The following is a 71389-nucleotide window of genomic DNA, read 5'->3' as shown; positions in this document are numbered from 1 at the left end:
AGAATGTGTCTAACATTTCACTCTTCTTCTACCAATCTGTGAAACACATCAATTGTGAAAGAGCAGCGTGAGCTGTCTTCTCCGTACAACAAATGTGGGTTTCCTATAAAAATTTGTTTTTATAAACAGAAAGGCTGTTATTCATGATTAAAACATTCACATGTCTGTAATAAGTCTCTGGAGGGAACATTCAGAGGACACTGGATCAAACTTTTAGTGTAGATTTCTTTAAGGAAGCTGTATTGATTACAGGATTTAACATGAAGATGATCGTTTCACTCCTCACAATATTTATCTGAACTGTGTGTGAAAAAAATGACTATTTCTTTAAAAAAGATGGTCATTAACATGGGATCACATCCAATCGTCTCATCCAGTGGTACAAATAATCATAAAATTCTAGTTTTGCACGAGCAATGAACTTTTTACCAGGCACAAAAATGACCACAAATAAGATTAATGAAGTCAGTTTGTAGGTTAACCAGTTTGTGGTCTTACATGCTGAAAATGTTGTGCTGTCTGCATCTGAGCAGGTTGGTCTGTCCCTTCGTCACTTGTACCTGAAACTAACACAGCCCTGGTAATAGCTTCACTCCCTGCTCAGTCTGTGTCTGGTTCAGGGAGTCTGGCTGCAGAGCTGGTAATATATATTTTTAAAGGCAATCTTTCTATGTTTCTGGACCTGAATGGCAAAAAAATGAAAATATTGTGGCTTTTAATAGATAGATACTACAAATTAATTAAAGTACAAATGATGGTTGTGTAAATTAAATGTTCAAACATTGCTGTAGTTTAGTTAGTTATATCCACACTCTGCTGAAGGCTGCAGTGATTTCCTTGCAGATGTTTTTTTTTTTTTTTTTTTAACTCTCTGTAATGTCACTTCTCATCCCGGGCCCTGGCAAGGCCTGCTTCTGGCCAAACAGCAAAGCTTAATTTTTTCTACCTCTGTTGCTATGGTGTCAATCTTCAGCACGGAAAAGTCTCCTTTATTCTGTAATGCATCTCTCCATGTCGTAAATTTGCTGTGTTCTGCTAGCTGAACCTTCAATATTTAGGGGCCTGTTATTAAAATTACGATTTTTTTCAGTCACTACATTTATCAATATCTGCTCAGGCGAATGCTGTGATTGGGCCTGATATACATGTTTCAAAAATCACATGTGTACGCTTCCATTAGCTTGCTCCTACACCCAAATCTGCACCAATTCCCACGCAAGACTCATAAATGAGGGCCAATGTGATTTAGTTCAGGTGAACATCATGATGGTCCAAAGAGTGAGCTAATTCCTCTGAAAGAAATCCTTTGTCAGGCGCCCATTGTGACCTGCAGCGTTGTCCTGTTAAAAAGCCCAGTCATTCCCACACAGACCAGGGCCCTCAGTCATGAAGGAGGCCCCCTGCAACATCTCCACAGAGCCAGCCGCCGTTTGACGCCCCTGACCAACCTGAAGCTCCATTGGTCCATTGAAGGAAAAAGGCCCAGATCATGATGGCGCCACCTCCACTGTGCCGCTGTGAAAACATCTCCAGTGGGATCTCCTGGTCATGTCAGTAACGTTGAAGCCATCAGGACGTCAAGGTTCAATTTTTCTCTCCTCAGAGAATCAAACTTTCTTCACCTTTCAGTGTCCCATGTTTGCTGCTCTCTGAAAAAGTCCTAATGGTTTGAAAGCCAGGTTTGATGGTAACAGTTTATTGAATTTTGAACTCAATACCAGTTACACTAACCACGCCAAAAAAGGACATTTCACTCTCCATTTAACCCTTAAACAAGCACGGCCCACAACTCTCAGAAAACAACCACAATACACTGACAGCTGCTGGACCAATCATTGACGTTGATGCATTCACTAAAACTTGTAATTCTCAGACACTAGATATCTCACTACACAGTAAAACATTCCCATTTTTGTGACAATGCAACAGCAGTCTTTGGTTCTGACAGCGAGATCTGAGCTCCACTCCCTCAGTTGCTTTGAAGGCTTAACTAATTGATCCCAGGTGGCGTTTGTCATTCTAAGCCATAGCTCAACAGGTAGATAAAAAACAGAATTGAACTTTTTCTTTTGCTGAAGACAGACCCTCTTACTCTCTATGGTCACCTGGTGAGTTTTTCCTTTTTGTGGAGTGTTCTGGTCACCATACTGATTTGTTTTACAGCTGCTTAGCTCCTCCAGCTTTAATTTCATCTACCTGCCCAACCACCAGTGGTGCTGCACCTCTTCCTGGACATCAAGCTGCAAGCCTCCTCCATTGGAAATACATCCAACACAAGTCCCGCTGGAGCGTTTTTTACTGAAAACTTCTCAGCCATCAGCCCCATGTGGTCCACAACTCGTCGCCCACTGAAACACTTTACCAGAATGGCTAACCGTGATGCATTAGGCTACCAAACCAGGTTGGCTATCACTAGCACCACCTGAGCGCAGCTTTGCCAACTTTGGACTATTAAATATTCTTCCTCACTGGCAAAAATTGTCCTACTAGAGGACCTCCTTCTCGACTGTCAACTGAATTTTTTGTGCCTGACAGAGACATGGCAGCAACCTAACCATCTGACCTGTTGGGGTGGAGGTCTCACTATAATTCAAGAGAAGGGGAGGTCTTGCCTCTCTCTGTCCCAACATTCATATCCTTTGGATCACTTGTTCTGTAAGTATCTGGACCAACACCCACCACAGCTGCCACCGTTTACCATCCACCTAAACCTAATAAAGATCCCAGGCCATGTCCACGCATAGCCTGGTATTTTCAAAGACGGGGTACCTGGTGGCTGGCTGCAGTATAGGTAAAAAAAAAAAAATAAAATCCATCTCCCCAGTCATTCCAGATGGGCTGTGGCCAAACTTTAAAAAATGAATACACCATGTAGAAATGTTTCTCACGTCCGATTGTTGTGGTGATTTTAAGATATTGTTTGGCTGCCTTGTATTCAGGTCCTCTTTTTTTCAGAGAAATTGTTTTCTGTGGCTATAAGAGGTTTAAAACAAGGCTTTACATCACATTTAACAATGAATGACAGCTGCCGTTCTTGTGTATTTTTATTTTTTTTTGGGGGGGGTGTGGGGTGGGGGTGGGGGGGTGTAAAATATGTCGGGAGGGCATAGAAGCCAAGAGGAGATCAGACTCTCAAATGAAAAAAATTATCATTATTATTTTTGTCACCCGGCTCCACTCAGATTCTCTCCGAGTCCTCATAGCTGCTACTGTGCAGACTCTGGCTGTACAATGGCTGCCAATGGGGTCGCCTGTGACAGGGGTATTTTGGCTTCAAAACCGTACAATGGTAAATGGCGGAGACACGCTGTCCACTCTATACACAGTCAGTGAGTTCGACACAGCTCTCGAACACCCTGCTATTGTTTAAACTGATTGTGGAGAGGTGCGCTTGCAGCAATCATACGCTTATATTAACATATGCTTGTGCTCATGCATGAAGTAAACCATGCTGAAGCCCACCTCTCTGAAGCGTGCCAAAGCAGAGAAGTAAACTGTGCTCAAGCACAGCACACTTGCGGTCACACTGGCCAAACGATCTGGACTTTAGGGTTGAAGCCTGCTAAACACGGTACCATTTGCCGGTGTGACCGCGTCATTAGTTAAGGCCCTGCACTGCCAAACTGGCTTGTTTGACTAGTCACAGAAGTTATGATGATTTATTGAGGAGCTGAAAATAATGGTTCTCAAGTTTTTTACAGATACAAATGTTTTTGTTTTTGACATGTATGGTGATACTAAGTCCCCCTTCAGAGGATTCAAAAGTGTTAAGTAGTGTATCGAAAAAACTTCAAAAATTTGGAGAACAGCCTTCACCTGTGGTAGCCTAAAACTGTCCACAAAGGGGATTACAGCCAACAGATGGTGTTCATAGCTTTATTGTGCCACGAACAGAGTAAGAAGGAAAAGTGCAGAGGAAAAGGAGAGTGAAATGAACTCTGGAAACTGTTTTCAGAAAGACAAAGTTAGCAGCATATGCTACTTTAGAGGATAGTCTGTGTTTAAGAGGAAAACTGTGCTCTGACAAGGGACCTAGCAAGGCATTTCTGTTGTTATTGATCTACCCAAACCTCAACCAATCTTTCTGTAGTTAAAGCATTCACACTGCTAGAGCTGGTCCACACAGTTCAAAACCAAGCAGGAGGATTTCAAAGCCCAAATCCCCACAGTATTTTCTGGTTTGGGTGATTAAAGGACTCCTACAAATTAGAGTTAGAGCCAGGTGCTGTCCCATATGCCCTGTAAATCCTATATAATGTGCCCCTGCTGATACAGGACAAGGTGAAAGCAGGGCCACAGTGGATAGACGACATGGAGGTGATTTCCTGAGTGACCCAACCCACACCATGGTGTGCCACCTGGTTGTAGCACCTCAGGCTCAATCCTATTCAAGGCTGAAAACTTGATGCATGGATTAAGAAGGAAGCTTTGGCTGCTACATGGGCATGTGGACACCTGTCCCGTCTTTTTGGACTTCAAGTCATTTCCCAGCATAAAATGCGAGATAAGCTCCCTCTGAGGGCCCTAAGGTTCACATTCAACAAGGTGTATGTACCTGGAAAAGTCCTCATAACAGCTGAAACCTGAACACGAGCCCCTGTGGAAGATGCTTTCAAAAAAGTGGAAGAAGAAATTTAAATGTCACAGTGTAACTAAATAGTCTCCCTCTGAGGAAAGAATAAAATCTATTCAAGGGAAAAACAACGCAAACCCCATCTGAGCAAGTGGCCACCTTCCCTCCAGAGCTAGGGCCACACTGGTATGAAAGAAAAACTCTCAACTTGGCAAGACTTGTGTCCATTTGATGTACAGGTTGGGTTGGGCTGAAGCCTGCAGCCTGTGGAGAACAGAGGCCTGTCACAAGCCAATAAAAAAACCTTGTTATTTTTGCAATTCGGCAGATTTTCTGTCCATCCCTCCATGTGTTGTTTGGATTGATTTGTCTTTGTGTTCCAAGCGGGCACCATGACAAACAGCCAAACAGACTTTAGGAGGAGGGGACTTCAGAGTGGCACTTGAAACCTTACACCCAGCATGTTGTCACTGCTCGTACACCACACCACTAGATGTTTGGTGGACCTGATCTCTGGACTCTGCTCTAAAATGAGCCATGTGATTTCTGTGATAATGTCTAAACTCTGCATGAGTTTCCTCAGGGTCCCAGCTCTCCTGGGTGAACTCCACCTAGAAATCCTTTTCCCCCAAAGAAACTAAGCTGTCAGTGGAAATTCATAAAGCTGGAAAGTGAAGAAGAAGGGACAGAGAATGGCAGTTGTGAAAAAGGCAAGCGCAAGAAAAGCAGGAGGTCCTTTGTTTAACAGTTGGATCCTGATGCATACGCATTCAGCAGCTACTGTCTTAGGTAAATACTTTTATTTACAAACTAAATGTTAGTTTTGTAAATTTCTTTAATAATCTTTCTTTCTTTCTTCTTATAATCATTATAAATTTCAGATCTTTGTACGTTAAGAATAAGTTAGCTTTTATTGTATTTTGTTTGGTCTGATGGCTTGTGTGTTTTCAACATAACCAGAGAAGTAGGTAATTCAGCCACAGGGTGTCACTGCTGCGCTGTCTGATGCAGGTACAGTTTTATTTCTACTGTCTGTCCCTGACTACAGTTGGTGATATTACTCAGTGGGAGAATGATTTTTTTTTTTTTTTCAGATGAGATTTTTGCATTATCATATGAAAGTAAGAGTTATCAATAACAGACAAAATTAATAAGAAGGTTTGTTTAAAAAATTGATTTTTGGTTAATTTATATACACATGGAGTTAATTCATGAATCTAGCTTTACTGTCTTGGGTTAGTGCTGGCCTGTGTTCTCTCTGCTGTTGTAAAAGTGTTGAATATCTGTGGCAACATAACAGAGTAAAGCATTCACATTAATTATAAGGACTACTCAAAATGCATTCAGTTTTTAATTACCTCCACCAAGGAGGCTATGTTTTTGGAAGAGTTTGTCTGTTTGTCTGTGAACAGCATAAATCAAAAAGTAACAAATGGATTTTGATTAAACTTTCAGGTAATATTCAAAATAGGATAAGGCAGAAGTGATACATTTTTTGAGGTGATCTGGATCTGGATCCAGGACTTTTTTTAAGGATTCTTTATCATTGTGAGATAAGGCCGTTTTCATCATATGTGTATATAACTCCACCATAAATGGTCGGATTGCTTTGAAAAACAATACAAGGTCACCATAATTTCTGACAGATGTAAAAGTACGATCCAGATCCTGAGATGTTGTTCTTGTGTCACTGTTTTGATCAGGATACCATTTTAAAAGGAATGACCCTGTTTGCTCATGCATGAGAACGGGTTATTCTGAATACTGACAGCATGTACTGGTGACTGTTGTATATTTAATTGATATGGTGGGGGTTTCACACATCCTGAGGTAATTGTTTTTTAATCATTTGTGAACTTGTGGGTCTGTCATTCTTTAAGGATAGATGAAATGTGTATTTCTTTAAAACAAAACAAAAAAAAGATATGAGTTACTAGCTTTGTAAATTCTCTTAAATGTAAGTTAAACGTCTATTTTAATGTGATACTGATTGCCATTTACGTTAGCAGTTTATTTTAGCTGTCATTGGGTTAGAGTTGCTTTTGCTCATTTTATTATTTTCATAGCTTAGCTTTTATTCATTTATTTTGGTTATGCGTTTTATAACTTCTGTCTCCTGTTTCTCGAGCTGCAGCTGAGGTGGTCTACATCTCTTGGTGTAAGTGGGATACTGGGAGTTCACTCAATGTAGAGGCATTTGGGTTGGTGTCATGTATTTTTTTAATCTTAATTCTGTGGTGGATGATTTTGAGGTGTATTTTAATTTTATTGTGTTTTATTTTTCTGTGTTTAGAATTGTCTGCTCAGGTAGTATTCTCCCAACCTTATCCTCAGTGGACAGTTATCATCCTGGCTGTAGTACAACTGTCTGTCTTCTCTTCTTTTCCTGATTGTTTTAGTATTGTAAATGAATAAAATGACCCACAATGGCTGTTACACACTTTATCTGGCACTTTATTGAACTTGCATTTGACAATAGTCTTGTCAGAGGGATTCACAACTGCTGATTAGTATATTTACATGCACACAGCAGTCCTGATAAGGTGATAGCTGGATTGTAAAGTCACAGTGGGAGATCTGGTCTTGTCTGTGTTTACATGCAGAAAGAGAGTCGGACTTGGGGCTGAGAATGTCTCTGCTTCAACAGGGGGCGCTGTGTCATCTTTTGTTTAGCCAAGCTGTGAGTGTATGAAACCAGTTTCTGTTCACCTAAAGAGGAAACAACATTCTAACGACGATGGTGGAGATAAATGCAGTTGTAGCTCTCCATGCGAGTATTTTTATGCGTGTACGTAACATGGTGTTTGTTTGATGTGTTGGAGTCATAGACCGTATAAGCGTAGTGATCCTATTTATCATGGTCACCTACTTCCTCTTCCAGCTGAACGCTGAGGCGTATCAAGACCTGCTGAGTTCTGCTCAATCCAACCACAGTACAACGTGTGCCAATTGAGCAATGCTCAGTATGTTCTTGGTCTGACTAAGCTGTTTACATCCATTTCAATAGTCTGATCTCACAGTGACAAAGCTCACAGTCTAATTTCGTAAGCTGCATGTAAATTTACTGACTGTCACCCACCTGTTGCCCCAAAGAGGTGAAACTACATGACTTTGGAGCTGGTTGGTTTGAGGACGATAGCACTGCCAGCTGACATTAGCAGGTAGTCTGTCTGGGTGAGTTTGTTGGACCAGACTTTGGAAGGAACATCACCGTTTCGCCTGAGTTTAACACAGACAAGAAATGCTCAATATCAGGGTCAGACTTGTGTTCATGTCTCGAGGCAATGTACCAATGTTTGTCCTCAGTCTTCAGAAAATAGATCACATGTTTGATGATACTGAAGCCCAGGGTGAGATCTCCATGCTGACCAGGAACAATTCGGATCAAGACAATACAGCAGACACTATATAGAGCACCTCCAAGACATAAAAGCCCTCGGGTTGAGCCTGCAGACCACCACAGCCAATAAAGAATATATTTTCCCAAAACACCAGCAGAATGTAGTTTTTCTACTGCATATTGAGTGATCCTGTGAACTATAGATCCAGAGTTAAACATGCTTTGTAGTTGCACAAAGACCTGAGCATGAATGAGTTCACTGAAAGCTTGAATCCTCTGAGGAACTTGATTGACCGTCCTGAACCCCTTGAGTTCTTCAGTGAAATTTTCCTCCTATAGATCAGCTGGATCACGTTTCAGAGAGGGTTTAATAAGTCTTGCCAGGATTTCCAAAGATTGCTCATGAACTGGGATCATCCTTTTCTTCAAATATAAGGTCGTTAGATTTTGCTGGTCATGAACTGTGAATGGTCAGAGCCATCACCCTGAATAATGGCGGCTCTCTTCCATCTGACTGCACAACACATCTCTGATGGCTGCACCTGTGTCTTGATGTTCAGAGTGCTCCTATCAGGATGTGGCAGAGCAGTGATGGAGCCACCCAGCTTTTCTGCAAACTGCAGGATGAGTGAGCCTAAGTCTAGGCTGTACTCAACTTGGCTTGGCATGGTGTGATTCAGATATTGTGTAGATTAAGGACAAGGAGTGTCTACCGCTGTGTAACTAAGCCCTGGTGTTCTGGACTCTAAAGACTGGTTATAAAAACCCCTCTATACCTCAAACTGCTGCTTCACAGGTTCAGTGTCTTCATCTTTGTCAGCAAAACATGTCCCACCCTCTGCCATACTTCCACTACATCAAAAACTGAGATACAAGATTTAGAGTTCAGTAAGTTCCATGTTTGTCTGATTATTGTATGCCAATGAGGGCATGGGGAAAAAAGTTCATTGTATTACTGCAGTTACGAACATCATGAGTTAGGATGCTATTTACTGCTAAGGTAAGATGAGCTAACCCCACACTGTGAGCAGCTTCAGTCTCCATCAGAGCCGCTGTCAGCAGGGTCCAACAGAAAGTCCAGAAACAGTGTGATCCACACTGCTGCTTTATCACATCTGACAGTGCTGCTGTTTGTTTCATCAGAGGGTCAGTCAGCAACATCTAGTGGTCAGATAGTAGAACTACATCACTTGATGGCAGAGTGTAATCTGACACTATCAAGGTTTCTGCCACAGGTGAGACCGGCTCTGACGTCACTCTGAAGTTATGAGGATGTGACAGCGTCGTCCTCAGATCAAACACACACAGACACCAGGACTGACGAGGGACAAAGCAGCAGCTTCTTCTCTCAACATGAAGGAGGAAAGTGTCTGTAAGCTGAGCTGAACTGACTTCAACAGGTGAGAATCCTTCAGAGAAACCTGTCCCTGTTTGGTGAACAGGATCACTGAGCTCACATGCTGCTGGATCACTGTTGAACTGTAGAAATGTTTCTGGATGCTGATTGGCTGTTTGAAATATGTTGTAGAGTTTCTCTCTGAGTTAAAGAGCAGTGATTTGACAAAGATTGACCTGTTCTACAGTTTGTGTTTGTGGAGGAGGGGCCTAACATAACTGCCTCTGTTTTACAGTCATTCTTATGTTAACCTTACACCATGAGCTGACCTCTGCCCCTCTGATGAGATTTTTCACACATTCACAAACATAAAAACAGCTGATGCCAGGTCTCGTCTCTGATCGTTTGAAACAGATTTTACTGATTGACTGAGCAGAGAATCACAGCCATGAACAAAGAAAGGAAATGTAGACGTGTAAAAGAAACACAGGCGGACGTGAATAAAGCTGGAACAAAGTTCACACCTTTTCTCTGTGAGTCACAAAGGTCACTGAGTTATTCATTGACAGTTAACCATGTCAGCGTCTAGGTAACTCTTCGCTCTGAGCTCATCTAAAACTACTTCTTACCTTGACTTGGTATCTACATGAGCATATTTAACAAGACTTCTCTTAAAACTGGCTGTATGTACCACCTCATCACAGCTCCACACTCCACATCATGACAAATAAATACTTTAGAGCAGCTACTATAAAACAGAGCACAGTTAAAATACACCTTTATGACTTTATGACATGGAGCAATAAACAAAGACTTGACCTCACGTAGACAGAAAATATGGCTGGCTTTTCAGCCCTTTACCGCCCCTTAGCCGCTCCTTCAGATTTACAATTTGTCACTGATAATTTATTTACTGGACAAACCTAAACATACACTCACTGGTCACTTTATTAGGTACACCTGTCCAACTGGTCGTTAAGGCCAATTTCTAATCAGCGAATCACATGGCGGCAACTCAATGCATTTAGGCATGTAGACATAGTCAAGACAATCTGCTGCAGTTCAAAACAAGCATCAGAAAATGGAAGAAAGGTGATTTTTTTTTTTGTTTTATTTATTTTATATAAGATGCTGAGTGGATTTGAGTGTAATTGGTTTGATATTATGTGATATTCATATATCGCATAGCCTGTGTCACTGTTGAACTGAGCATCAGAAAGGGAAGAAAGGTGATTTAAGTGACTATGAACATGGCATGATTGTTGGTGCCACACGGGCTGGTCTGAGTATTTCAGAAACTGCTGATCGACTGAGATTTTAACCCACAACCATCTCTAGGGTTTCCAGAGAATGGTCCCAAAAAGAGAAAATATCCAGTGAGCAGCAGTTCTGTGGGCCAAAATGCCTTGTTGATGCCAGAGGTCAGAGGAGAATGGACAGACTGGTTGGAGCTGATAGAAAGGCAACAGTAGCTCAAATAACCACTGGTTACAACCGAGGTCTGCAGAAGAGCATCTCTGAACACACAACACGTCCAACCTTGAAGCAGATGGAATACAGCAGCAGAAGACCACACCAGGTGACCCTCCTGTAGGCTAAGAACAGGAAACTGAGGCTACAATTCACACAGCAACACCAAATCTGGACAATAGAAGAATGGAAAACGTTGCCTGGTCTGATCAGTCTGGATTTCTGCTCCACATTCGGATGTTAGGGTCAGAATTTGGCGTCAACAACATGAAAGCATGGATCCATCCTGCCTTGTATCAACGGTTCAGGCTGCTGCTGGTGGTGTAATGGTGTGGGGGATATTTTCTTGGCTCACTTTGGGCCCTTAGTACCAACTGAGCCTGGTTTAAAGTCCACAGCCTACCTGAGTATTGTTGCTGACCATGTCCATCCCTTTATGAGCACAGTGTACCCATCTTCTGATGGCTACTTCCAGCAGGATAACGCTCCATGTCATAAAGCTGGAATCATCTCAGACTGCTTTCTTCAACATGACAATGAGTTCCCTGTACTCAAATGTCCTCCACAGTCCCCAGATCTCAATCCAATAGAGCACCTTTGGGATGTGGTGGAACAGGAGAGTCTCATCATGGATGTTCAGCCGACAAATCTGCAGCAACTGTGTGATGCTATCATGTCAATATGGACCAAACTCTCTAAGGAATGTTTCCAGTACCTTGTTGTTCTGACCCAGTACTTGCAAGGTGTACCTAATAAAGTGGCCGGTAAGTGTATTTATCAAGGTCATTTGTTGAAAACCCTGTCTTATCATGGCTACTTTACTGACCAATTAAAATGACAGATTGGGGTCATCAAATACTCTAAAAAGTGCCGTTCTGCATCAGGTAATTCTATGACAATATTAACATTAACATTAACATTTATTGTGTGGCAGCAGGAACACTGTGAGTCAAAGAAAACAAATTTACAACACGGAGTAACAGGGATCTACATTCAGGAGGTGAGGTGTTGTTTAAAGGTAGCCCCCCAGAAAACAAATGTTACATCGATACAATAAACAGACTAGAAAAGCATTCAGAGAGCACAGACCTCCTCCAAGCATATTGATATTATCACCACCACTTTAATCCAAATTTAATGTTATACTTCCTTTCAGCAGACTGTCTGCTACAATTTGGTGTTAGTTTCAGGTTTGTACAATAATTTGTTTCCTGACAGTGTTGAAACTTATCATGAACCAGTACATATTTCATATTCAGGATCTTAGTTTCCAGAGTATTGCCAGGATCTGGATCATACTTTTACATCCGTCAGAAATTATGGTGACCTTGTCTTGTATTGTTTTGCAAAGCAATCTGACCATTTATCATGGAGTTGTGTACACATAAGATGAAAATGGCCCTATCTCACGATGATGAAGAATCCTTTAAAAAAAATCCTGGATCCAGATGGTGATCCAGATCATCTACAAAATTTAATCACTTCTTCCTTATACCATTTTGAACATTTCCTGAAAATTTCATCAAGATCTGTTTGTTACTTTTTGAGTTATATTGTTCACAGACAAACAGACAAACCCTTGCAAAAACATAACCTCCTTGATGGAGGTTAAAATATCATTGAGGTTCGTGGTTTGTTTGCAGTAAAGCTCATAATGTCTGACTGATGACTCACACAGACCAAGTGCAAATACTGGAGTCTGATACTTAAAGGTCCCATATTACTCAACTTTTCAACAAGTTCAAATAGGTCCCAGGACAGTCAATTTTAAGTTTTATGTCTCAAAATCCAGTTATTTCCTGGACTTCAGCCACTCTTAAAATCCCCTCTCCCGAGCGCTCCTGAAAACAAGCTGTTTCTGTGGGCATAGCTCTAAATGATAATGAGCTGCCTTCACAATTTCTTTGGACGGGGGTGTGGCTTTCGCCCCCGGTAGTCATACCAGTTTGATCCAGTCTGACCCAGAAGGAGAGGCACCTGAAGAAATCCAAACTGTACCACTGCAGCAGTTCGTTTCTGAGTGGTTAGTAACTACTGCAATTACCATCAGGTAAGCTAATAAAGCTAATATTAGCAGCTTGGTGCTAACCAGAGTTATATGACCATACCGAGCGGAAAGAACAGTGTGCAGCCTGGACTGTTAGTTTTTCGAGACAGTACCATGAGGGACATCTATCAACAAACTAAACTGCAGCAGTAACACACACATTAGTGGTGACCATGGTCTTAGCATCCATAATAACAGCTGAGGGTGCGTTCGTTACACTGTAACACAACATTAGCTCCGCCTAGGGCTACCGCGACAAGTAGTCACATCCTTCCAAACAAAACATAACATTGTGTATATAAAGCTAGCTTCATGTGAAATATATGTTCATACATCTTCTCTTTAATGTCCCCTGATAATATGTACTCATGTGTGTTAACGTAGTGTAAGGAAACAAAGTTACAAACCATTACGCTAGCTGCCATGCAAAAAAACACATTCATCAGGCTATCGCGCTTAGTACAGCATATGGTAAAGCAACAAAAATTAGTAAAACTTACAGCTCCCACGTATGTAGCTGGGTCACTGACAGTTGTTACAGATCCATGCTTCAGTTTCAGGTTCTTGGTGAATCCTGCTTTGTACTGGCCCTCGTTGAGAAAGCAGTCCAAAGTGAAATGGTGAGCACACACATACGACATTTTAGGAGCTGTTGTGGGTGCATCTCCATCAAAAATAAAATTAATCCACTGCATCTTCAAAACCTCAGATGATGGAGTTAAAAAAGGCTTCTGTGCTCTTTTGTGCAGCCAACAACAGAGCAACTGCAGAGCTTAGCTTGTACCTTCGCCATGTTTATTTTACTGAAGCAGCCGAGCAGCCAAGGTGAAAAACAGGCACAGAACGGGCAGTACAAGGGGCGGGCCTGGAGATGCTACTTTTTTTACTTCTGCCCTGCATGACATCAGTCAGGGCAGATCTCAACTCTGCGTGTTTGAGCACACATATTCTGAAAGCAAGTTTTGTCTGGAGCAAGCAAGTGAAAGAGACAATAGAATTTTCTAATTTGGGGGGTGTATGTAGACAGGCTGGGGACACATATTACTGGTACAAAACCAGTCTTAAGTGAATTTCGCATAATATGGGTCTTTTAAGTAGGGCTGCACGATTATCGCAATCGCAATCGCAATGTCAGCACACGCAATTATGTAATCGCAAAAGAGGATATCGCAATCGCAATCGCAATGTCAGCACATGCAATTCAGATTTTTCTCCATGATAACCAAGCAAGCGTGTAGACTCATCATGACACAACTTTTTTTATTAAATCGCAAGCACAATCGCAATATTGTCCACCTAATCGCAAATCGCACCTTTTCCCCAAATCGTGCAGCACTACTTTTAAGTTGTCGGACCAAAATGACTAGACATAAGGCAAAAGTCTAAGTGGTGAGTGGACGTTGATGGGAAAATAAGCTTGTTGTAATGAATGAACATGTTGTTGTGTTTGTGTGAAGGTGGGGGCTCTGCTATGGATCAGTGTGAGGACAGAGAGGAGGGAGCCCCTCCCTCTAAAACCCTCCCTCTGTGTGGGGACCAGCAGAGCCAGACCAGAGCTCAGAGGTGAGACCAGGATCTCTGACTGTCCGTGACTCTTCTCCATGTCAGAGCTCAGCACTCACATCACTCTGTGTGTGTGTGTGTGTGTGTGTGTGTGTGTGTGTGTGTGTGTGTGTGTGTGTGTGTGTGTGTGTGTGTGCGTGTGTGCGTGTGTGTGTGAATGTGTGTCTGTGTCTGTGTTGAAGCCAAAAGCAGCAGCAACGACCAGACTCTCCTGGACCTGGACCCAGCTGTGTGTCCATAAAGAGTGATTGGTCTATAGGCAGACTGATTGAGTTAAAATCTGCAGAGCCTTGTGTTAATGAAAGGTGAGTGTTTCAAAGGTAACTTCCTGTTGTCATGTGTGAAACATCTGATCCTAACTGTGCTTGGTGTTTTCTCTGTGAAGGTGAACATGTTTCAGTCTTTGTGTTTCTATCAGGATCCAACAGCAGTAAACAAGACTGGAGGCAGAAAGAACTGGACTCAGCATGTCTCTTCATGTGTGCCCTGTGTTTGTAGGAGGATCCAGCAGATAGTCTATCACATGAACACTGTGTGTCACTCTGTTAGAAACACTCCATGATCTTCTGTTTGTTCCACAGAGTTCAGAGATCAGAAGCTCCCATTGGTCAGTCTGCACAGCAGCATCACACACAGCTGGATGACTCCATATTGATGGTGTGTAAATGTACAAACACAACTCCTCCTGACAATCAGAGCACACACTCATTCTGTTTGAGCTTTCTGAATAGTTTACTGATTTTTATTTATTTATTTATTGGTTTTTAAAGAGGGAACAGCACATATTAATGAACATTTTTTACAAATGAAAATATGCCAGATTATAGCCTTGGGCTAATTTCCATCTGCAGACCCCCTGGCAGGTTGATGGTAGCAAACACAAACAAGACACTGCAAACTAAATACAGAAGACAAGTAGACAGAACAGTAGACAAGTATAAAAAGAAACAGAAATATATATGTTGCACATCCTCACATCCCACAGAGTCCATCAGGCAATTAGCAAATGAAACTTCCATTGCGCCAACCTCTATAGCACTTCCCATCATTGCACAGATTTACATTACGCAGACCCAGTTCATACTGCACAAAACCCCACTGCACTGATCATTGCACCTGTCTATATTGCACAAATCCCGATTGCACTGAATATTATTGCACCAGTTTATATTGCACAAATCCCTATTGCACCAACATGAGCAACTTATAAGTCACACATGCTCACATGACTGCGTTTCTCTCAGCCACAGTTTTAGGTGTTTCTTGAATAATTGCAGACTTGGATAGTCCCTCACTGATAGGGGAAGACTGTTCCAAATCTTTGCACCCTGAACTGACAGGATGTTTTGGGAGAACGCTGTTCGTCTCAGTGGAAGTTCACAGTGTCCTCTGACCGTGGCCCGGGTCACTCGTGTAGGACCACAGATGGATTTCTGCTTGATGAACTCATTCATTGTAGGCGGGGCCAATCACACTGCAAACATCATCTCTGCCTGAATTCTCTTCACACTCAGTGTTTGACTGATTGAATGAAGCCGCACATTTCTGAGTTGCTCACACTCACAGGTCAGAGGTCAGAGGTCATGCTGGATGCTGGACTCACACAGACTCAGACTTTGTCAGCAGAGAGCAGAGTTGACAAACTGAGTCCAGTTTGAGCTTTAAACAACACAAAGACTTTGCTTCATGTTAATGACAGCTGCTGCTTTCAGCTTCATTCTAAGAAACACATCAGCTCTAAAGTCACTGCAGACTTTTTCTGGATGAAAGCACACCAGGAGATTTCTCCAACATCAGGTTCATTTCATAGAAACTTGGTTTCTAGAAGACAGGAGCATCCACAGACGAAGAGGTGGAGCAGCTTTGTGATCCAGTCTCCATGCTGGACTCTGCAGACCAGCAGGCTTTCTGTCTGTCACACATGATCTGATCTGACCTTCTACAAGTTTAACCTGACATTTTCTTCTGTTCCAGCTGCTCCAGGAGAACATCATCAGCTTTGTAAAGAGAGAGCTGAAGAAGATCCAGAGAGCTCTGAGTCCAGATTACCCAGAATGCTTTGAGAGTCAGAGGGAGGATGAGGATGAAGAGCAGAGGAGGAGCAGAGAGGCGTTCCTGAAGATCACTCTGCACATCCTGAGGAGAATGAAGCAGGAGGAGCTGGCTGACTGTCTGCAGAGCAGTAAGAGGATTTGAACACATTTAACATGATGGAAAGAGGAAATGGAGACAACATGGGAGAGGTTTACATTTCAAACTCTGCTCTGAATATAATGCTGACATTTCTATCACATTGATGAGCTGTGACAAACTGTTCACAACTGATGAGCTGAAGAGATTTTAGAGAGGAGCCAAATCAAACCCATCCTGATGTCTGAAAGTAGAAACTCCTCAGACTGATTGTAGCTTCACATCATTCATTACATTTCTGTTTTCTACTTTCAGGAACTGATGCTGCAGAGTGCAGACGTAAAGTGAAGTCTGAGCTAAAGGAGAGGTTTCAGTGTGTGTTTGAGGGGATCGCTAAAGCAGGAAAGCCAACCCTTCTGAACCAGATCTACACAGAGCTCTACATCACAGAGGGAGGGACTGGAGAGGTCAATGAGGAACATGAGGTCAGACAGATTGAAGCAGCATCCAGGACACCAGACAGAGCAGAAACAACCATCAGACAAGAAGACATCTTTAAAGGCCCACCTGGAAGACAGGAACCAATCAGAAGAGTGCTGACAAAGGGAGTGGCTGGCATCGGGAAAACTGTCTTAACACAGAAGTTCACTCTGGACTGGGCTGAAGACAAAACCAACCAGGACATCCAGTTCACATTTCCATTCACTTTCAGGGAGCTGAATGTGCTGAAGGAGAGAAAGTTCAGCTTGGTGGAACTGGTTCATCACTTCTTTCCTCGAACCAAAGAAGCAGGACTCTGCAGGTTTGAAGAGTTCCAGGTCCTGTTCATCTTTGACGGTCTGGATGAGTGTCGACTTCCTCTGGACTTCCACAACAACCAGGTCCTGACTGATGGTACAGAGTCCACTTCAGTGGATGTGCTGCTGACAAACCTCATCAGGGGAAACCTGCTTCCCTCTGCTCGCCTCTGGGTAACCACACGACCTGCAGCAGCCAATCACATCCCTCCTGAGTGTGTTGACATGGTGACAGAGGTCAGAGGGTTCAGTGACCCTCAGAAGGAGGAGTACTTCAGGAAGAGATCCAGAGATGCGGAGCAGACCAGTACAATCATCTCCCACATCAAGACCTCCAGAAGCCTCCACATCATGTGCCACATCCCGGTCTTCTGCTGGATCACTGCTACAGTTCTGGAGGATGTGCTGAAGACCAGAGAGGGGGGGCAGCTGCCCAGGACCCTGACTCAGATCTACATCCACTTCCTGGTGGTTCAGTCCAAACTGAAGAGCATCAAGTTTAATGGAGGAGCTGAGACTGATCCTCTCTGGAGTCCAGAGAGCAGGAAGATGATTGAGTCTCTGGGAAAACTGGCTTTTGAGCAGCTGCAGAAAGGAAACCTGATCTTCTATGAATCAGACCTGACCGAGTGTGGCATCGACATCAGAGCAGCCTCAGTGTACTCAGGAGTGTTCACACAGATCTTTAGAGAGGAGAGAGGACTGTACCAGGACAAGGTGTTCTGCTTCATCCATCTGAGCGTTCAGGAGTTTCTGGCTGCTCTTCATGTACATCTGACCTTCACCAAGTCTGGACTCAACCTGATTGAAGAACAACAAACAGCATCCTCTATCTCTAAAACCTTTGGAGTCAAACCTAAACTGACACGTCTCCATCAGAGTGCTGTGGACATGGCCTTACAGAGTTCAAACGGACACCTGGATTTGTTCCTGCGCTTCCTCCTGGGTCTCTCTCTGCAGACCAATCAGAGTCTCCTGAAAGGTCTGCTGACACAGACAAAAAGTGACTCACAGATCAATCAGAAAACAGTCCAGTTCATCAAGAAGAAGCTCAGTGAGGATGTGTCTGCAGAGAAAAGCATCAACCTGTTCCACTGTCTGAATGAACTGAATGATCGTTCTCTAGAGGAGCAGATCCAACAGTCTCTGAGATCAGGACGTCTCTCCACAGATCGACTGTCTCCTGCTCAGTGGTCAGCTCTGGTCTTCATCTTACTGTCCTCAGACAAAGATCTGGACCTGTTTGACCTGAAGAAATACTCTGCTTCAGAGGAGGCTCTTCTGAGGCTGCTGCCAGTGATCAAAGCCTCCAACAAAGCTGTGTAGGTGGATCAATGACAGATTAAAAACATGTCCACGAAACATTGAGTCTGTGCTAAACACCGATTCTTCTCCAGGCTGAGTGGATGTAACCTGTCAGAGAGAAGCTGTGAGGCTCTGTCCTCAGTCCTCAGCTCACAGTCCTCCAGTCTGAGAGACCTGGACCTGAGTAACAACAACCTGCAGGATTCAGGAGTGAAGCTGCTGTCAGCTGGTCTGAAGAGTCCACAATGTAAACTGGAAACTCTCAGGTCAGGCAAAAGCTAAAAGTCAAATCTTATACCGTCAGTAATACTAGCTCAGGTGGCATCAAAATTGAATGCTCTACATGACTCTTTGGTTTTCAAAATCAAATAGTCACACAAGGTCTGTGTTGGAGCCATAATTAAGTTTTGTTTTCTTCTTGGTTTCTTTTGTTTGTGGTGCAACTTTTGGTTCTGCCACTAGGTGGTGTTTGAGATTTAAAAGCCTGAGTTAATGAGCCAGGTGTGTGTGGAATGAGGACATACAGTTTTTCAACCACGCTGGTTGTAACGGAGGGTAAACGTTTTAGTTATTTGTTTAACGTGGATCATTGTTTTTTCTTTCTTTTTGGATGAACAATAAACGAGCTAAAAGGACAAAGGACAATGGTATTGGTTTTTTCAGTTTCGATTTCCGTTACTACTTTAACGTGCGTCTGAGAAGTTCTTCCCCGCACACCGGAAAATGTAGTCTTATTGGAAGACTCTACATTTAAGTTGAAAAACTGCCTTGAAAGGACTCTCTGCGAACGCCGTTCATGGGAACAGCTGACTAATTGAACGCCGTCACTGGATTTCTCTTCCGCGTGGTTCGTTTGGAGAACGGAGAAGGAGAACGGGGATCGGGGACGGCCGTCGGAGCCAGGTGATCATCGGGCTTGAAGCAGCTACCCAAGTGGATATTATTGTTGGATTACGGTGTTTCTTGTCTGTTGTGGAGCGTTTGGACAATGGGGAGCGATTACGGACTGAAGGACCATGGATAAGCGCCGGGACATCTTTTTTGCGACCACACAAGTGAACCTGAGGTATGTGTAGCGCTACAAATAAGTATGGCCATTTAAACACTGTGTGCACACGTAACAAATCCAATGCATTGGTTTAACGGGTATATCAATAAACTATGATCTTGTGTTCTTACGTGAAAAGTATGTGGTGAAATAAGTGTTTCTAATTTTGCCGATTATGGATGGTGACACAGAAATGCAAACCGAGGGTGCTAATGTTGATCAGTCCGCTGCGGTGGACGTGCAGCTTAGTGGAAGCGCTGCCGGTGTTAATACTGAAACACAATCTGTCATTAAACGTCCCATTAGATTAACACAAAAAGCATTGCTAGAAAAATTAGAAACGCTGCAAAAATTGAGAAAAAATAAACTGAATAAAGCATCAAGTTTAAAAACAGCTATTGCAGAGCTAATGCAAGAAAGAAAAAATGAAACAGAGGTGCACTGTGCTTTTGACAAATACAAAACTTTGTGTCACGAAGCAAATGAAACACACGAAGATCTGGTACAATACTTACCCCCTGCTGAGAAAGAGAAACATGACATATGGTTCAAAGCAAAGCTGCTGAATGTAAATGAATTTACTGCTGCTGTGAACAGGTGGCTCGAAAATACAGACACTTCCGAAACTGCCGAAAACGCTAAAGAAAATTGTGCCGAAAATGAAGTGAGTCCTAATGACAGTATTTCCAACGTTGCAACAAACATTTCAAGTAAAAGATCAAGCTTGAAAAGTCATGCCAGTTCGAGAAGCAGCAAGTCCTCTACAGCATCAGCACGCATCCAGGCTGAGGCAGAGAGAGCTGCACTTGAAGCTCGCGCTGCAGCATTAAAGGAGAAACACGCTCTGGAGGAACAAGCTGAGGAGCTGAGGAGGAGGAAGGAAAAGCTGGAGCTTGACACGGAAATGGCCGCTTCTAATGCTAAACTAGCAGTATTATCAGCCTCCAGTCACCAAGCTTCCTCAAAAACACACTCAGATGGAATGAAATCATATTTTGAAAAGGCTGAAAAATTACTGGACCCTTCTACCACTTTCAACACCCATACAAGGGGAGCAAGGTTAAAGGAAACATCCACCATTCTCAACCTACAGGCAAAGGAATATCTGCCCATCCCAGTGGATTCACAGCAACAACAACCATTTATGCAACAACAAAACAAAAGACACAACATTAAACTAAAGGAAGCAACATCAGACAAACCGCTTTTGGATGCTCATGAGCAATTTATCACCCCAAGTGTCAATCAGTCTCATATACCCCTGCAAATAAATGGTGAAACATCAACACTCTATAACTTACTGCAGAGACAAAATGAAATATCAGCATTGCTGATTCAACAGCAAACTTCTCATCTGCTGCCACCAAGAGAAATTCCATCATTTGATGGGGATCCCCTCCAGTACAGAACATTTATCAGAGCTTTTGAACACTGTGTGGAAAGGAACGCTAGCAGCAAAGGGGACTGCTTATATTTTTTGGACAAATACACAAGAGGTCAACCCAAGGATTTGGTGCGTAGCTGTCAGCATATGGCTCCTGATAGAGGCTACATTATGGCTAAACATTTGCTAGAGGAGCATTTTGGAAATGAACACAAAATCACAGCAGCATACCTGGAGAAGGTCCTCAACTGGCCCGCAGTAAAATCAGAGGATGTCAAATCCCTTCAAGCTTTTGCTTTATTTCTCCGGGAATGTTGTAATGCAATGGAGGATGTGCAGTACATGAGAGAGCTGGATATGCCAGCCAATATGAGAGCAGTGATCTTGAAGCTTCCATACAAGCTAAGAGAAAGATGGAGAGTTACTGCGTGTGAAATAATGGAAAGATTCAACCGCAGGGCACACTTTCTTGACATTGTCACTTTTATAGAACATCAAGTTAAAATTGTATCCGACCCAGTATTTGGAGACATTCAAAATACACAACCTATAACAACAAGCAAAAATGTGATCAGGACAAAATCACAGTTAAAGCCAAGGTTCAAAGGAGACAGTTTTGCAACCACGGTCTCTACCATGAAACCACCTGCAGTAAAAGAGAACATGAAGTTTCCCCAGGTCCAGCTGCAAAGTAGTTCATCTGCAAAGTCAAGTGGAATGTGTATATGCTGCTCTAAAGGTCACACACTGGAACATTGTCCACAATTGGAGGAGAAGTCACACAGGGACAAGATAAACTTTCTAAAGGAGAAAGAAGTCTGCTTTGGCTGCCTTAGCATTGGGCATATGAGCAAAGATTGCGACAAGCGCTTGATTTGTAAAGTGTGCAGCCAAAACCATCCCAGCATTCTCCATATTCCACAAAGAGCAGGTACAAACAACACAGACTCTAAACGACCCAAGGAACCATCTGTAGGCGGCACACTGGTCTCTCTGCAAACATGTGGTCATACAGGGGCCGGAAATGGTGATGGAATTCTGTCCATCCTTCCAGTTCAGGTTAAGTCTGTCAAAGGAAATAAAGTCATACAAACATATGCATTCCTGGATCCAGGTAGTACAGCCACATTCTGTACTGAAAACCTGATGAGGAAACTAAATATGAATGGAAGGAAAACTCAAATCAGTCTACAAACCATGGGCCCAAGATCATCAGTTTCCAGCTACAGATTGGCAGGTTTGGAGATTTCAAGTCTCACTGAACCCCCTTTCTATGCATTACCAGAGGTCTATACCCAGAAGAGGATGCCTGTAAGCACAGAGAACATGATCACAGAAGAGGAATTGGCTAAGTGGCCATATTTGGATGGTGTTGAAATCCCTCGTATCCAAGCAAACGTGGAGCTACTGATAGGCACCAATGCCTCCAAACTGCTTGAACCTTGGGAAGTAATCAACAGCCATGGAAATGGACCATACGCTATTAAAACCCTATTAGGGTGGGTTATTAATGGCCCTCTTCAAGGATGCAGTGACAAGAGGTTTGAAAGTGACCACCCCACTGCTACTGTCAACAGGATTTCCATGGAAAGGCTGGAAGTTCTACTGAATAACCAGTACAATCATGATTTTAATGAGCATTCATCAGGTTACAAAGAGGAGATGTCGAGGGATGAAGTCAAGTTCATGAACATCATGAAAGGTTCAGTGGAGCTTCAAAATGAACACTACAGTCTGAAACTTCCCTTTAAAGAGGAAGAAGTCTCTCTGCCAAACAATTACAGCATCGCCAAGCAACGCATTCTAGGATTGAAAAGGAGGTTCAAGAAAGATGAGAAATTCCACCAGGAATACACCAGCTTTCTCTGTGATGTCATCAAAGAGGGATATGCTGAACGTGTACCTGAGCATCAACTGGAACGGTCCGACGGAAAGGTATGGTACATTCCACATCACGGAGTGTACCATCCCAAAAAAGGTAATCTTCGTGTTGTATTTGATTGTGGAGCTGAGTTCAGAGGGAAATCTCTAAATGGTCAACTGCTACAGGGTCCATACCTCACCAGTTCTCTGTTGGGAGTCCTCACAAGATTCAGGCAGGAGCCTGTGGCCGTAATGGCTGACATTAAGTCAATGTTTCATCAGGTCAAAGTGGCTCAGGATGACAGAGATTTTCTGCGTTTCTTGTGGTGGCCGGAAGGTGATGTTCATCGCGAGCTGGTGGAATACAGAATGACTGTACATCTTTTCGGGGCTGTGTCGTCACCTAGCTGTGCATGCTACGCTCTACGAAAGACTGCAGAGGACAACCAGGACAGTTTCTCTGCTGAAGTCATTGATACAGTCAATCAGAACTTTTACATGGACGATTGCCTCAAAAGTTTGCCGTCTGTGGAAGATGCCATCAGAATGGTCAAAGATTTGACAGCTGTTTGTCATAAGGGAGGCTTTCATTTGACAAAGTGGATTAGCAACAGTCGTGGCGTGCTGCTATCCATTCCAGAAGAGCAAAGAGCAAAACTTCTACATGAGCTCGATTTGGACAGAGACCAACTTCCAGTTGAGAGAGCCCTTGGCCTTCATTGGTGTGTTGAGACAGACTCTTTTAAATTCAAGATAGTGCTCAAAGAACAGCCTCACACCAGACGTGGGATTCTGTCCGTGGTCAGTTCAGTCTATGATCCTTTGGGATTTCTAGCACCACTTACACTTCCAGCCAAGCTCATACTGCAGGATCTGTGTAGAAAGGGCATTGGATGGGACGATCAAATACCCTCCGCTCTCCAACAGCGGTGGATCAAATGGTTAGGAGATCTGGAGAGAATGACGACATTCAAAATTGACAGAGGCCTCAAACCACCAGATTTTGGACAGCCTATTCATGCTCAACTACATCATTTTTCAGATGCCAGTGAAACTGGATATGGCACTGTTACCTATCTCAGGATGCAAAACAACAACAACAGTTTTCATGTGTCTTTCATACTCGGCAAAGCCAGAGTGGCACCACTGAAACATGTGACAATTCCTCGCCTAGAGCTTACAGCTGCTGTTCTTGCTGTCCGTGTGGACACATTGTTAAAGGCAGAGTTACAGCTTCCACTTCAGAATTCATGCTTCTGGACTGATAGTACTTCAGTTCTGAAGTACATCAGAAATGAGGACAGGAGATTTCAAACCTTTGTGGCAAACAGAATATCTACCATTCGAGAGGCAACAGATGTCTCACAATGGAGGTATGTTCATACCACTCAGAATCCTGCAGATGAAGCCTCAAGAGGATTGACAGTGGATCGCTTCTTGGTGAACCAACGATGGATTGAAGGCCCTGAATTTCTGAGAAAAACAGAAGAGGCTTGGCCTGCAAACGGCTTTAATTTTGACATTGCTGCTGATGACCCGGAGGTAAAAAGGGATCTCATGGTTAATGCAGCAGTTGTGGGGAACTCACCAGGTATTCATCAGCTGATAACTTACTTTTCTGATTGGCGAAGGTTGAAAAGGTCAGTTGCATGGATCCTGAAAATAAGGAAGGCTCTATTGGAGAGGAGTCAAAAAAGAAAACAGCTGAGTCAAAAGGAGGCAGACATCAATGGAAACAAAATGCACGAGGAAATGCAAAAGCTTAAAGTGGCATATAAAGGGCAGAGATTGACTCCAGATGATCTTTTGGAGGCAGAAATCAACATCATTCGCTTCGCTCAACAGCAAAGATTCCCTAAAGAGTTTGCTGCACTATCATCTGGCAAATCTGGGGTACAAAAGGAAAGTACCATTTACAAACTGGACCCCACTTTGGATGATGGATTGCTCCGAGTTGGAGGAAGATTGAGCAAGGCTGCCATGCCGGAGGAGACGAAACATCCACTTATCCTCTCCAAAGACCAGCATGTATCTTCCCTTTTACTGAAACACATACATGAACAGCTGGGTCATGCTGGAAGGAACCATATTCTCTCCAAACTGCGGAGCAAGTATTGGATCACCAGTGCTAATGCAGCAGCCAGAAAGATCCTGTCCAATTGTGGTTTCTGTAAACGCCATAAAGGGAAGTTGGGTGAGCAGAAAATGGCAGATCTGCCCATAGAAAGGATCGTTCCAGACCTTCCACCATTCACCAATGTTGGTGTTGATTATTTTGGACCAATTGAGGTCAAAAGAGGTCGCAAACTGGAGAAGCGCTACGGCGTCATCTTTACATGTATGGCATGTAGAGCAGTCCATTTGGAGGTTGCATACTCATTGGATACTGATTCCTGCATAAATGCTCTGCGCAGGTTTGTCTGCAGAAGAGGTCCAGTCTCGCATCTTCGATCTGACAATGGAACTAACTTCACTGGTGCTGAAAGGGAGCTGAGAGAAGCTCTGGCTGCTTTAAATCACAGCAAAATACAAGATGCTTTTCTACAGGAAGGAACAAAGTGGAGCTTCAACCCACCAACAGCGTCTCATCACGGGGGTGTATGGGAGCGTATCATAAGGATGGTTAGACGGACTCTAACTTCAGTTCTACACCAACAAACCCTGGACGATGAAGGATTCAATACAGTTTTGTGTGAAGTCGAAGCCATTCTAAATGATCGTCCAATCACCAAGCTGTCTGGAGATCCCAATGATCTGGAAGCTCTTACACCCAACCACTTACTCACCATGAAAAGGAAACCGGTTTTCCCGCCTGGTCTATTTGAAAAGGATGATCTTTACATCAAAAGGAGGTGGAGACAGATCCAGTACATTTCTGATCTATTTTGGAAGCGCTGGATAAAAGAATACTTACCTTTGCTTCAGGAGCGTCAAAGATGGAGCAAGGAGAGGCGAAGTCTTGTACCTGGAGACATGGTGCTTATTGCAGATCCCACTGCCCCCCGCAGTTCCTGGTTACTTGGAAGAGTCCTACAGACGTATCCAGACAGGAAAGGAATGGTGCGTTCTGTACAAGTGCAAACCAAATCCAGCATATTGGACAGGCCAGTAACAAAACTCTGCCTTCTGCAAGAAGCAGCAAAATGAGCTGTGTATATAGATAAAACGTGACCTTTGACCCATTTAAAAGCCAGACTCAGAGGTTTACTTAAATGATTGTTGGCTCCAATATGTAAATATGTTCTGAATTGATTATGCCCACCTGCCATTATCAATTAGGGGCCGGTGTGTTGGAGCCATAATTAAGTTTTGTTTTCTTCTTGGTTTCTTTTGTTTGTGGTGCAACTTTTGGTTCTGCCACTAGGTGGTGTTTGAGATTTAAAAGCCTGAGTTAATGAGCCAGGTGTGTGTGGAATGAGGACATACAGTTTTTCAACCACGCTGGTTGTAACGGAGGGTAAACGTTTTAGTTATTTGTTTAACGTGGATCATTGTTTTTTCTTTCTTTTTGGATGAACAATAAACGAGCTAAAAGGACAAAGGACAATGGTATTGGTTTTTTCAGTTTCGATTTCCGTTACTACTTTAACGTGCGTCTGAGAAGTTCTTCCCCGCACACCGGAAAATGTAGTCTTATTGGAAGACTCTACAGTCTGAGCTTGCAAACAAATAAAAAGTGGAATAATGCAGCCTGATAAAAGTCACTTTTAGACAGGTACAAATAGAAAATAATCAGAAACTATCTTTTTAAAGCTGCATGTCTTTCATTTAATTAAAAAACATTCATAAAAAATAACCAGCTGATCTGACCAATGTTTCCATGTCTTTTCAGGTTTTCTGGATGTAACCTGTCAGAGAGAAGCTGTGAAGCTCTGTCCTCAGTCCTCAGCTCACAGTCCTCCAGTCTGAGAGACCTGGACCTGAGTAACAACGACCTGCAGGATTCAGGAGTGAAGCTGCTGTCAGCTGGTCTGAAGAGTCCACAATATAAACTGGAAACTCTCAGGTCAGGTTTCAGGTTAGATGATTGAAAGTGGTCCAAACTGAATAACTTTTATTCACTGTCTGATTTTATTCTCTAACCTCAGTCTGTCAGGATGTCTGATCACAGAGAGAGGCTGTGCTTCCCTGGCCTCAGCTCTGAGCTCCAACCCCTCCCACCTGAGAGACCTGGACCTGAGCTACAATCATCCAGAAGACACAGGAGTGAAGCTGCTGTCTGCTGGACTGAAGAGTCCACAATGTAAACTGGAAACTCTCAGGTCAGGCAAAAGCTGAAAGTCCAATCTTAAACCATCAGTTGCAATAGGTCAGGTGACATCAAAACTGAGTGCTCTACATGTTTCCAAGGTTTCCCAAATCAATAGTAACAAGAGGTCTGAGCTTCAACACATAGAAAACATGTAATAATGCAGCCTGATAAAAGTCACTTTTAGACAGGTACAAATAGAAAATAATCAGAAACTATTTTTAAAAGCTGCATGTCTTTCATTTAATTAAAAAACATTCATAAAAAATAACCAGCTGATCTGACCAATGCTTCCATGTCTTTTCAGGTTTTCTGGATGTAACCTGTCAGGGAGAAGCTGTGAAGCTCTGTCCTCAGTCCTCAGCTCACAGTCCTCCAGTCTGAGAGACCTGGACCTGAGTAACAACGACCTGAAGGATTCAGGAGTGGAGCTGCTGTCAGCTGGTCTGAAGAGTCCACAATGTAAACTGGAAACTCTCAGGTCAGGTTTCAGGTTACATTAATGAAAGTGGTTCAAACTTGTACACCTTTACTTACTGTCTGATTTTATTCTCTAACCTTAGTACGTCCGGATGTCTGATCACAGAGCGAGGCTGTGCTTCCCTGGCCTCAGCTCTGAGCTCCAACCCCTCCCACCTGAGAGAGCTGGACCTGAGCTTTAATCATCCAGGAGACTCAGGAGTGAAGCTGCTGTCTGCTGGACTGGAGGATCCACTCTGCAGACTGGACTCACTGAGGTATAACCAGACAACAAGAGCTCAAAGACTGAATGTACAAATACATCGCATTTCACAACAAAGAGATCTGGTTTGGTTACTACAGTTATTATGTTCAGAGAGAATTCCAACTGAAGCAGCTTTTCTGTCAGCATCCAGAGTAAAGGTTGTGAATTTAAATAGATGAGGACTCTCATAAATGTTGACACCATACGTCTCTGTAAAATGTTCTCTGATGTTTCATTTGTTGTTGTGAAAAATGACCCCATGTAACACACTCTGCTGTGTGTTGACTCCAGCATCACTTCACTTCTCTGATGGTTCACTTCTCTACAGAAAAAGTCCCATCTGACTGATCATCCACTGATGTTGTTAGTGAACATGAAGAAGGCAGTTGTTACATGGTCAGAGCATCAGAGTGATTGAAAACATGGAGAAACACACTGACCAACTGACAAACTGACACTGACTTTAGGAGACAGTGTGGTCTGATAAAATGAATCTGATCAAAAATAATAGAAACTCATTTTTCCTCCTGACACATAAAAAGAGCGGACTACTTTAAAGAGACAGAACAAAGGGAGGGCAGGAATTGGTCTTACTCATTTCAGAGAGGACATGAGAAGCAGAACATGGACTTTATGGATCCAAAGAGCAACAGGCAGCTTTTGCTTTTTGACTCTTTCTGTTCTTCTTTTCCTCCCAGGATCTCCACACTGTCAGAAAAAGAGACAGAGTGATGGAGACAGTTGGTTCAGAGGAGTTTCAGCCTGTTTCTCTGTCACAGGGACAAACTGAGGATCACTGCTTCATGTTGAGCAGCAGTTAGGACTCATGTTGGACAGAAAATCACTCTGACTGTGTTTCTTCCTCCAGGGTGGACCATGGTGGACAGCAGAGGTTAAAACCTGGTCTGAAGAAGTGTAAGTGTGGAATCAGTTTGACTCCTGATGAGCAAACAGCAGACTGTCAGCTAACAAAGAATGAAGCCTTCAGGTGTGTCTGATGATAAACTGCTGCTGTGTCTTTTTCTCTCCATCAGATTTCTGTGAACTCACTCTGGACTCAAACACAGCTTACAGAGAGCTCAGACTGTCTGAAAACAACAGGAAGGTGACACGTGTGTATAAGGATCAGTCATATCCTGATCATCCAGACAGATTTGACGTCTGGCCTCAGCTGCTGTGTAGAGATGGTCTGACTGGTCGCTGTTACTGGGAGGTCGAGTGGAGAGCAGGGGTTGATATATCAGTGAGTTACAGAGGAATCAACAGGAAAGGAAAAAGTATGAATTGTGTGTTTGGGTTTAATGATCAGTCCTGGAGTCTGATCTGCTCTGATGAAGGTTACTCTGTCCGTCACAATAACAGAGAAACAGTCCTCCCTCTGTCCTTGTCCTCTGACTCTGACAGAGTAGCAGTGTATGTGGACTGTCCTGCTGGCACTCTGTCCTTCTACAGAGTCTCCTCTGACACACTGATCCACCTCCACACCTTCAAGACCATCTTCACTGAACCTCTCTATCCTGGGTTTGGATTCAGGTATTCTGGTTCCTCAGTGAGTCTGTGTTGAGTGTAGGAGGGAGAGTCTCCTCCTCTCTACACAAACACAAAGAGCTGCTGAAGAACAGTTAAGCCTCTGCTCTCACACAAACTTCATCTGATTCTTTGACTCTTTCTATCCCGTCACATCAGTCTGAATGTCTGTGATCAAAGAGCAGGACTCAGTGGAAAACTGGCTCACTGAACTGGACTTATTTACATCTCTATAGTGAAAAAATCCAGCCTCAGTCAGACTGTTTTTCTTCAATGTGTTGATGAGAAAGTTTGTCAGAGATGTCTTAGTCCGATTCATGAAACTTCTTCACCTGCAGAGTTGTTCTCACCTGTGTTTAAACTGATGAATGCCTTGTCCTCATGAGACTGAGACAAAAAGAGCTGGAGCTGAATGAACGGCTCTCACTGGGTGATTTGAAGCTGATGGAGAACAATCTAGAAGCAGAGACATGGGGCTGCAGGTCCTCTGCTGGATGATCTTATGTTCCTGGTTGATTTGGACAAACACTTCCTGTTTGATTCTGTTATGTGATGTGTTCTCACTTCCCTTCACTGATTAGACCTAATGTAACAGCCGCATCCGACCGAGCAGCAGGTTGTGTGGCCAGAGCCAGTTACCTTGGCAACTCATCACAACGAGAGATATTAAATAGTGCACTCAGTCGCTTCTTGAGAAAAACTTAAGATTTTGACCACAAAAACAACAATAACGTATTTATAATAAACTCTATTTTTATATTTTTTGTAAGTAACCATGGTATAAGGGGGTCCATTATCAGAAATTATTGGACTTCGCAGAAGAAAACGTCAGTTCACGCCTCCGCGTTGTCCATTGATTTCTGGTAATGAACACCTCATCTGACATTATCCCTTACATAAAACACAGGAACAAAAATCACTGAATGGCATGACATTGCTAAACAGGGACTCACCCAGTGAAGGACTGGAGCTGTGCCCCTGCACCTCACACTGACCTTAAATAGTTTTGATACCGGACACTTCACCTTAGTGTTTGGGTCTGACAGGCAGCACAAGATGCTCTTCAAGTTGCTTCACACTGCTGTGGAAAGAAATGGATACTGGGTGGCCTATTATGTCTCCCTCCATAGGACCTTGGCTGCCTCTGGGAAAAGGAGTAAGTCAGCCGCAGTTGGATCCTGGTTATTTTCGGGTTCATCATGCACAGAGTCCTCCATGCTTATGGCTGGCAGTGCATCTAAGCAGAACTGTTTTTTCAAAGCACCACCAGTCCTGTAAAAAAAAGCCATTACAATGTTTTCTAAAACTGATTATAAAAACACAGTAAATGGGCTGTAATTGAAGCTAGAGGTCAATAAACCTACCAGGTACAAACAAGAGGCATGTAGTCTTCATTATCCCTGTCCTTATAGTCTGTGTCAACCTCCTTCGTATCGTCTTCCTCCAAAGAGGACACAGATTGTGTTTCCATGCCAGGATGCCACGTTTCATCATCCCAGTCGAGTCGAGAGACAGGTAAACACACTTGGTAAGTACAACTGACTAGAAAGGTTATTTTTTCAGACAAAAACAAAGAGTTATAAAAAAAACAATGATCCTCGTAGTTCACACATAAATACATAAGTCATCTGCATTGATGTTTGCTTCATTGTTTGGCCCCAGTAAAGACATACTGGAAAGAAAAAACAAACAAACAAAAGATGTATGACATCAGACAAATGAAGAGCAAGAATAAAGAGTGTTTATATTTTCAACCTGAGAAACATTTGAACACAGTATGTCAATAAACTTTGAAAAACCTTTCATCCAACTGTTGAACAGTCGCCTCTGGAGCACTGCTGCTGTCCAACTCCACTACTTCAGCTGGAGAGAAACTCTCATCTCTGTAAAATTGACAAGAAGTTTAAGACAAACTTTTTAAATTCTTTTCATGACCACTCCACAAACAACAGTTTATCAACAATACTTGATGCTGCTGTCACACACTGATGATGATTGATCTCAAATAGCAGGCTGCATGTCCGGTTGAAAAAAGAGAGCTGGTTTCTTAGGTTCAGCAGAAGAAGAAGAAGATCTTTGTGTGAATGTACTCTATCTTCCTTTTTTTAAACTTTGCCCACAGATTACCATCAATATGATACTGTGTGTATGACTCAGTTTATACAGCATTACTTTACTGTATCTCACTGCAAACAATCGTCAAGTGGTCAAGGTAATGTTTTTGTTCATTTAGCTCTATCCAAGGCTAAAACTCAGTGGTCAGGAGGAGACTCCAAACAAACGTTTGAAACAGCTGGGGGTAGCGTGTGGAGGTCGATGTATCTTTCTCAAAGCTATGAAAAGACGCAGGAGACAATGTTAAAGGCTTTGTAAAGAATCTAATTTTTGTTGATGATCAACAACTGGAGGGCTTCCAGCTAAAAGACGGTACAGAAGGTCTATGTAAACACAGTGACACTAGCATTAGCCGTTTGTATTGCTGGCTACCTGATGTATGAATAAAATAAAGACGATAAAGTCAGATCACATGATTACCTGTCCAGCAGAAACTCGGCAGCATTGGCTTCGCTCTTGAACCCCTTCAAGTCCTTCAGCTCTTGCCATTGTGAAAATGCAGCTTCAATGTTTACACTAGTTTTGCCCTCTCAGCATCCAACGCTTTTTATTCGTCGCCTTCTCTTTATTCTCGTCCATCTTCCTCCTCTTGCTCTGCATAGCAAAATGGAAGAAGTGGCGCTAAGAACTCTGGCTCCTTTTTCTCTGCCACTGTTCCTGAACAGAGACTGAGTAGTGTCGAAAGACTGAATGGCGTCTGGCTGTTGTGTTCAACTCACTCAGTGACTGATAACGATCACGCGCGGCATCACACCTCTTCGTGGTTCTCATCCAATCATTCATTTGGGAACAAAATGTAAGATAGAGTACTTACCGCTGCCCAGTTGCTGATACAGACCACAGACTTTTCTCATCACTGTGTCAGTGCACTATGTGTATGACTTGCTATCAGTGTATAGATTACTTTTTAACAGTAATTAACAAAACTGCTTAAAAAAATATGACGTACCCTACCTTTAAGGTTCTGGAATGTGACAAATGTCAGCCGCTTGGCAAACTCTTGGCAACCTCAGAGCCACTACAGTACATGTCTTGGCCAGGACTCTCTTGTAAAAGAGATTTTTAATCTCAGCGAGACTTTTTCCTGGTTAAATAAAGATAAATAAATAATAAACATTAAAGTACAGCAGCAGAGCACGAGGTGCCAGGTATCCTGGAGTAAGTGTAACAAAGCATCAATTTATCCCTCTTTAAATAACAACAAAGATTTAAATATACTGAGCAGGAATTCATTTGGTTCTGGCAGTAGTATGCTACCCAAGTCTAATAAAAGAACATAAAATAGTTTATGGACAGGAACACATCTTTCTATCACAACAGTGTGTTCTTTAAATGTAATACATTTTCTTTATTTTTAATGACCCAAACACTCACCAGAGTTCAGAAACATATAATAATAAAACAACACAAAAAAACTCTCTTTCGCTTCAATATGATTGTCTGACTTTGCCTAGAAACATTATTAAAAGAAAAAATATAGTTGGAATACCACAACACAGAACCTCTTCGAAATGTCTCTTTTAAACCAGTGTTCATCAGAGGAAAAAAAAAAATTAAGTCCTACCGTTCTTGGGCAATAAACAACCAACCCTCATCTAAAATATTGTTTTAGTCAGCAAATCTAAGTCTTCTTAGTCAAAAAAAAAAAAATAATAATAATAACTCCCAGCAGAGGAAATTAAAATTTGGGTACCCAAAAGAAATACTATCTCTGTAGAAAAGTGTTTTGTGTGATACTCAAGTGCTCCTCCAGGAAAGCTGGATGGCAGATGGTGACAGTCCTGGAAATCAGCGGTCTCTACCTGGCTTTGGTCTGCCCACGCTAGCAGGGAAACAGTACAAATGTGTTGACTTGGTGTGAAAAACGGCTACTTTAGACTGGCAACAGCCCGACCACGTCCTCTCCCTTTTCAGCTATAACCAAGTGTAAAAGTTTTTAAATCTTTACATAGTTTACAATATTACACAAAGACAAAAGAAATAACTCATTAGAGTGACTCATTTACAAGCCTGTTTTAGATCTCTCTGTACTTTGAGTTAGCGGTTAGCTCGCGATTAGCATCTAGCATCAGAAATGCACATTTATCCATGCATAATTATAACTACATTAGCTACTACTTTTTACAACACAGACATAATCACACAAAATCAATGTATATGCTTACCTAGCAGGGAAACAGTACAACTGTGTTAACTTGGTGTGAAAAACAGCTAATACATTGTGGCAACCGGTCAGCCACGTCCTCCGCCTTTTCAGCTATAACCCGAGGGTATCTCACAAACTCCCCTGCTCTGAAATCGCCGCTCTACAGCCGTAAAGCGGAGCTTACTGCTGTAACTCTCAAAGAGACAGCGTGCATGCTGACACTGAATAACAGGCTTGATAACCACTGGGTTACTTAAGTAGGAGAGACACCCAATTGTCAGGACGAAACAGCAGCAGGTGGGTTCCTGTACAAAGCGAGAGGCTGACGTGGGGAACTCCCCCCGGAGGGAACCGGCGAGTGGATGGTGCTGACATTGGCTGTGAGGGGAAGCAACGTGGGATGACAGAGTGGGGGTAATTTTGATGCACCTCTCTCTTGAGTGAAGTACCCTCACAGGACCTTTTAAATGTCTAACTGGTGCACTGTTTTAATTAGGACGAGGGACTTTTTGAGCACCACATCCTGATTTTATTCTTTTATTTCTGAGGCTTTTAAGGGGTTTAAGGTCTTTTAGAGTGGTGTTCCTTTATGCTGGTTAGTTTTAGGATTTTACTTGGACGCTAATTTTTAGGCCCACAATCTCACACAGAGCCACAGTATGTTTTATTAGTTTATGACTCTGTCTAAAAATATATTTGTGATATGAGATTTGCTGTGGATAGAGATTTGTAGACATGGTGGACTGTGGGGGGACTGATTAGGATTTCTTTTTGAAGAGACTGGGGGAAAGATGACACCAGCAAGAAGACAGCCAAGAGCAGAGATCTTCTAAAAGACACTTTGGGGGGCTGAAAAGTTTCATTTTAGTTTCTTAATAAAACTTTCATTGTAAACTTTTATTGTAAACTTGGTGTTCTTTTGTACCTCTGCTCTCACCTGATCTAAAAGAAGCTGTATATAGAGTTATGATCCTATGGGCTCCTTTTTAACCTAGATGGCGCTGCTGGTTTTTAGAGTATTTTTAGTTTTAACCGTGCCACAAATACAATGAAATTCAAGACTATTTCTGAATCGGCACCTGGACTCCTCACTCACGTGATCTATTATTTCAATTATTCTAAAACTATTGTTAATATATTCTGTTTAATGTCAAGAGCACATTAAATTTCATAAATGTTGAACCAATTAAGGAACCTCTTTAAGTTTTTTCTAACTCATAGGCGCCGGGGAGCTTATTGGCATCAACCTCACAGACCTTTTACAGAAAGCAGCAATGGTTTTCTGTATATCCTGACAGCAGCTTATTACTTTTTCAAAATTGGTGGAAGCTTTCTTACTGTGCACTAAAAACACACAAGAAATTGGACACTATATTTGTTTGTTAGTCTAAAGACATGGGTGTCCACAAAGAATCCTGTTGGATGGGGGCAGAGAGTTTGTGAATGATGTATGTGGGTTTTTATGCGCTAATATGGATGTCGACCTCTGTCAGATGCTAGGCATCGACAGAAGCATCACAGCAGGTTATCACCCCCAGCCACACAGCCTAAATGAAAAACACAACCATAACAAAAATCAGCAAGTTAAATTCCTACACCTTTTTTGACAGAAGGTCAATGACACTTAGACTTAGCTGACACGGTTGTTTGAAGACAATGACTAAAGGCCTTTGCACACCAACGGTGACGCAAATAAACAAAATCGCGAAAAAATTTGGAGGCGTCATATTCAATCTTCGCAGCCATTCTCCTCCAATCGTCTTTGTAATCGTTGTCTTTGTAGTTTTTATGTCTTTTGTCGTAAAGAACCAGGTGCTGGGACCCCGAACGCAATCAATGTTGAATGTTTCGTAATGTGACTTGTCAACAACAAGCCTTTTGATTGGTTGGATGTGTACTCATTGCAAGCAAAACTTTGGAATAATCGGCCACAATTTCGCTCAACAAAATAACATTGCCGTGAAAGCTTGCATTAAAAAACAGTAGGTTCGAAAAAAATAAATAACGTGCAAAATATTTACATGAAAAACACGCATCTGGTGAGCTTAATGCAGTCAATCATTGTGACCAATATGCACTTTCAACATTTTTTTTTTTTTTATGCCATGCATTTTACTTGTCCGACGGCTAAAATACACTGGATGCCTCTCTGGCATCCGTTCTGTCCCATTAGCAGCTGAGAGATCAAGCTCATCTTCATTAAGGAGCTCCTCCACTGGACTCACTTCAACATCTGTAGGAATTCTCTTTGCCAGTTCAATGCAACAATTGAAACTTAAGAGCCTGTGTCCCGTAGTACGATGGTACTCACACCCCTCGTGAGGCCCGGACAAGACGTTTCTTTCCTACCTGTTTCGCAGCTTGCTGTATTTTTGCCAGTAAGAGGTGCTTTCTGGCTTTCTAGGCTGTTTAAAAAACAAGGTATTGGCATGATCTATAGGAGATGTAAGGAATTAGTGCTTTAATTTTGCCTCCATTTTACATTTTTAATGAGGAAACTACCAGAACAACAGACAACTCCCTCTGCAGTTTTCCTTTTTCAGAATGACCTTTTTACCACCAATTATTGGTCACTGTGGCTCCTTCCCCAGCCCCTGACGTAGTCCGTGCTTAGTTCTGGCCCAGCTAAGAGTTTTAGGCACCTGGAGCCAGAGCTTTGTCTGTGGAAACACAAAGAACCAGAGCTAAGTCAGGCACAGACCTGGAATCAGAACTTGAACTAGCACTAGTTCAGTGGAAAAAAATGTATCAGCCAGAGCAGAAGATGTTCAACCCACCGCATTCAGACTGTATGTTAACCACGCTGTGTAGGCGCTTTGACAGTTTTTCTAATTTTTCTTTTTGGTTCATTTGGAAACAAACAAACACAAAAAAACACAATTAATCAAAAGGTCAATAACGCCTATGTCTCACTGTGATTTGGTTTAGACTCTCAAGTTTCAAAACTGAACCAAAATTAAGAAAACTACACTTTTGAAAAATACAATTAAAAAAAAAATACAATTTTAAGTAACTTCCAGAGTACCTCTCTTGAGTTATTTTTGCTGCTCCTAAGCCCAGATAAAGGATGAGGGTCTGAATTGTGACATTATAAAATCAAGAATCGACTGAATTTCCATTAATAGCGCTAAAAATCTTAGGGTCTTGTTTCACACACACTCCTCCCTCTCATTCCTCTCTCTGACAATGCCGATAAAGACTTCAGGTCTTAACACACATTAGACCTTGTCTGAGCTGTCAAACTGCTCAGACATGTTTTAGGGAGGCAGCCCATTTCTGATGTAGCCTAAATAATTATTAGGTTGCTATTCTACTTGTGCAAATACATAGCTTCACATGCCTTAAGTTTGCTGTGAAATTGTAAAAATTATAATGAAATGCAATGATGTGCCAACTTCATTCTTATTTTCATGTCTAAGAACAGCATACATAAGAAAGGGAGATGCAGAGGGAAAAATTAAGAGCAACATTATAAAATGCACCAGAATGCATGAAATTGCAACTGTTTCGGAATTTTCAGAGGTTTTTTACTAACTGGTAGAAAATACTGTACTGAGACAAGAAAGCAACAAGACAGGTACAATTGTGAAAAAAGATTTAATAAGTGAACTAGAGGGAGAAACAGAGCTGTTTCCAGATCCAAAACAAAGCATCATACAGGCTCTGTAAACGTAGCACATTCAGGAGATTTAAAAAAATACTCAATAACAGTTTTAGTTTGAAGATGTGTTTTGGTTTTCCATCTCAAACTTAAATGTACATTTATTTTGTGCATTATTTTTTAGACAGTTTAAATAAGACTTCATTCACACTCAGCAGGCTTGCAGCTGCTCAAAGGATTGGCAGCTACATCACTGGTCCTCATAGAAGACTTTAGCCATAGCAAGCGCAACCTTGGCAACTTTTTTGTCCTTGGCATCAGGGCCCATGTTGGCTCGAGCCAGACCTATCCAGTACCCCTCTGTTCGATTCTGGTAATCCGTCACAGTCTCCCCCTCCTTCACTGCAGGATGGTCTTCTTCATCTGGGAAACACACATTGCCAGAGAGGTTTTAACATTTTAAACACTCCCAAAGATTTTAATGTCAAAAAGTTTATAGAGAACAGCAATGAGTCGAGTTTCTTCTCATCCAAGAATCACCTTCAAAGGCCGCCTGTGTAACAACCATTGTTTTTTTTTTCCACCAGGATGTCCAGGAACTTTTGGTTCTCAGGAACTACGAGTTCAGCCCCTGTGGCCCATTGTCTGACTGTGTTTCCACTGAGGACCAGGACCCGACCAAGACCCAGGTAGATTAAGTTAGAAAATCAGACCAGTGACGCATAGAGGAAAATAAAAGTAATTGTAACACACCATCACACCGTTAGAGGACAGTAAGACAACAACAATGACCATTCAGCAAAAATGACACCATGGAAGGCAAAGACAGGCCAGCATCTTTAAGTGCAGCTTCAGTTAGCCTGTTAGCATGGAGCCTGTCTTGGTTTCAGACTGTGTTTTATTTCACTGCAGATGGATTTGTTGACACTTGAATGGAGAAAAGGGGAGGGTGAGAGAGCCATTGGTTGATGTTTTATCAAAAAGCCCCAAAACAAGCTCCCTCTGCTGTCTTAAGGCGGGTACACACTACAGGATAATCAAGCTGATTTTTGTCCTGATCCCCCCTTTACGGTCAAAGCCAGCAAAGGCCTGACTGTCTGATGACTTCATGTGTGATTTCCCTGTGGTGTGGGGTGTGTTAAGAGTGATTTCTTCTGGGCGGAGCTGCTCTGAAGGCCTCCGATTCAGAGATCGTAGATAATGAACATGTTTAATATTTGTGACTAAAAATCTTGTAGTGTATGTGGCGCTCTGAGAGGAGCCGAGCAGGTACAGCATATAATGTCACGCGTACCTGAGCAAAACCAATCAATACGTGAGCTGACTCATCTGATTGACTGAAGAGGAAGTTAGAAGTCTATCTGATACTTAAAATAACTTAACTCACCACCGACTTGCATTGCTATCCATACAGCCCAGATCCCCACCTCCTCCACAACCTTTTCCATCATCCTTTTTCTTTTGTGTTTTTTATTTTTTCAAATCCCAGAGTCCTGAAACAAACATCTTTGCTTTTTCCCATACGTCCGTCATGTTTGTTTACATTGAAGTCATGTTTTAATACGTGAGATTTGGAGTATTGAGCGTGAAGAAGCTGAAGCTCTGCTGAAGAATCTGTTAGTGTGTGGTGTCCTCAGAGTGCAGACCACACACTGTGAGATCAGGAGAGAGAAATCTTATGTGATCTGTCTTTTGTTATCATCAAGTGTGTGCTCTCTAAATGTGTGAAGTTTTGGAGAATCATGTAATGTGTACCAGCCTTCAGGCACGAAATCTGCTGAAATCAACCCGTGTTCTATCTTAGAATTATGAGCTCATTGATTGAGGACTTTCAGTGGGATGGATCCTACTCAAACAGTGTTTGATCGTCTTGAAATATTTACCTGATGAGGAAACTATGACCTGTATATCAAACTAAACTAGGACTTGTTTTGTGTTTGAACAGCTGTTGTAAACTGGATCTCCACTGACACGTTCAGCTGAAGGTCTCCAGTTTACAGGGTCACTCTTTAAACTGGAACACCAGAAGCTGACAGAGACACATTAACACTATCAGGCTCAATGAAGCCCATTGTTTAGGAGATCCTAAACCAAGTCCATCACAGCTGGGGGTCATCTTATTGTTATTATTGGGAGGGGGAAGAAAACACTGCGGATGCGCCACTAAAATCAGAGGCCACGTCCCAGAAGTTCCTGGATCGAGGAAAGTACTTTCCTGGGCAGGGCCATTTTCAGGGATAAATCTATTACCGTCAGTACGGCCGTTAAAGGTTTGGGTTCAAGTCTGACTTTTGTACTGTAACATTCTTATATTAGTAAAGTGGTAGATCTTTCTTTTGTTTTTGGGCAGACCTGAATAAAGTCCAGACTGAAATATCAAAAGAAAAAGACTCAGATCACAGGACATGAAATGTTCAGTTTTTAGTCTGTTTTAACCTATTGCTTACCCTGTAATTTGTGTTGCTCTCATTGCATCCAAACTGAAGTAAATGTAATTAGATGAAGGCACTGTAGGACTTTTTACCCCACTGTATGTTTTTCATGAGTATCTTAAGGAATTTAAACGTATATCAGGTCTTTAAACTAAGAACTAGATATTAGGCAGCTGAAGAAATCCTCACCTTCCTCATCGTCCTCCTCTGACTCTTCCTCCCCCTCTGCTCCCTTTGCCTCGTCCATCTCGTCGTCCTCTGACTCTGACTCTTCCAGCCACTCCTGGGTCTCTGCGGGGAAAAAAGCAGTAATCTAAATAAAACATCCTATCCTATCTGACATTCCCTGTCCACATTTAGCTAAGCAAGATACCGCTGAGGTGAACTGCTGCTGTGCGTGGTCTTCTTGAAAGTCTTGACTTACTTGGGTCCATTTCCACAAGAACCTCCCACTGGTCCATCTTATGAAGGTCCAGGCAGTAGAGGTCATTGAGTGTGAACTGGCGGTCTCCAACCTCGAACATCCCTCCATACAGGAAGAGCTTGCCCTGGCTTGTTGTTGCCATGGCGTTGGACCTTGGGCATGGCTCCACCAACGGAGCTGAGGCTGAGTCTGAGGAGACAGAAACATGGAACTGTTTAAACCTCATTTTCTTTTTTTTAACATGATAATAACAACTTTGTATCTGACTTCATGTGGTGTTCATTCTTTTCTGGTTAAAGCGTTTTGTTTCTGACCCGTTAACCTTTATAGATCATGAGATGCTTCATCAAATAGTTTATTTTAGTCTACCACCTTATCCCTTGAGCTTTCTATTGTTGCCACTTTTTACAACTGCATTCCTTATGTCTAAATTTTAACATGTTGGTCTCCACTGTTTTCTAAATGCAGCTTATTGTGATGTGTGTTTGTGTGCTAGTCTTGCCATCGTCCTCCTTCCTCTCTTTCTCATGGCCACACTGCTCCTCCTGAGCCCCAGGGAGCGCTTCTTTGATGGTCATCACTGTTCCATCCTCTGAGATGATCTCTCTGATGATCTCTGTTGGCGCTGGAGCTTTCACTGCCTCCTCCTCCTCCTCCCCCTCTTCTTCTTCTTCTTCCTCCTCACCTTTCTGTCCCCTTCGCCTTTTCTTTTTCTCTGACTTGTTTCCCTGAACAGAATGGAGATAGAAAAGAATTTGACGATCCAAGTTTGTAAAGTTAGCTTTGTATCGCTCACAGCTTGTAATCAATCCATCAATCAGTTCAAATTTTTGGCTTCTACTTTACACACAGGATAAAAAGCTCAGCTCAGGCTTTGAGCTGTCTCTGGAGCTGAAAGCATGATGGACATCAGAAACTAAAGAAAGCACTTCAGACTGGACTTTAAAAAGAACAGTTGATGCTCACAAAGCGGGAGAAAGAAAGACAAAGTTACCACTGCATTGTTTCTAAAAGGTCAAGAAGAAGAGTCAGAAAAAATCGTCAAGACACACTAAGAAGGAGGGAGAACAGTCCAGAACAAGTCTGTCAGAGGGAGAAAGAAAAAGGTTTCAAACTGGACTCTGGAAAAAAAAACAGAGAGAGAGATGTGGACCTCTAGAGTCCAGAACAACTACCAGACTACTCCAGCTCAGGACTTAGCCGAGTCGGAACAGTCAAAGAAGACGTCACTGGAGCCCTGATTCCCCAGAGATGACGAAGGCCAAGAGGAACTCTGCTTCTACAGAAGAGTAAGAGAGAGACCTTCAAGCCAGCAGACTGAAGGATGCTCAGGACCATCTGGAGCTGGATTCTGCAGACTGGAAGCAGACTAAGTCTTCTCTGATCAGATAAAACTAGACCAGAGCTCTTTGGAGAGACAGAGAGATGCTGCTTATGTTTGGAGAAGAAGGTAGAGAGATGTGTATGACCAAAGAAAACCTGAGTTTAACATGGTGGTGGTAGGATCATGCTGTGGGGATGCTTCAGTGCCCAGTCTCGAACTGGGACTCTCCTCAAGGTTGAAGGACTCATGAAGAAAGAAGCAAATGTAAATAAAAAAATTAAGTAGTCAGCAGCAAAACTGAGTCTGGGTCGCGGCTTTGTCTTCCAACATGACGATTAACCAGAACATATGTGACTCCTGGTGAGGAACTAGCTCCAGAAAACCAAAATGAACTTTATCAACTGGTCTGCACACAGCCCTGACCTGAGAACCTGTAAGGGGGGCTGACCTGAAGACCAGAGTCTATGCCAGAGGAGCATCAGATCTGGAGGAGCTTGAAGGATTTAAAGACTGGGCTGGGGTTCCTCAGAAAGAATGTGCCAGAGACTTTTTACAGACTCCAACAGGCAACTGCACGCTGTGATCAGCAGAAAGGACACACAGCTGACTGTTAGCATCAGAGGGATGAGGATCCTGACCCTGGTAGATTTAGGTTTTTGTGAAATCATCTGTTTCTGTGTGGAGGGTTAAATAACGTCAGCATCTAAAATAAAACTAAGATGTTTGGAACAGCCGTGTTCAAAGTCCATCTATCTGTTTAACAGCACTTGGGGCGTTTCTGCAGCTTACCCTGAGCTGGCCTTGGAACCAGCGGTTCTTTATCATATCATACAGGTAGAGATCGTTGTAGAAATCGCCCTCCAGAGACTCCTCCTCCTCCTCGTCACGAACCCCACCAAACAGCACTGATCGCCCTGCAGGTCCTACTCCGAAAGAAAACCCAGAGCGGGGAGGAGGTTTGTTGCCAGAGGGGTTTACTCTGGACCACGACCACTTCTCTGACAGACACAGAAACAGTCAAGAATGAAGTCATTGAACATGAATATTTAACTCTGGTGCCAGTCTTACACTACCGTCTCAAATCCATACTGCACTTCGTACCTTGGGCATCTTTACCCTCCTGCTTCAGCAGAAACATGTCAGAGTGGATGGTCCCCTTCTCCACGTCTTTTTTGACTCTCTAACACAAAACGTACATGATTACATCACAGACCACACCATGAACCATCATCTTAGTGAAACACACATTCACATACACACCACTTTAGAGTATCCCCCGTAGATGATGACGCCAACACCATCAAGTATGGAGGTGATCTGACAGGCAGACCGTGGGGATGGGGGAAGCCCCTGTGGATGGAGGCGTGACCACGAGTAGGTGTCCAAGGAAAAAGAGTAGACATCATTGTAGTAGATAAAATCTCTGCAGGCAGGAGAGGTCAGAGAAACGGTTGTTTGTTGGTCTTTAAAATGTCAAAACTGTTGATGGTAATGTTCACCGTTGTGTTACATTTACCCCTTTTTCTAACTACACACTGAAAAGTCTCATTCTTGTCTGATGAAAGATGGCTGCCTCTAAACAGTCCAGGGTGTACCCTTCCTCTCGCCCAATGACAGTTGGGATAGGCTCAAACCACCCGTGACCCGGTGCTACAAACACCCCGGTGCTCTAAGTCATGTCTGTAATGTGTAACGTTAGTGAATCCTGGTTATGTCCTGCCAGTCATCTACCAATCAGAGCTAACGTAACCTCACTCTTCATTTTATTGATAGACTCTCAAGTTTGAAGTTTAACAGTGTAGCCTCCGTGTTAGCCTTTAGCTCTTGCTCTATCTCTCTCCTGTTTATCTTTCTTCTGCTCTTCTGTCCTTTTTCTGTCTGACAGTTAGGCTCCAGTGTCCACCATCACTACAAAATTAATCACAGAAATCATTTTCAGCAGAGAAAAACACAGATCTCCCTTCTCTCTACTAAACTTCATCAGCCTGTGTGGTGTTGCAATAGAAACTTGGACGTGCTGTAAATTAATCTGGTCCTGGTGGATTTGATAGGGAAGCTAAGAAGTAGCATTTAGGAATAACCTATAATGGTGCTGATAATCTCATTTTAAAGTATGGATTATGATCAGGCATATATCTAGAAGAAAGACTTTTTCAAGATCACTTTTAAACTCCTCACAGCCCCTTTTACACTTGAGTACCAACTCTTGGAATCAGGGTTGTAGCAGAATACTGAAAAGGCTCAGGGTTTAAATCTGTCAGACCTGCTGCCTCCTGCTGTGTGTTTACCTGGTGCTCTCATGGAATCCTCCAAACACCAGCAGCTGGTTCTTACAAAGAACCATCCTGTGTCCGCTGCGACCTGATGGACCACCAGGTGCCCTATAAACACAAAGAACTGAGTCCAACCAATGATTTTCTGATTGACGATCATTACAAATACAAAGAAAGACCAACGTTTGGATTTTTTCAACTCATTTAAGCAGCTATCTTGCAAATTTACTCAATAAATAATGCCCTCACTAGCATATAGATTTTAAATCAGAGGATAAGATAACGTTCCTCTTAAATCCAACACATTAAAACAGACTTATGGCCATTAAGACCTCTTGTCCACCCTTCTCTTCATCACTTCATTTTTACTACAGTCTAATGCCCATACTTAATGTTCTCCCAGGTGTGTGTTGCAAGGTGCAGCACCCATAGGTCCTTGTAGTGGTAAAACTGCTCTCCGTTGGGTGAGGCAAACTCCCCTCCAAACACCCAGAGCTGACCCCCACCCTGGGGAACCACCACCGCCTTAGGAAAGAGAAAAAAAGGAATGAGACCAAAAGAAAACAACAGCAGTGATTGAATGTTTTGAATGTTAATGATACTGATGACTTTCTATGTCAAACAGTGACAAAGACAAACCACGGAGCTGTTTCCCTCTAACAGAGATCACCAAACCCTTAATCAGGTTCACCTGTCCAACTGCTCGTTAACACAAACATCTAATCAGCCAATCACGTGGCTGCAGTTCATTACATTCAGGCCTTGTACGTACATAGCTGGGGATCTCCAAAAACAAATATCTCCACCTCATTTGTTTTTAAAAATACTTTTGTCCACATGTAGCCAGGTAAATCTGCCGATAACTGCTGCTCGAAGCATACCAAACCCAGTGGCAGTGTTTTTCAGACGTGAAACATGCAGAATGAACCCCCGTCATTCAGCAGAGACTTCTCAGAAACCAGAGACTCCGTTTCCCTGTGTAAACTTAAAACCATGAAACTAGGGTTTTTCCAAAATCTTCACTTTAGCAGGGGTTTCCACAATACATCATTTTTATTTTCACAAAACTTTTGTTTGGTGTGGATGACAGCCGTAAATGTATAGTAACATATGGGGTATCCCAGATACCTGGCTACGTGTGGACATAGCCTTGATTATGCAGACATGATGAAGAGGAGCTGTTGCAGTTCAAACTGAGCATCAGAACGGAGAAGAAAGGAGATTTAAAAGACTCTGAATGTGCCATCATGACAATATGGAGCAAAATCTCTGGGGAAGGTTTCCAGCAGCTTGTTGAATCTATGACACCAAGAAGTACAGCAGCTCTGAATGCTAAGAGGATCCAACCTATTACTTTTTTTCATTTAAACTTTATTTGACCAGGTTGGTCTCATTGAGATTAAAAACCTCTTTTTCAAGGGAGACCTAGCCAAGACAGGCAGCAGCAAAAACACAAAGTTACCAACAGGAAAACACAAAAAGAGACAAGCCAGGTGGACCTGATAAACTGAGCGATTGGTGCATGTTGCTGAGGAGGTGTGCTCACTAAAAGAGGATTATCTTTTTAGCAGTACCTGATGAGAGCAGCGTGGCGGAGGAGGGTTGGGAATTTCTGATTTCACCCAGCTTTTCTTCTTGGTGTTGTAGAAAAACAGATCGTTGTAAAGGTAGGTCTGCAAAGGAAAGGCAGTGAAGGTCTTTAAGAGACTGACTTTATCCTGTGAGCACTCTGTCATCACATGAACTGGTGATTCGTGTGAGAAACCAAGTCAAAGAACCCATCATACACTTTGTACAGTAAAACAAAAAAAAAGCTGCAGCTACAGAGAAAAGTTTTCATGAAACATGGGTAAAAAAAAACATTTTAAAAGTATTTTTGTGACCTTCTTCCCGTTGAAGAATTCTCCTCCAAACAAGATGAGCTCGTCTCTCTCAGGGTGGGTGGAGAACGATGCACTGAGTCTGGAAACATGGAAAGACATCATTGACCAAAGCAGTTATTTCTACATGTCGTACAGTTGATGCTACCAAAAGTTAAACTTCACTGCATTCTTCGACTGTATTTTGGGCATGTTTCAGCTGCTTTTATAGCACCCTGGATAATATAAAGCTTCAGAGAGGACGTCTCCGGAGCTGGACACAAAGACTAAGTCAGTTAATCTAATGCTCTGAAATGGAGTCTATGAAGAATAAAAATGTATTTCAATGTCGATAAGAGACCTGCTCTAGTGACACAAGAGGTGCTAAATGAGCAAAGGATGTTAAAAGAAACACCAGGGGTCAGTCTGAAGAAGCTCTTTTTGGACTGGAAGGTTCCTAAAGGAGAGGAACTAGCTACAAGTCCTCATAAGGGCTGATGAAAAAAATGATGAGGAAAGGTGCCTCATTGCTGCCCTTATTACATCTTTGACTGTGAAACATTGGACAGTCTTTCACAGACAGTTTTTGTGTCTGATAAATAAGAAAAATATGAACACTTCTTACCCCCAAATTGGGTGGGTAAGAAGTGTTCTAACCCTAACCCTAACCCTAACCCAATGACAAATAAAGTTCCATACCAAGAACAAACAATGATTACTGAAGACCACCACAAAGCCCCTGGGAGTGTTTTTGCATATTAGACACCTTTATCTGTTTTGCACACTAATTCAAGCATCTTTGTCTACCCAGAATAACTCTATACAAGTCACACCTGTTAGTTATCATTATAAATATTAATCAATCAATAAATCAACATACTTAGAAAATAATGAAAACAACAACAACAACAAGTGACCAGACAATCCCTCAGTTCATAAGAATAACATAAAATGAATGAAATTGGTGCTGATGGACTAAGGAAACACTATCAGGAGATGGTAGAAATGAAATGTTAAACAGAAGATAAGAAACTAAGCAACAAATTATAACAGATAAATAAGATAATAAAGTACTAAACGATTAAAGCAGTTATATTTAAAAATAAAATAAAATAAGGTTTTTAAAAAATTAAGTAAATAACTCAAAAAAAAAAAACAATTCGTTAAGAGAATTAAATATATATGTAAATTAAATGGAGATGGGGATGATGATAATAAACAACTGCGGTAAATCTTATCATCGTGTTATTTCTTTGAAACACTGTCAAGTCCAGTCAGTGTTTTGTTTCCTGTTTTTGTTAATTTAACATCATGGTGTAGTTTTAAAATAAACCAAGGAGAGATCAGTTTCACATCAGAGCTGAGGGTTTTCTTTGGTTATCAGATGAAACACCTTTTATTTATAAACCAAGGCACAGGAAGTAGTGTAGTCGCTCACCTTGGTGATGGAGGAGAACATTTTGTTTCTACTACTTGAGTCTTCTTTGCATCCAGACTCTGAAACTGTGCAATAAGAGCCTCCAGATCCTCCTGAAGACGGAGCAGAGAGGGAAAGCAGATCTTTAACATATTAACTTTTCTCAGATGATGTTAGGAGAAAAACACGTCACGAGCAAAACTAAATGTTAAAGCAATAATGACAGCTACGGCGGTACAATTATGAAATTTTAAGGTTAAAAATATATAAATACATAATAAACTTGAAGGTAAGAATCAGTTTTTTGCCCCGTGTATACTTTACCTCGTCTCGTTTGGACCTTTTGGAAACCTTTTTCTCCATTTTAGCAGCGGTCTTCTCCGCTCCCTTCACCTTCGTGTCTTTTTTGCCTTTCTTCGGCATGGCTGCTGTGTTTCCCCGGCATACACAGAGGGGTTGTGTTGAAAATCAGCCGTGTTTTACTCTTCAGACATCTATTGTCACATGGGTCTCCACTCAAACATGCATGCGGAACGATGAACAGTCCGTGTGAGTTTCACTTCCGGCAACAAACAAAGGTACGGCGTGGAGGTGAAACAGCGCCCTCTTGTGTGTAGGATGATTACGGCGTCTGGTTTTGGTAAAAGAGTTATCAGACCTTGTTTCATGGTCCCCTTATGAAATTTTTAATGAATTATTCTTTAATTATTGTTGTTGTTGTTGTTGTTGTTTATTAATTTTTTTTTTTAATTCACCAGGAATATTCAAGTTTAGATGGTAAATCTATTTGAAAGGGATTCCAGGCCAAGAGGCATAGGAAGTTTCACACAAAAAGAAATACAGAACAGCAAACAATAACAAGCAAACATTAAATCAATAAATAAACTAGCAGTGCCCAGCAGTAAAACTTGTTCCAAAGCTTTCCATGTGACATTAATCCTAGTTTTTAGTCTAGTTATAATAATTGAAAGTAAGCAAAAAATAATCCAGTTTTAGGTGAGTTTAAAGCTCAGACCAGGGAGAGGAAACAAAACATTGAAAGCACTTGACCAAATAGGTTAAAGGAACGACTTCTTGGAATGAAGGTAAGAGCAAGTGACAGCTATAGGAGTCAGCAAAGAGCATAAATAAACTGAGTTACTTAAAATACTTGCTGCATTTGTATTTAAAAAAAAAATATGTTAATAGTCCATTTTCAGAGTTTTTAAACCCCCTGAATCCTGCTGAGTTTATTTTATTTTATTTTTTATTTTGATTGTTTAGCGCCTGTCACATTTTTTATTCACTGTGGTCTCATCCTCTGCAAAGTGAAGTCCTACACCTTTTTAGATACAGTAAAATCTAGTAGGCTCTAGGCTGATCTAATCCAATTATGTCTTCATGCAGTGTAACAAAATGTAAAAGATGTAAATCATTAGAAAAAGAAAAACAGATAATAATTTCCTCTGATTTTACTTTAAAAAAAACTTAATGAAAAGAAAGGAATTACCGTAAATCAGACATTTTCTAGTATCCTCAAGCCTTGAGAACATAGGAAGAACAGTGGTGGCTGCAGTACATAAAAAAGCCCTACAAATTCTGATGTTTGGATCTTTTCTTCACAAACGGTGGTCTCACTTTCACTGCAATATGAAGTCATACAGCTCTATGGGTTCAGGAAAACATGGCTCATAAAATTATAATATGAACGCATTAAAAAATTCCAAAAAGAAAACCAAACATTTAAATTTTCTCAATATGGAAAACTGTGATTTATTGTGTGAAACATATTTCAAGGAGAACACAAGTCTTGGGGTTAAAGATAAAAACAACTGGTGAACTATCAACTTTATTACAAGCCATGAGAACACATTATCCATTTCTAAACTATTTACAGTCTACATTGCAATTCATCATGCCAATTTGCAAAACAGTTCCTGTCGACGATGAGGCACAGTGCCTTACCACAGTTCCTGCACCTCCATGCAGTCTTTTTTTTGCAGTGGACACACTGCAGCCTCCCCTCTGTGGCCTTAGTGCTTTGCTGTGGATTACGGTTTATGGGCTCAGGGAGACAGGACTGAAGCACAGGGACTTGGGGTTCTGGCGTGGGTGCACGGGAAGAAGCTGGAGAAGATGAAGGGGCATATTCAGATGGAGTGGCTGGACTGGATGGTGCGTCCGGAGTGGTCGGCCTGGATAGTGGGGCGGTTTCCAAAAAGCCACAAAGCTCAGCAGCAAGACTCTCGATGAACTTCAGATGAGTCATTGGTTGTTGCCGCTTCCTCTGACAGAGCTCTTTGTGGATGATGTAAGCGTTTGTGGCTGCGATGTCCAGGAAATTATGAAAAATATTTTGGTACCACCGCCTCGTTCTGTGGAGCACAGAATAAGACTGTACGAGCTGGTTAGATAGATCCACACCGCTCATGTGCTTGTTGTGCTCTTTCACTGGGGTGGGTACAGGGACTCTTTGGGTCTGCCACTGACCATCTGGCCTCTTCACACGCCTCTCAACTGTTTCTCCCGTGTAGGCAGTGTGAATGGAGGAGCAAATAGACACTTCTCGCCTGTCCATCCACTTGGTGAAGAGCAGTGGTCCATCTCTAATCCACCTGATGGTTCCTCTGCTCGACTTCCTGGTGATGGCGTTTACTTTTGTGGTTGGAGTTTCTTTTCTCTTGTCTCTGTATGTACCACATGCACGCACCTTCAAAGACAGGAGCTCCTTGAAAAGCTTTGGGGTTGTGTAAAAGTCGTCACAGTAAAGGTGATAACCACTTCCTAGGAATGAGTCATCAACCAAGGTCATGACAGAGTCAAAAGAAAGTCCTTGTCCAGTGCTGAAGTGGGATCTGCCTGTATACACTGTAAAAGCAATGGTGTAGCCATTGCTTGAGTCCAATAACATAAAAAGCTTTATGCCATTCTTTGTTAATTTATTCCTCGTGAACTGCTGCGCTCCCAGTTTTGCTTTTGTAGCCACCATCCTCTCATCCACGGCAATATTCTGCCTAGGATGGTAAAAAGCCTTGCAAGCATTCTTGATGTGATCATGCAACGGCTTGAGTCGATGCAAGGGGTCGTAGTTTGGAGTGCCCTTCTTCCTATCATTCTGGACGTCTTTTTCTGGGTCACTCATGTGCAGGTTCATGGATATGGCCTGAAAAGTGTACCTGGTCATGATGAGGGCTGGTGACATGAGACTGAAAACTGAGTCGTCTACCCATGACACCTTCAGGACCGCCATGTAAAAGAGGAGGCCCACAAATTTAAAAAAATCATCAGGGCCGATGTCACTCCACTTGAATATTTTACCCTGTTCAATGTTCTTCTTTGCCTGTTTGTTTGTGTTGTCGCAGATGATGTTGACAGTCTTTTTATCAAAAAATGCCTTGAACAAGTCACATGGGCTTGGGTTGTCTGTTATCCCAAAGCCCTGCACTCCAGGAGTTCGAGCAGGGCAAAACAGAGGGAGGGGCTCCGGGAGCGTGTCTGCTTGTTCCTCTGTCTGCCATCCATTAGGATGTTGTGCTGCTCGTGACATGAAAGCAGCAGCCGTTGTGTGGCTGCTTGCATACCCTTGATGACCTCCTCGGGAAGTTGACTGCTTAGCCTTTAGTTGTGAGCTGGTGGACGATGGTGGAGCCAACTGAGACTGTCCATCTGACACAGCCGGATCCTCGTCCTCATCTTCAGACCTGAAAGAAATACATAGGGATGGGAATTGATAAGATTTTGTCAATACCAATGCCCTTATTGATTCTGCTTATCGATCTGATTCTTTATCGATTCCCTTATCGATTCTTGTTGTGAATTTTCTTGGTACAAAAAGTAGCTTTACAGGTTTTCTGTGTCAACAACAATTAATTGAGTTTATACTGTCAGTGAATAAAATGTAATTAGTCCCCGAGTCTGGATATTTCTGGGCATGATTATACAGAAACGGGTAAAAACTGCACACAATGTGTCGTTAATGTACTGTGTTGTAATATATTAATAATTCAAGTAGGCCATCTAGTGTCTCAAAGTGGTTATAACAATGGTTTAAGTTGTTTGGAAGCTTTTCATAGTTATGAAGTCAGCCATGAGCCTTTCATTAGCCTGTTAGCTTTTCACATTTGAAATTCTCAGTATTTTTTACAGAGTTGATGTGATATTTTTCTGTGATGAAAGATAAAATTCTACCCTGAAGCTTAAGTGTTACTGATGTATGCTAACTGCTAGTGTATCAATGCAGTTTCCAATATAAGTTAGCATCAGACTTGCGCGATTTTGTTATAATGGTAAATAGGGTGATTTATACCATTTTGAATGTACTGAATATATCTACTGAGAGAGTAATGTACATTTCTTTATGAAGTCAGTTCTTCAGTAAAACTTCAAGATGAAAATCCTGAATCAGAGTCTTCTTGGGGAACGTTATCTAACTGCTAAGCTAAGGTAGCTGCAGCAGACTAGTCAACGTAAAGCCCGGCGGCTCCAGCACAATGTAAAAAATTGATCAGGGAATTGTTAAGCACAAAGGCTAACGATATCAAAGGATTGAAACAATTCTTATCGATTCTCAACAGGAACCGGTTTTCGATTCCCATCCCTAGAAATACAGTTGCTTAGAAATGAAGACTGCAGACAAAACTAGCCTACACTAAGCCTCCGTTTGAACCAAGTCGTCTGGTTTGGATCAGTACAGTTTGGTACAGATTGGATCAGTAAAGCTGGATCCTGTTTGTGTTTTCACAGCACATACATGCCCTTCTTGGTAGGCGGATGCTGATAGCTGCATCAGCTTTGTAATAACGTTTCAGCAAAGCAGTGCGACACAGTGTACCCTGCTCATAAATCCAAAAAGGAAGAAAAACACAGCACAGTAAACAAAGAACAACGATGGAAGATATACAGCAAATCTTTGTGATTGGCATGTGGCTCTTTGTTACAAAGCGCAATCAAGCTTTGTTTAGAGGACGCTGTGCACTGCGAGGAGTAAAGTAGCAACAGGAAGTGACGATTCTTTCGACCAATCAATAGAATGCAGTGTTTCTAGCTCCCACTTATGGGGTCGAATCGCTATGTGTGGCACCCCAACAGAAGGGTACCAAAAAGTGGGACAGTACATGTCCAGGGTTTTAGTCTAAAGCCGCGTTTCCACCAAGCAGATCAGTTCGGTTCGTCTCGGTACGGCACGCATTTTGTGGCGTTTCCACTTATCCTGGGACAGATCCCCAAATAACCGAGAGGAGCCGTCCCACTTTTTGGGACCCTTTCGTATGGCTGCCAGATCCGCTCTCGGAAGGTGGGGCTACAAACACTGCAGACGGTTGATTGGTCAAAAGAATCATTTCTTACCCTGACAGTGTCTGCATTCTTCCTGCCGGCACACAGACTTCTCTAAAACAAAGCTTGATTGTTCTTTGTATCAAAGAGCTACATGAAAATCACAGAGAGGACGAAATGCTGCATGTCTTCCATCTATGCTCTTTGTTTACTGTGTCGCGTTTTTCTTCTTCGTTGGATTTATTAGGGGGGTAAACTGTGTTGCTCTGCTATGGTCTCACGCTATTGTTTAACAGCTGCGGCTTTTGGTATCCTGCTTACGCCGCCTACCATGGGAGGGCACAGTTTGCTGTGGAAACACAAACAGGATCAGGCTTAACTGTACCAAACCATGCCAAGCCGTACTGAACCGAACCTGACAGCTTGGTGGAAACGCAGCTTAAGGAAACACCACAAAATTTGTGCCCTACCTGACATACAAACCCAACCATTTGGTTGAAACGGGGCTATATTCATCTCACACTCCTCCCCAGGTGTTGCAAAAACAAACGAATAGGGCATTAACCAGCCAGCCTAATCCATCCTCCACATCCCTGAGTAGGGATGGGTACCTTTCACATTTGAAATGTTACAGTACCGATGCTCAACGGTACCCATTTTTGGTACATTTTTGTGTTGATGTGGTAAAAACTATTAATTTAACAATAAAATAGAAAAAAAAATCAATTTAACAAATGTATTATTCGATATTTAACCTTGCAATGCTGTGCTCATGTCCAGTATGGAAAATCACCTTCTCTTCCACCTCTTCACAGTCACAAGGATGCATTTAGGTACCTAAACATGGTACCTTTTGACTTTACGTGAATAGGTTCCCAGTACTTTTGACAGAATTGGGTCGGTACCTATAAAAGTACCTTATTCAGTACCCATCCCTAACCCTGAGTTGTGGCAAACACATTATCCGTCAGGGGCGTGTAAAAAATAGGATGTATCGTAGTACTGGATTTTTTTATTCAACGATTTTAAAGTTGTGAGGGGGCTCCTGATATAGTCTGTAGACATCATCATCATTCAACTTTTATTACTTGGTCTGGTGTTAAAAAGCAAACAAAAAAAAGAAAGAAAGAAATCGAACATATCAAAGAATGGCAATTTAGATCAAATCAGCACCCCAAAAACTGTAAGAGAATCTAATTGAGAAAGCGCCCCGGCCCTTCTATCTATGGGAGTGGAAATAAAAATATTTCAAGGTGTGCAACACCCTCTGTTTACTTTGAAATTTTCTTTTTATACTGCTCTGTTTTTACTATCCTCATACTTTACTGTTGTGCTTTATTTTCAATCAGGCACAAAAAAAATTTTAAGGACTCTTCTGGTGTTTTTTTTTTTTTTTCAGAGCATAAATTATTGTCTGAAAGACAGTTCAGAACTAGTAGACATGAAAGTAATCACTTAGTAAACTCTCCTTCCTCCCTACTTCCATTACTCTACTCAAACATCCTGCACTAACACAATGCTCTAGTATGAGTATGAGGGTTGTTTACTCTTTTATAAATGTAATATGACATTGCTTATAACTACCACATTGGTATTAAATTGTATTTAGTGGTATTTGGTTGTGTCACTGGTATTCCAAAGCGGTATAGCTTTTTATTTACTGATTTTGACAATGGGCATGTTATGGTGAATTCAGCAGCACTGCATTTATGTACATGACAAATTTCACCACGGGGACAAATAAAGATTATCTTGTTATCTTCTCTTACTTAACTCAAACTTTATTTGTTTGGCACTTTTTATGCATTTAAAACGCAACACAAACTGCAAATGACCAAATTAGAAAACACTGGTGTGTGAATATGACACAGTAAAACAAATATGACACAAATCAGTTCAAACATTGAAAACCCACAAATACACAGGTACAGGCACGCAGACATTGACAAAGACACACACAGAGAGACTAACTGGGGATCCTGACGTGTTTGTGTTCATTCGTTCAAACAGCAGTAGCTAAACAAACACATTTACGACTAAGACTCGCACTCACATGTCCTCATGACCGTCTTTACCATCCAAATACAGTTCCTCTGACGAGCTAGAAAAGCTGTCGGGCGCTGAACATCCATCCTGCTCCTCATCGCTGAACAGGGAATCTCCTACCAGCCTCGCAAGAACTGGGTCAACAGAGTGCCGTTTCTCAGCCATTTTTCCAGAAAAAAAAAAAAAAAAAAACACTGAAATTGATCTGCCACCGACTTTGTATCTCACCGCTCTTCTCCCACTCGACTTCTTCACCCTGTCGTTTGAGAACCAGTGGTTTGCCGGGAAAATCAACTGTTCAGTTTGCCCCGAAAGCTAAATCTTAAGGCACGGAGAGCGGACGAATAGAGCCTGCTCATTGGTGCTGAGCAGCTCTGAGCGGGAAATGTGACGCCTGCAAGACAAAGCTGTGGGAACAAAACTCACAGGTTTTTTTTTTTTTGTTTTTGTTTTTTTTGTTTTTTTAGAGATTAGGTACATAATTCAGGGCTTGTGGAAAAGCTTTAAGAGGCTCGTATTTTTATTTTTATTTTATTTTTTTTGCTACAGATATAAGCTGGAGAAAACCAGTTGTTGATACATTCTGGTATACTCGGAAACATTAGAATCTGACGAAAACGCCAGTATGTTTATTCATTTATTTATTTATTTGACATTTTTATATTGGAAAAATGCTTTGTAAAATTCATTCATTTGAAAATAAGTGGTATGTTGATCCTACCGGAAGGAACTGTGTTTCTGAGGGTTAAATAGGAATGCAAAGCATGTTTCCCTATAAAACATACTTAATGGCTTATAATAATAATAATGGATTATATAATAATAACAACAAATATTGCATATTATGTAAATCACTCATTTTTACATAGTTGAGGTTTGGCTGATTTCAGAAGAATAAGTGACGACTTAATGCTCTGTGCTCTTTTATGTTCTCCGGGGGGGCAATTGGTATTACCATTGCTCTTCTCATTAGTGATCAATTTAAAAAAAAAAAAAAAAGAAAAAAACCCCCAAAAAACTAAGCAGTAGAATAAGCACCAAGTACAAAATAAGCAGTAAGTACTAAACCAGTTAAAAAAGGATTTATATTATGATTAAGACAAGACAAGATGGACGTTGTTAAACAGATACTGCACTTAATGAAATATACTGGCAGGTATTACACATTGAAAACAGATATTGCTCACTTTCAGAATTTCCTGAGTTCTTCACACCTCTTACTGATTCCCATGTCTGACAGCCTTCCTCTGTTTGTCCTTTTTATCCATGGCTTGTTGTTGGAATAACAAAGAAAAGTCCTTGCTGGGACAGAGTTGTCCACACAGATATTAATGTAGCCTGTGACGCACTCTGTGAGACTGTTGATGACACAGACTTTCATGAGTAAGGGCGTGGTCACACCAGCAAACCATACTGTGCTAAAACACACATCAACCCTAAAGCCCAGCTCAACTGGTGAGCGTGACTGCAAGTGTGCTGTGCTTAAGCACAATTCAATTCTGTGCTATGAAACACTTTTAAAAGGTGGGCTTTAGCGCGCTACACTGTAAAACTCTGACAATGTTCAAAGCCCGGCTGAAAACAGTTCTGTTCAGCATAGCATACAACAACTGAAAGTATTTTATCTGCACTCTCCTCTTCTAATTTAATTAATCATTTTTGATGTTTTATGATGTGATTTTATGCAATGATTTTATTTTGCCTATTGTGATTTTATTTTATGTTAGCTGTAAAGCACTTTGAATTGCCTTGTGTATGAATTGTGCTCTACAAATAAACTTGCCTTGCCTTGCCTTGCCTAAAAAAAACAATCTGTAAAAAAAAATAAAATGGTAAAAGCATTGGCAGCAAAGTTTCCAGACAAATAACATAAAAATTATAGTAAGATTTTGTCAAAACATGGAACTTTATTAAATAACTGTAAAAATACAGGACTAGATTTTTCAGTCAAAATAAATTAAAAAACAGCATTTCATAGTTTATAAATGTCCGTTTTACTGTAAAATAATGTATAAATTCAGTCAAAACACATTCAAATCAGATTTCTTTAAGGTTAATCTCTTTGATTTTAATGTATAAATGATTTATTTTACAAAAACAGTCAAATCAATCTACAATAATTTCCTGTGAAAACACTATTTTTCTCATGTACAACAACAAATTTGTAATGCATAAAAACAAACTGTACGTAAAACTAAAGATAAATGTCTGCAGATTTACAGGATTAATATGTAATTTTACAGAAAAATACCATTATTTAACAGATTTTTCCTAGATTATTACGGTCAAACACCTTCAATAAAGTGACAATACATAAAGTTCTGCAGAAAAAATAACGTCATTTTACATCAAAATACTTTTTGTTGTGATGGTGCCTTGAAACTGTGAATGAGGAGGGCACACAAATGGTAAAAGACTGCTGAAGTATTACATTTGGGGAACAGGCTGTCTGTGCAACACTGCATGGACCGGCTGTGTAATTCAAATAACATTGTTATTAAAAATTGACCAACATCGCACAGACCATCAACACATCCTGTTAATTAAAAACGAAACACTGTGTAAAACTCACTGGATACATGCTCAGCACAATGGAGCGCTGACAGCAGGTCTGCTCTTTGAAACACAGACAGCCTGTCCAGCCCCTGGAGCACAAACATGTCTATGTACAGCTGGGACTCATAGCCACAGTGAGTCCTCCTCACTCATGGTTACAAAAACTGTCACAACAAAAATGACTTTGCTGTGAAATAAAAGGAAAATAGTAAAATTTAGGACAAAAACTGATAGAGGACAAAATCACCAGTGATGCATGAGAGGAAAGTGTTTTTAGTAGTGTACACAGTAGTGTATGTTGTGTAGATGATTAAGTTTATTCATTCTTTCTCTTTTTACTCTGAGGAACTTTATTCTCTAACTGTTGAACTGTTGGCTCACTCAGTCTCTCACAGACAGGTAAACCTCTTCCATCTTTCCTTGTGGGAGTCTCAGCCTCCCCCTTTCTCCTTCCTTAAACAAACCCTTCCTTCAACGTCTCCAACAGCCACAGCGAAAGATAATTTATCAGCTCCATGTTGGTCAAAGGTCTCAGTAAAATCAGGTATAAAATATGACGGATGCTGTTAATCAGTAATCGTTAGGGAGTGGTAGGTGTCTTTTGAACTCTGAGAGAAACAGCCCTGTGTTATTGGTGACAAGTCAAAGAGAGACACCGACAGAAAATCAGAAGACCAGCTTCAGACTGCAAAAAAGAGTTCCTCGGAGGAAATCCAGCTGAAGGAGAGAAAAGTGGAGACCAGGACTCTGCTGCCTCAAGCTGCTGACACTCCTCACACTTTGAAGGTGAGTTTGACAGAAAACTCAACTCATGTCAACCTTTAAGAGCTTTCTATCAGAGGGGGAGGAGCCCTGACTGACTGGACTCAGTGTCTGCTGTTTTCAGCGTCATCCAGAGACAAAATGGCTTCACGGTCAGAGGAGGATCTCTACTGTCCAGTCTGTCATGAGGTCTTTAGAGATCCTGTAGTTCTGTCATGTAGCCACAGCTTCTGTAAAGACTGTCTGCAGACCTGGTGGAGACAGAGACCAGCGCGAGAGTGTCCAGTTTGTAAGAGGAGATCTTCAAAGGAACACCCTCCTCTTAACCTGGCCTTAAAGAACCTGTGTGAGTCCTTCATACTGCAGAGGGGTCAGAGACCTTCAGAGGATCTCTGCAGTCTGCACTCTGAGAAACTCAAGCTCTTCTGTCTGGACCATCAGCAGCCAGTGTGTGTGGTCTGCAGAGATTCAGAGAAACACAGCGAGCACAGATTCAGACCTGTCGATGAAGCCGCTCAACAACACAAGAAGAAGCTCCTGAAGACTCTGGAGCCTCTAAAGGAGAAGTTAAAGGTTTGTGAAGGAGTTAAAGTGACGTTTGATCAAACTGCAGAACACATTCAGGTCCAGGCCCGACACACAGAGGTGCAGATAAAGAAGCAGTTCAAGAAGCTTCACCAGTTTCTAGAGGAGGAAGAGGAGGCCAGGCTGTCTGCACTGAGGGAGGAAGAGGAGAAGAAGAGGCAGAGGATGAAGGAGCAGATGGAGGCTCTGAACAAAGAGATAGCAGCTCTTTCAGACACAGTCAGAGCCACAGAGGAGCAGCTGAGAGCTGGAGACGTCTCGTTTCTCAATAGCTACAAGACTGCAGTGGAAAGAGTCAAGCAGCGCCCCCTGCTGGAGGATCCACAGCTGCACTCAGGAGCTCTGATAGATGTGGCCAAACACCTGGGCAACCTGAGCTTCAACATCTGGAACAAGATGAAGGACATGGTCCATTACAGTCCTGTGATTCTGGACCCAAACACTGCTGGGTCTAAACTCATCCTGTCTGAGGATCTGACCTGTGGAAGACCAGGAGAGAGACAGAAGCTTCCGGATAATCCAGAGAGGTTTGATCACCCCTGGCCTGTCCTGGGCTCTGAGGGCTTCAACTCAGGGACTCACAGCTGGGATGTTGAGTTTGGAGACAGCACATTGTGGTTTCTGGGTGTGTTAGCAGAGTCTGAGCAGAGGAAGGGGCGCACAATGTCTGGATTATGGGGAATAGACTTCAATGAAGGTAAATACTCAGCACGCTCGCCATCGGCTCCAGCCACTCCTCTCTCAGGTCTGAACCGTCTCCAGAGGATCAGAGTGAATCTGGACTGGGACAGAGGAGAGCTGTCATTCTCTGATCCTGGTGCTAACACACACATACACACCTTCACACACACTTTCTCTGAGAGGATGTTTCCATTCTTTGGTTCTGTTGATAGACTACAGGTTTGCCATCTGAAGATGTGCGTGACTCAACAACAGGTCTGACCGTCTTTAGTTTGAAGGTGTGTGTATCACAGGAAACTGAAGCATCTTCTCCTAGCTGCGCATTTTACAGCGTTTCCACAGACTAATCACAGGACAGAGCTCTGAGTAACCTAGACGAACCGTCCCACTTTCTGGGACCCTTCTGTAGGGGTACCAAACTAAACTGATCCAATCCCGGAAGGTGGAGCAATAAGACTGCAGTCTGTTGATGGGTTGAAAGAATCGCCACTCCTGTGCGACAGTGGCTACTGTATTTCTCCTGGAGGCACACAGTCTTCTCTAAACAAAGCTTGATTGCTCTTTGTATCAAAGAGCAACGTGCCAATCACAGAGGAGATGAATTGCTGGATGTCTTCCATCGTTGCTCTTTGTTTACTATGTTGCGTTTCTCTTCTTTCCATCCATCCATCCATTTTCTATACCGCTTATCCTGTTTAGGGTCGCGGGTGGCTGGAGCCTATCCCAGCAATCATTGGGCGAGAGGCAGGGTACACCCTGGACTGGTCGCCAGTCAATCGCAGGGCTGACACATAGACAGACAACCATGCACGCACACACTCACACCTAGGGACAATTTGGTGTGACCAATTAACCTGATGAGCATGTTTTTGGACTGTGGGAGGAAGCCGGAGTACCCGGAGAGAACCCACGCATGCACGGGGAGAACATGCAAACTCCACACAGAAAGACCCACCGGCCGAGGTGGGGATTTGAACCGGTGACCTTCTTGCTGTGAGGCTGCAGCGCTAACCGTTGCACCACCGTGCAGCCCGTTTCTCTTCTTTGTTGGATTTATTAGTGGGGTACACTGTGTCGCGCTGCTATAGCATCACACTAATATTCATCAGAAGCAGATATTAGCATCTAACTTACACGCTGCTTACCATAAGGGGCACGGTTGGCTGTGGAAACACAAACGGGACCAGGCTTAACCGAGCCATACCGTACCAAACTGTACTGATCTAAGCTGGACTGTTTGCTGGAAACAGGGCTTTAGTCTGGACCCATGAATAAAAGCTTGGGACTGTAGAGGCTCTGCCTGGTGCATCAACCTTAGGTGAACATCTATCTGTGTTTGATTGATTTGGACTGTTCTGATCTGTGTCTGAAGGCTTTGGATGCTGTTCCTGCCTGGTGTAATGTTTTTCTATCTCTGTGAACACATGATTCATATCAAGGATGTTGAAAAAAAATATGAGTTTTCTGGGCTGCTTGATTGAATCCAGAGCAAACAAAAACTAGATTCTGAAAGTGGGTTGGAGCAGCTAATCTTTCCTGTGTTGACGTATAATCTGAACTAAAACTGCTGGATGTGTTGTTAAAAAAAAAACATGTCTGGGTTTTTTGTTTTTTTTTTAATAAATGCAGTGATTTCCAGTATTGTTAGGTCTATGCTAAATGTGACCCACAATCAGACATGACTGAGTGAATGAGTTAAACGTTATTTGATAATCCAAGAGCAAAGCTGTGAGTTAAAATCTAAAAACCAAAGACTGCAGGAGGGGTGGGCAGCTGCAAGCAGAAAAAAAATAGGTAAATCAGAAAAAGCCAAAAGGTCGAAAAAATTTTCAAGATTGTTCAAAAAGTTTTTGACAAGGTAGTTGTCAAACTTGCAATGAGAGAGGACTCAGACTGGGTCTGATTTCCAAACTGCAAACTACACTAGTAGTGCCTACTGGTTTGGTTGAAATTAAGTTTGTAGTTGTCAGAATGCAAAAAGTTGCTAAATGTGCAGTATACTAAAAATCCCCAGATGTCCTACTAATCCAGGAAAATTTCTCAGTATGCAACAGACCAGTCTACCTGGTATAAGGTTTCCCACAAAGCACGGTGCTGACAATGTTTACCTGTGAGGGTGGCAGGTTTAGGTGAATTACTGCCATCTACAGGAATGAGTCGGCACTGTTATTATTTTTCTTTTGAGTCTGCGTTATAACTACAATACAACAACACCAATGTTAGACAGAAGTGAGGTGATGCAAATGAAACTCTGTTGTATCTTGTCACTTGTAGTTAGGGACTGAATATTTCAAAAGCATCCAGGTACAGAATCAGCTTTTGCAACCCGGGTTTTCAATGAAGAACTGGTTGAACTTAAAGTTTTGTCCATAAGTTAAGTCACCTAAATCATTAGAGCATGTGTCACAAGACTGCTCGTGACACTGATTACCCTCCATAACTCTAATTTTAACAGTTTGCACACCTTTGTGTCATATTCTCATCATTTCCTAACACAGTACTTTTTTAGGCATTTTAAACTTAATTTACCTAATCTGTCAGCATATTGATTATAGAAACATTGGTAGTAAGAACAAAAACAAAAAACAAAAAACAAACAAACAAACAAAAAACATAAAATAAAAGAATGCATACCAGTGGCCTGTGAGGTTTTTTTTTTATTTTTAATTTAGAGCAATAGATACTTATTCGTGTGTGTGTGTGTGTGTGTGTGTGTGTGTGTGTGTGTGTGTGTGTGTGTGTGTGTGTGTGTGTGTGTGTGTGTGTGTGTGATTTTTATTTTTATGTTTCACAAATATCCTTCATAGTAACATAATTTAACTGTGTTTAAACATTTTCTAATCTGTAAAGTATACAATATGAATTAACAAAATGTAATGTGGTTTATCACTGTAAAAAAAAATTTAAAAAAAGAATAAATGTAATTTTAACACTGCCATCTTATAATTTTAACCTTATTGTATTGCCTTTAGTTTAAGAGTATTTATGTGGGGTATTATAAGGGTATTATGTGTATTGTAAAATTGGCATTTATGTTTAGTTCAAACTGTAAAATCAACACTGCTTTGTTGTTTTTTGGTTTCTACATCTTTGGTGTTGCAGTTTTAAGGCACTTCACTGTTAATTTTATGGACATTTTTAACAGTGCAGGTTTTAGCCGACAAAATAATTTTATCACCAAAAATAATGTGAAACTATGTGTACAATGAATATTGACAGTGTTGCAACACAGACAAGTCGGGCAGGTCACAAGGAAATGTACATTTTTTAGATGTCCAACAAACAAGAAGAGAAACAGCATTTATCTGTAGTCAAGACTGGCTAAGAGAAACACAGAATGCCTCAGCACTGAGCAGCTGATCCTGTTTCTTCACTCCCTCATCATCAGCCCATTTTTGGAGATTCTCTCTGAGGGGACGGATGCTGCATCTTGTCGTTTGATTTGGGGTTGCAGAAGATCTAAGACAACATTTGTTATTTAGCTCCCTTTATCTGTGTGTGTCTTCTCAAATGTTGGCCACTGGAAAACTAACTCCTTTTTCCTCCAATAAATATAACTTATAACAATAACTGTGTTGTTGCATGTTATTGACAGAAGTGAGACATCTAGTGTCCAAAAACAGTTACTACACGCCTTGAGTTTTATTTCAGAATCTTGAGCTTGCCCTGAGGTCAGCCATGACTGCACGTTGTCTTTCATCTTCCTATTGGAGAAGACATTTGTATGTGAGTATTTTGGCATTGAGGTTTTCAGTGCTGTTTTTGAAGGAGTTTTAATGATGTCTTTCTGTCTTTTTTAAGGCTGAGCTCGGAGCGATGTATGCTAGACGTTAGCATGTCAATGTAATTTGCCATGTACATTAGCATCGAGCTAGCGCCATGTTTACTTGGTCGTTTTTGGAGTTTAAAATGATATAAAACATGTTTAATATATTAGAATGTTAATCTCCTCTTTTGTGTGTACAGTTTTACAGAGTTCTCCAAGTAAAACTCCCACCAGAAGCATCTGAATCTGAGTTTTCTTGACTCTGAAACGATCTGCCATGCTAGGAGAGCTGGGGCAGAATAATGGCATTTGTGTACTTGATTTGCACTGCAGGTGGCAGTATGCAGTCTCCCACTGAATACAGAGCACTTGATATAATGCAGCTCAGCAAGCTAACAAGAGGTTTACCTGATTTGACACTGTTTCTGAGAGAATAGTGCAGCTGTAATTTGCAAAAGTTCACAGAGGGCAAGGAAAAATGTCTTCAGGTTTTACCAAAATCTTGTTTGACACTGAGCTGTTCTGTGTTTTGGCCTGAACACTATACCTCAGTAGGTTTGTAGCATCCGGTTGAAATAAGTCAGCCTTACTGATGGTTCACCTTCCTTTATTTTCCTTTATTTGTGGCAAAGCCATTGTAAGAGCTCGGCAGAAACAAATAAAAAAAAATTTACATTTGACATAATTTGAGACGTAAGACTTATTACACACCGCAAATAACAATGCAAAACACATAAACTTCCTTGTATTAAATTTTATATGGAACATAACTTGTACCTACTATCGGCCAGTGCTAAATAAATACACACTTTCTCCCCTTTTTCAGCTTTGTAATCCATAATGTACTCTTTTACGTTCTCCCTTGTTGATTGTTTGCTGATGTTTTGACGTCTATGTTAATGTGAATCCTGTTTTTTTCCCATAAGACATTCCTTCAAAAGAAAATACTGCCAAGATGTTCTTTTTAAAGAAAATACAAAGGAAGTAAAATAAAACATTAGACATCCATGGACCACATAGAAAAATTACACTTCTGCCTTTACAAGATGAGAATAAAATGTATGTATACACTTTTGCTAACTACATCTTGGTCTTTTGTACCCTTAAGTGTGCATAAGGTACAGGTTATGAACTTCTTTATGAAATACATAAGTGTAAAAAAACAATGCACTGATGACTAACTGAGCTCAATGGCCTCCCACACTGATAAAAAATATTCTGCTAGATCTAATTAAAGAATTGAGGTAGCTTTTTGCATAATTTAGTTATGTTGATTAAGCAAGATTGTTCTTTGTTTGACATACTTTCTTATTTCTTTAAATGAAAAATAAAATCCAAGTGAAGTGAATTTACTTTTGCCAAGTAGATTAAGGAAAACTAAACTTCATATATAGAGATGTCCAGATCAGATTATGTGAGTTACAGACTTCACTGGAATGTGAACGTGTCAACTTTTTTCTCATCACATTTATTTCAAAAGATGCAATTCAAACACATTTTCTACCTGACATTGGTATCAGGTCCATAAATAATAATTATGTGGAGACTCATCTAATACTTAGTGGAGAAGCCTTTGTTTGCAATGACAGCTTCCAGATGCTTCTTGTATGTTTTAACTAATGGCCCACACTGCTCAGGTGTGATTTTGGTCCATTCCTTTGCACAGATTGTCTTTAAATCTGGAATATTCTTTGGTGCCCTCTGGTGAACCCTTTACTTTAGTTCTTTCCACAAATGTTCATTTGGATTTAAGTCAGGTGATTGACTAGGCCATTCTAACAGATTGATTTTCTTTTTTGTAACCATTTGAGAGTCAACTTTGCTGCGTGCTTTGGATCGTTGTCCTGCTGGAAGGTCCAGCCACGTCTCATCGTCATCATCCAGCCTACCTCAGGTCTTAAGGTAGGCTGTTCCACAGACGAGGGCCATAATGATAAAAAGAGACTTCCCCATTTTTAGTTCTATCTTTAGGTACCTTTAAAAACGACTGGAGAACCCTACTTGGCTCAAATGGTAAAAGCAAATCTGATAAATATAAAGGAGCAAGACCATCAAGAGATTTCTAGCCTAATAAAAGAACCTTAAATTCTATTCTAAATCTTTTCTAGTCACTTATGGGCCAAAATTCTGTCAATCTGACTTCAAAATACAAAACTATTGTATTGTTGCGATGACATTTTGTGACCCTGGGTGAGGAGGGAACACAGTGGATATGAGAGCCTGCTGAACAATGAGTGATTTCACAAGGGCATAGGCTGTCTGTGCTCTGCATGGCATTGACTTTTTGTCAGTCCGCCACAGTACAGACTGTATGTCTGTGCTCTGTGCATGACGTGGACTTGTTGTCTGTGCTTCAAGACATGAACTGGTTATCTGTTTTCTGGATGTGAAACCTTTTCAGCTGACTTAACAGTATGGAAACGGTATTTTGTTTGGGGCATATATGTGCATGCTGCAGCACACAGACAGCCAGTCCACATCATGCAGCACACAGACAGCCAGTTTGTGGCTGTCTGTGTATTGCATGTGTAGATCAATGTCCTGTCTGATTCCAGTCAACTTGTTTCCACAAACTCTGCCAGAAATCTTGGTGTCATGATTGATGACCAGCTGACCTTTAAGGTTCATGTAGCCCTGATTGCTCGATCTTGTGGATCTGTCCTCTTTAACATCAGGAGGATCAGAGCCTACCTGACACAATAGGCCACACAGCTTCTGGTACAGACCCTTGTGATTTCACGCATCGACAGCTGCAGCTCTCTTCTAACAGGTCTTCCTTTGTGCCCATTTAAGCATCCGCTGATGATCCAGAGTACAGCGGCCCAAAACGGCATGTCACCCCACTGTCAATCACTGTTTACCGGTTTCCACTGGCAGATCCAATCAAATTTAAAACTCCTCTTCTGGCTTACAGAACAGTGACAAAAACAGCCTCTGCATACCTGGGGTCCCTCATCCAGGTCCACACTCCTTCTTGCCTACTATGCTCTGCTTGCAAAAGATGCCTGGTGCTCCCAGCCCAGACTCTTCTCCTCTGTTGTTCCCAAATGGTGGAATGAATTACCTAACTCCATATGATCCACAGAGAACTTGGGCCACAGATGTAGGACATAAAATCCAGGGAGAAAATGTTTATTGTAAATGCACTTCAGAAAAATCACAGCATTTAAAGTGATATCGACGTCAGCACTTTCATAACAAAGAATAAATGAAAAGCACTTTGCTGCACAGTCACAGAAAGTTATTTTCAAACATCATGTCTTTGTGAGGGCTCTGGCCACTGGACTTCATCCACATCACAGGCAATATTTTTCTTAACACATACATGTTGTGATAATGTTCCACCTGTACACTCTGGATTTTTCTAGATTGTTCTCCATCAGCTTCAAATCACCCAGTGAGAGCGATTTACTCAGCACCAGCTCTTTTTGTCTCAGTCTAATGAGGACATGGCTTTCATCAGTTTAAACACAGGTGAGAACAACTCTGCAGGTGAAGAACAGTTGTGAAGAACAACAATCAGACTCAGACGTCTCTGACAAACTTTCTAATCAACACATTGAAGAAAAACAGTCTGAATGAGGCCAGATTTTTTTACCATATAGATGTAAATAAGTCCAGTTCAGTGAGCCAGTTTTCCACTGAGTCCTGCTCTTTGATCACAGACATTCAGACTGATGTGACGGGATAGAAAGAGTCAAAGAATCAGCTGAAGTTTGTGTTAGTGCAGAGGCTAAATTGTTCTTGAGCAGCTTTGTGTTTGTGTAGAGAGGAGGAGACTCTCCCTCCTACACAGAACACAGACTCACTGAGGAATAAGGAATCCACAACCCAAACCCAAACCCAGGATAGAGAGGTTGAGTGAAGGTGGTCCTGTAGGTGTGGAGGTGGATCAGTGAGTCAGAGGAGACTCTGTAGAAGGACAGAGTGCCAGTAAGACAGTCCACATACACTGCTACTCTGTCATAGTCAGAGGACAAGGACAGATGGAGGTCTGTTACTCTGTCATTGTGACGGACAGAGTAACCTTCATCAGAGCAGAGCAGACTCCAGGACTGATCATTAAACCCAAACCTACAGTCATAACTGTCTCCTTTCCTCCTGATTCCTCTGTAACTCACTGATATATGAACCTCTCCTCTCCACTCGACCTCCCAGTAACAGCGACCAGTCAGACCATCTCTACACAGCAGCTGAGCCCAGACGTCAAATCTGTCTGGATGATCAGGATATGACTGATCCTCTTCCACACGTGTCACCTCCCTGTTGTTTTCAGACAGTCTGAGCTTTCTGTAAGCTGTGTTTGAGTCCAGAGTGAGTTCACAGAAATCTGATGGAGAGAAAAAGACACAGCAGCAGTTTATCATCAGACACACCTGAAAGCTTCATTCTTTGTTAGCTGACAGTCTGCTGTTTGCTCATCAGGAGTCAAAGTGATTCCACACTTACACTTCTTCAGACCAGGTTTTAACCACTGCTGTCCACCATGGTCCACCCTGGAGGAAGAAACACAGTCAGAGTGATTTTCTGTCCAACATGAGTCCTAACTGCTGCTCAACATGAAGCAGTGATCCTCAGTTTGTCCCTGTGACAGAGAAACAGGCTGAAACTCCTCTGAACCAACTGTCTCCATCACTCTGTCTCTTTTTCTGACAGTGTGGAGATCCTGGGAGGAAAAGAAGAACAGAAAGAGTCAAAAAGCAAAAGCTGCCTGTTGCTCTTTGGATCCATAAAGTCCATGTTCTGCTTCTCATGTCCTCTCTGAAATGAGTAAGGACAATTCCTGCTCTCCCTTTGTTCTGTCTCTTTAAAGTAGTCCGCTCTTTTTATGTGTCAGGAGGAAAAATGAGTTTCTATTATTTTTTATCAGATTCATTTTATCAGATCACACTGTCTCCTGGAGATCAGGTCTGTGTGTTTCTCCATGTTTTCAATCACTCTGATGTTCTGACCATGTAACATCTTCCTTCTTCATGTTCACTAACAACATTAGTGGATGATCAGTCAGATGGGACTTCTTCTGTAGAGAATTGAGCCATCAGAGAGGTGAAGTGATGCTGGAGTCAACACACAGCAGAGTGGGTTAAATGAGGACATTTTTCACAACAAATGAAACATCAGAGAACATTTTACAGAGACGTATGGTGCCAACATTTATCAGAGTCTTCATGTATCTGAATTCACAACCTTTACTCTGGATGCTGACAGAAAAGCTGCTTTAGTCTGAATTCTCTCTAAACGTAATAACTGTAATAACCAAACCAGATCTCTGTTGTGAAATGAGAGGTTTTCTTTTTCACATTCAGTCTTTGAGCTCTTGTTGTCTGGTTATACCTCAGTTATACCTCTTTACAAAGCTGATGATGTTCTCCTGGAGCAGCTGGAACAGAAGAAAATGTCAGGTTGAACTTGTAGAAGGTCAGATCAGATCATGTGTGACAGACAGAAAGCCTGCTGGTCTGCAGAGTCCAGCATGGAGACTGGATCTTCTTCTTCTTCTTTATTTTTGGCAGCGTAGACGCGGCAAAGGTGTATTACTGCCCTCCACTGGTCCATACTCATTTATTTTTTATTTTTTGTAACTAGATCTTAACATACACTCCCGTTTCATGCAGGAACTACAGCACTACGTTGGTTGTCATTAGGTGGTTCTAGTTATGGCTGAGTAAAGAAAAAAGAGATAAAACCTCCACTCCTATCTCTGTCATTCTCACAAAAAGGCGGCGTCTTGCTGTTCTATAACTGCTGCATTCTAGGAGAACATGTTTAACTGTCTCTGGTTGCCCACACTGACATAATGCTTTCATTGCTTTCATCCAGAAAAAGTCTGCAGTGACTTTAGAGCTGATGTGTTTCTTAGAATGAAGCTGAAAGCAGCAGCTGTCATTAACATGAAGCAAAGTCTTTGTGTTGTTTAAAGCTCAAATTGGACTCAGTTTGTCAACTCTGCTCTCTGCTGACAAAGTCTAAGTCTGTGTGAGTCCAGCATCCAGCATGACCTCTGACCTCTGACCTGTGAGTGTGAGCAGCTCAGAAATGTGCGGCTTCGTTCAATCAGTCAAACACCGAGTGTGAAGAGAATTCAGGCAGAGATGATGTTTGCAGTGTGATCAGGAAACTCTTCAGAAAGCTCAAACAGAATGAGTGTGTGCTCTGATTGTCAGGAGGAGTTGTGTTTGTATATTTACACACCATCAATATGGAGTCATCCAGCTGTGTGTGATGCTGCTGTGCAGACTGACCAATGGGAGCCTCTGATCTCTGAATTCTGTGGAACAAACAGAAGATCATGGAGTGTTTCTAACAGAGCACAACATCAGGAAGCTACCTTTAAAACACTCACCTTTCATCAACACAAGTCTCTGGAGATTTGAAATCTTCCCCTATGCCAATCGACCAATCACTCTTTAAGGAGACACAGCTGGGTCCAGGTCCAGGAGAGTCTGGTCTCTGGTGTTTGACTCTGACAGAATCACAAATACTGATGAATAAACATGAACACTGAAAATCTTCCAGGTTTGAGTTCTGCTGAAATTTACCCCAAACTTTTCTTCAGTCTGAATTCTGATAAAAAGCACTGAGATAGATTATTACTTTGGACCATCAGACTGATGGACTGCTTTGAAGTCAATAAACCAATCCTTAGACAGATCACTCTTCAAGGACACACAGCTGGGAGCAGGTCCAGGAGAGTCTGGTCCATGCTGCTGCTGCTCTGGGCTTCAACACAGAGACACACAGACACACAGACATACACAGACACACACACAGACACAGACACACACAGACACACACACACACACACACACGCACGCACGCACGCACACACACACACACACACAAACACACACACACACACACAGTGATGTGAGTGCTGAGCTCTGACATGGAGAAGAGTCATGGACAGTCAGAGATCCTGGTCTCACCTCTGAGCTCTGGTCTGGCTCTCCTGGTCCCCACACAGAGGGAGGGTTTTAGAGGGAGGGGCTCCCTCCTCTCTGTCCTCACACTGATCCATAGCAGAGCCCCCACCTTCACACAAACACAACAACATGTTCATTCATTACAACAAGCTTCACAGCACAGGACACACATTAGTTCTCCTTCCTCTCAGGAACATGACACAGATATTCAGGACTGACACAAACCTTGTTGGAGACACCAACAGAACCTGAGGAGCCCAAACAGCAGTGATGACACAACACAGTGTTACTTTAAACAATCCTCACTCATGGTGGTGTCACGTTCCATCCCAGGACAAATTAAGATAAATCATTTTTTTATTATTTATTTAACAAAGGGACAAAGCAAAGATTGTATAAATATATAAACCAAAATCTTCCTCTCTCCAAACCAAACAAACCCAAAATACAAATCATTCCCAAACACATGGGATCTTCCCAGGATGAAGGGCAGAGAGAGAAACTTTTAACACCGGAAAGTGTTAATTTAACACTTTTTCAGTGGTTCCCATATGAACCCCAGAGCAGTGTTAAATTCAACACTAAGGGAGTTAAATTTACCCTCTCAGATTTGCAGTGTACACTGAATGGGTAATGTATTAACGCTGTAAATGCTAGAAATTAACACCCCCAAGTGTAACAGAACAACTTAGCTGAGTGTGAAAAAACAACAACTTTTAGTTTGATAAAATAACATGGTGGGTGTTAGAATTTTAACACTATGAGAGAGTTAAATATTAACACTATCCAAAGAGTTAATTTAACTCTGAGTCAGTGTGGATTATATAAACTCTGGGGAAGTGTCAAATTTAACACTTTGGGAGTTGAATTAACACTCAAGATTTTGCAGTGCAAACACAGCCCCCACACTCTTCAGAAACACACTGTGGTGACCACAATAATATATCAGAGACATCAGAGTTAAAGTAGTGTTACAGTTCAATCAAAGAATCTCTATTGGCATCATTGAATTCTTTATTTTCATCTTCAACTATTTTCAGTCTTTAGCTTCTACTTTCAGTTTTCACAGTCTGACAAATATCAGACAGAGACTCAGGACAAGTCTGATATTTGCTCCTCTATGGGGTCTCCTGACAGCTGAGAGGCCCTGATGTAACATTAGGAACCACTTCCACTCTGGTCTGGCTCTGATCCATATAGCTGGATCTAAAGTTTCTAGGACTGTTGAGACCTGGACTTTGTTAATGGGTCTTCAGAAAAACTGAGTAAGTGTCAGTGTTTGTTGTTTGGGGTCTGGCTGATGGCTGCTGCCACTGGTTCAGTGAATGTTGTAAACAGAGATGGGAGGGGTGGGCAGTTCAGCTTCTTGATAATTTTCCTCCTTTTTTTGTACTGAGAATGAAATGATAAAACCTCTTAAAACAGCTTTACCAGTTTACCATATGATGGTTGGGGATGACTTTGGGGGGAACATTTTTATCCAGCAAGGATGCCCTCCATTTCTTAAAGAGACTGTCAGATTCAGGGTCTTTCAGGGAGGATTATTAAAACCCATATCAGTGATCCAGTCGGTTGGCAGTATAATCCAGTACAATAACAAGCAGCAGAGGGAGATATTAAGACAAGATAGAGAGGAAAAAGTTAACTCAACAAAGTTATTGTAGCTTGTAGCAGTCTAGCAGCAAACAGCCATCATGGATCTCATACTGACTAATGAGTGTTTTGTTCCAATGGGCCTTGATTATTATATTACGAGTTGTAATTATATTATATTGTTATTATTGCATTTTTGCACTTTGTCTGAGAACTGATGTGACAACAAAATTTTCTCCATAGGGGAACAATAAAGAATATTCTATTCTATTCTATT

The 71389-nt window shown here is 41.8% G+C and overlaps 4 protein-coding genes across 4 annotated transcripts; 2 read left to right on the top strand and 2 right to left on the bottom strand.

Moving 5' to 3' along the window:
• Window positions 1-14237: 14237 nt before the first annotated feature.
• On the top strand, window positions 14238-29393 carry LOC141796397 (NLR family CARD domain-containing protein 3-like). The gene is made up of 10 exons (XM_074677482.1): window positions 14238-14293; window positions 14512-14586; window positions 14878-14986; window positions 16304-16511; window positions 16790-18578; window positions 18654-18827; window positions 27413-27586; window positions 27669-27842; window positions 28698-28744; window positions 28864-29393. The coding sequence occupies exons 1-10, from the start codon at window positions 14238-14240 to the stop codon at window positions 29391-29393; spliced, it is 3336 nt and encodes a 1111-aa protein (XP_074533583.1).
• A 7872-nt stretch (window positions 29394-37265) lies between these two features.
• Window positions 37266-47519, bottom strand: klhdc4 (kelch domain containing 4). Its single transcript, XM_074677707.1, has 13 exons — window positions 47272-47519; window positions 46969-47060; window positions 45555-45633; window positions 45246-45344; window positions 44060-44196; window positions 43687-43779; window positions 42659-42821; window positions 42500-42578; window positions 42188-42396; window positions 40577-40802; window positions 40075-40263; window positions 39840-39941; window positions 37266-37641 (listed from the first exon to the last, which is right to left on the bottom strand). The coding sequence occupies exons 1-13, from the start codon at window positions 47368-47370 to the stop codon at window positions 37469-37471; spliced, it is 1740 nt and encodes a 579-aa protein (XP_074533808.1). The 5' UTR covers window positions 47371-47519; the 3' UTR covers window positions 37266-37468.
• Window positions 47520-57684: 10165 nt separating this feature from the next.
• On the top strand, window positions 57685-59091 carry LOC141796511 (nuclear factor 7, ovary-like). The gene has a single exon (XM_074677677.1). It carries the CDS (start codon window positions 57706-57708, stop codon window positions 59089-59091), a length of 1386 nt encoding a protein of 461 aa, XP_074533778.1. The 5' UTR covers window positions 57685-57705.
• A 7293-nt stretch (window positions 59092-66384) lies between these two features.
• LOC141796178 (uncharacterized) lies at window positions 66385-69692 on the bottom strand. Its single transcript, XM_074677153.1, has 9 exons — window positions 69523-69692; window positions 69191-69316; window positions 68940-69059; window positions 68789-68864; window positions 67942-67976; window positions 67251-67262; window positions 67046-67092; window positions 66743-66926; window positions 66385-66556 (listed from the first exon to the last, which is right to left on the bottom strand). Exons 1-9 carry the CDS (start codon window positions 69654-69656, stop codon window positions 66385-66387), a joined length of 906 nt encoding a protein of 301 aa, XP_074533254.1. The 5' UTR covers window positions 69657-69692.
• Between the last annotated feature and the right edge of the window lie 1697 nt (window positions 69693-71389).

The sequence above is a fragment of the Halichoeres trimaculatus genome, unplaced genomic scaffold, assembly GCF_033239565.1.
Source record: "Halichoeres trimaculatus isolate MK-OKI-2021-1 unplaced genomic scaffold, fHalTri1.1 fHalTri1_scaffold_10, whole genome shotgun sequence".
Classification (NCBI taxonomy): domain Eukaryota; kingdom Metazoa; phylum Chordata; class Actinopteri; order Labriformes; family Labridae; genus Halichoeres; species Halichoeres trimaculatus.
This window is presented reverse-complemented; position numbering and strand designations above follow the sequence as displayed.

Excerpts from the sequence above, each read along its gene's own strand:
- LOC141796397 (XM_074677482.1), top strand. The coding sequence starts at position 14,238 with ATGGATCAGTGTGAGGACAGAGAGGAGGGAGCCCCTCCCTCTAAAACC. Across the intron at positions 14,587-14,877 it reads ATAAAGAGTGATTGGTCTAT|GAAACACTCCATGATCTTCT; the intron begins AGGCAGACTGAT and ends GTCACTCTGTTA. Across the intron at positions 18,828-27,412 it reads TGTAAACTGGAAACTCTCAG|GTTTTCTGGATGTAACCTGT; the intron begins GTCAGGCAAAAG and ends ATGTCTTTTCAG.
- klhdc4 (XM_074677707.1), bottom strand. The coding sequence starts at position 47,370 with ATGCCGAAGAAAGGCAAAAAAGACACGAAGGTGAAGGGAGCGGAGAAG. Across the intron at positions 47,061-47,271 it reads AAAGGTCCAAACGAGACGAG|GAGGATCTGGAGGCTCTTAT; the intron begins GTAAAGTATACA and ends CTCCGTCTTCAG. Across the intron at positions 39,942-40,074 it reads TCTTGTGGAAATGGACCCAA|AGACCCAGGAGTGGCTGGAA; the intron begins GTAAGTCAAGAC and ends TTTTCCCCGCAG.
- LOC141796511 (XM_074677677.1), top strand. The coding sequence starts at position 57,706 with ATGGCTTCACGGTCAGAGGAGGATCTCTACTGTCCAGTCTGTCATGAG.
- LOC141796178 (XM_074677153.1), bottom strand. The coding sequence starts at position 69,656 with ATGAACATGTTGTTGTGTTTGTGTGAAGGTGGGGGCTCTGCTATGGAT. Across the intron at positions 69,317-69,522 it reads AGCCAGACCAGAGCTCAGAG|CCCAGAGCAGCAGCAGCATG; the intron begins GTGAGACCAGGA and ends TCTGTGTTGAAG. Across the intron at positions 67,977-68,788 it reads TGGATGACTCCATATTGATG|CTGCTCCAGGAGAACATCAT; the intron begins GTGTGTAAATAT and ends CTTCTGTTCCAG.